The sequence below is a fragment of the Oncorhynchus gorbuscha genome, linkage group LG20 (assembly GCF_021184085.1).
Source record: "Oncorhynchus gorbuscha isolate QuinsamMale2020 ecotype Even-year linkage group LG20, OgorEven_v1.0, whole genome shotgun sequence".
Taxonomy (NCBI): domain Eukaryota; kingdom Metazoa; phylum Chordata; class Actinopteri; order Salmoniformes; family Salmonidae; genus Oncorhynchus; species Oncorhynchus gorbuscha.
The window spans coordinates 33,695,877-33,767,802 of record NC_060192.1 but is presented as its reverse complement, the minus strand read 5'-3'; the positions used below and the strand labels follow the sequence as shown (position 1 = coordinate 33,767,802).

Genomic DNA, 71,926 nt, shown 5'->3' with positions numbered 1-71,926 from the left:
CTGATTTTAAAAAGTGTTTTAACTGTAATCTACTACCTTACCAGCAAAAATATTGTAGATTTACAGATACTTTTGAAGAACTACATGATAATTTCTACCGTTACTTTTCAATTGAGAAAGAACGTTTGCACCATTTTTCTGACACCTTTCTGATTCAATAACCAGAGTTCCATCCAACCATTTCATGTGGATGAATTATCTGATGTGTGAAAAACATCACGACAGGCTGATGTAAACACAATTTGCCAGTACAATTTTATAAATGCTAACAGACTATTTATTTGTTGACATCGTGGGATTTATTTTTGTCGATACAATTAATTATTTGAGAAATTGCGGTGGAATTCATCATTTTCGAAGTAAACTTGGAGTCACGCGATATGTTGTGTGGTCCTCCCACTACAACTCAGGAAAGCATGCAGTTTATTAAAATACAAATTAAATAAATTATGACGAACTGAACAGGGTGATGATGAGTGCACGTGATGAGCTTGATGCTCCTTTCCAATAAATATAGAGGGTCGTGTTCTGGTGACATGATAATCGATGCGGCTGCCATTTGACAAATAAAAATAAAATGGCTCTTATCCATAATGTCATTGTAGGTAGCCGTTCCTGCACTGTAAATGCGACACATTTGCTTTATAACGCAACAATGTGACAAAACCATCAGTAGAGTTGAAAATGCAATGGAAACCCATTTAACTTGTATTTATCCATTTGGTTTCTCAATTTTTTTGGGGCACAAATGTGTTAACATGCCTGTTAGTGAGAATTTCTCATTTTCCAAGGTAATCCAGGTGTGGCATATGAAGAAGATGATTAAACAGCATGAACATTACAAAGGTGCACCTTATGCTGTGATTGTGGCCTCTGGAATGTTGTCCCACTCTTCAATTTCTGTGCGAAGTTGCTGGATATTGGCAGGAACAGGAACGTTGTACACTTCGATCCAGAGCATCCCAAACGCGCTCAACGGGGACATGTCTGGTGAATATGCAGGCCATGGAAGAACTGGGACATTTTCAGCATCCAGGAATTGTGTACAGATCCTTGCGAGATGGGGCTGTACATTATGCTGAAACATGAGGTGATGGCAGCAGATGAATGGCACGACAATGGGTCTTAGGATCTCGTCACAGTGTCTCTGTGCATTCAAATTGCCATCAATAAAATGCAATTGTGTTTGTTGTCTGTAGCTTATGCCTGCCCATACCATAACCCACCGCCACCATGGGGCACTCTGTTCACAACGTTGACATCAGCACACTGCTCGACCACAGGACACCATACACGCTGTCTGCCATCTGCCCGGAACAGTTGAAACCCAGATTAATCTTTGAAGAACACTCTTCTCCAGCGTGTCAGTGGCCATCGAAGGTAAGCACTTGCATACTGAAGTTGGTTACGACGCTGAACTGCAGTCAGGTCAAGACCCTGGTGAGGACGATGAGCATTCAGATGAGCTTCTCTGAGACGGATTCTGACAGTTTGTACAGACATCTTTGGTTGTGCAAACCCACAGTTACATCAGCTGTCTGGGTACCTGGTCTCAGACAATCCTGCAGGTTAAGAAGCAAGATGTGAAGGTCCTAGGCTGGCATGGATACACATGGTATGTAGTTGTGGGCATATGCTTAAAAGATTCTGTTGAAAATACGCCCGGCCTTTATCAAGATTAAATGTTTTTGCGTATTTTCAGTGTGGAACCAGTCTATGTTAAGGGGGGGGTTATAGCCTCGGCAAAACAATTCTGAATGGCTCTAGCAGTTCCTAAAGTGGAAAATAGACAAGACGCAATTATTCTAAAACTGCAGCTCGTTTTCAGTACACGTTTTCCTACTTCAATCAACCAGTCCATTTAGAATTTGTGATAAAAACTGTCATCATTTGGCAAGGAATGTTTATTTTTACAGGGACAGTGCACATTAATCAACGCTTCAGTAAAAGTGCCGGTTTTAGCCAGCTGGCTAATTTTCAACCGCAGTCCCTGGGCAGGTTATTAAAAACAATGACAATATAGACAATAGCAACATAGGACAAGCAAGACGTAGCATACAGACAGAGCAACATAGGACAAGCAAGACGTAGCATACAGACAGAGCAACATAGGACAAGCAAGACGTAGCATACAGACAGAGCATACAGACAGAGCAACATAGGACAAGCAAGACGTAGCATACAGACAGAGCAACATAGGACAAGCAAGACGTACAGACAGAGCATACAGACAGAGCAACATAGGACAAGCAAGACGTAGCATACAGACAGAGCAACATAGGACAAGCAAGACGTAGCATACAGACAGAGCAACATAGGACAAGCAAGACGTAGCATACAGACAGAGCAACACATTTTAATGTAACAGTCCAGTGAAAATCTCACTTTAAAAAAGTAATGGAATTACATTGAAACCTTTTAATGACAAAAATACAGGGTTCATTTAAAAAAAAAAAGATTAATGTTGCCTGATCTTTCTTATATCTCAGGATATAGGACAGACACATCGGAAACAAACTTCCTTTTGATTTTTTTGGGGGGGGTCTATCAGTTGTTCCATGTAGTGAATCTGTTATTCAATAAGTTGTTATGAGTTAATAGCAGTACAGCTAAATAAAATGTTTAAAATCAAATTATTTTATATATTTTTTGTTTCATCAAATAGCAAAACTTTCATTTGTATGAACCTCTCAAAACAATCCCATATCGCTTAGTAGAACCCTCCCTCCCTCAAATCCTGTGAAATGACGTCAACACATACTGGAGGAGTTACTGGCTAGCAACAAGTGGCTAGCTTAGCTACAACACTAGCTTCCGTACGTCGGTCATGGCGCGCATGACTAGAATAACACGTTGATGAACCACCAAAGGCATGCCCCATTTCTGTTTGAAAACTGAGGAAGGAATAGGAGATGGGACGTTTTTCATGCACAAAGTCTACTGTTAAAGCTAATTTCCTGCCATTCTAAATATTTGGCCATAGCTTATGACGTGTTCTTATGCTATCTGGGGGGCCACCCCGACCTCTCTTCAGGAAAAACAAAATTCACTTGCCCGTTCATGCAGCCACAATGCACATTTCACCAAATTGTTCTACAGTATTTAAAAAAAATATTTATCCCTACAATTGAATGGGCTAATAAATCCTTCGTTGTTTAGATTATGCCCAGGTAAAATAATTTGGCTAATCTATATTTCCAAGGCTTGACTGTAAATTATACAGACTTTGGTTTTTAAATGTGGAGATAATAATTTGATTGGGCTTTATCTGTAGGAGAAAGCAATGGGTTTGGAAGACTAGATATCCAACCCATCAAATGCAACACCCAGTAACTATGTATCTAACATTGATTTATCCTGCAATATATGTTGTTGAATTGGTAATATTAATTTGAGATTACTTTACTGAGTTTGGGAAATACCAAAATTACTGATTACAATTCTGGAAAGATAACTAGTAAATAACGGATTACATTTAGAAAGTAACCGATCTAACCCTGGCACACACACCAGAGAATGACCAACTCTCTCTCACACACACCAGAGAATGACTGCGTGCAACAGGCTATGCAGTTTTACTACCCCTATTAGAGCAGAGAGACGAGCCATTCAGCCTGTATTCAATTTGCTCACCCTCTCCAGGAAAATGACCTCAGTCTGTTTATAAGGCGCGGTTCGAGAGAAAAAGATTCACACACAAACATGTTTGGGTTTTCCCTGACTGTCAAGTTTTTATTTTGGTGATTGTTAGTTCTCAAAGATGATCTTATTTAACAAATATATAGCTCCTTTATCTGGTTTAAGTCGCTTAAGTTTACACTGAAAACATTTTACCATCTTAAATCATTTCCCACAAATATATCCATTTATTTTTTATTTAAAAAAATTGCAGTGGAGGCCATTATTTATCAGCTGCAATGCACCTCTGCTAAATGCATTCAGGAAAAACACTGATCTCCATCTTAAAACAGCTATAGCACGTTATAGTCCACTAGTATATATTTTATGGTTCTATTTTTGCAACAAAAAAAAGAGAAAAATAAAGAGAACCATTAATGTATATTGCTGAGCGAAAATATTATGACCAGAGCCTCAAAATAGAAATTCATGAAGAGTGGGGAGACAGTGTGGTTCAGGGTTACTACGGTGGTCACCCGAAAATAAGAGTGTGTGTGTTGGTCAGATACCAGGAAGGGGCCAGGTTTGTGTGTTTGCCTGGACAGGAAGGGAGAGGAGAAGCACAGATTCCTCCAGCCGGGACATTTACATATATGCAAAACCCTCAAGGTGTATGGAAATGTTTGCATGTAGTTCAAGACATGTCACATGACAGGGCAGTGAGATACTCAATGGGGTTGGATGATAAAAAATAAAAAAGATAATTGAGGTGAAGTTTAAGTATGCTTAACGGTCAATCAATATCCTCCATCTTTAAGACAATGGAAAAATCCTATGCTTCATTGTGTAAATATTAAGAGTGTGGGATTTGAGGACATGTTGGCCCGGAGAGTAGTGCAGGCGATAGGGGTAAGAACAGGTGGGTCTGGGCTGGTGTAATGTTGTGTATGTGTGTGTGTCTGTATATGTTTTGGGTTGTTTTAAAAGTATGTAAATGAATAAAAAAGTAGTGTGTTGTGAGGCATCTGCAGGATAGGACAGTAGGGGGGAAAAACTGAGGTGAATCCCCACCGCCATTCAACGTTTTCCACTTTGACCACTCAGGCAGAGAAGGAAGGGTGATCTACTGAGTGTAGGAGTCCCTTGTCTCCATGGAGTATTACAGCAGCAGTGTGTGTGTGTGTCTGGCCCTCTTTGTCATAGCAACACTGCATTGGAGCTGGCCAGGTTCACCAAAGGGTTCTAGAGAGCGAGAAGACCCAATGGGCATCTCACAAGACACCTCACCAACCAGCCATGGGACACATTTGTTCATTAGGATTAGGATCCCCATTCACTGATGCAGTAGCTACTCCTCCTGGGTCTACACAAAGGGTAGATAGATGTGCGTTTATTTGTATTCCCATTAGCTTTTGCAGAAGTAGCAGCTATTGTTTCTAGGGTCCTGTGTGGAGGGAAGGGGCAGCGTAAGCAAGGCAAGGCTATCATCTGGCCTCACTCACAGAACCGGTTTAGCCGGGGGAAGGTAGAGAGACGTCAATGACAGGGTCCAAGATTACAATGCTGGTGAGGAACGTTCTGCAACAGAACTCAACAACACAACCTCAGTTCACACTCCTTGTTTTGGGGAAGCTAAAAGCAAATGACAGGTTGTATTTCTGTCCCCCCAGACCCCCAAAATCAGTACCGTCGTTGACTCCAATCAGGCTCAACTGGTCGAAACAGACAGTTCAAGGACAGACTGACGACAACAGCAACCATGGTAGTAGTGGTTTACCTTAGTTTGAGGCATCTTCTGCAACTAAACTGTTACGCCATAAAACAGAGATGCTTCCCCGATAGGCTGACACTGACTGACTCACTAGAGCACATGAAAACACAGAGTAGGGGAGATGCACATAACTTGTTGTGTATGCAAAAAGGCTGAAAATTGGCTGATGTGTTTAAAAAAATATATATTTTTTTAATGTAGGGTTGCTGCAGTTTCTTATTATCTACATTGTGAGAAATGTAGAGTAAGAGTACTTTCTAAAGGGAGAGCACCCAATGAGGGACATACTCCTGAGAAGTGAACCACTACTATTGCTCCACTTGTGGCATTCAAGAGCTGAAGAGAAAGAATGAGAGGGATTGATCGTTGGATTAGTGGCATATACCGTACTTCTATATCTACATCGCTTGCTGTTTAGGGTTTTAGGCTGGGCTTCTGTATAGCATTGTGTGACATCAGCTGATGTAAAAAGGGCTTTATAAATAAATGTGATTTGATAGCTGCTAGAAGATACTACTTTACACTTGTTTACACTGAGCTGCACTGAGTCAAAATGCTGCTGGTTTTACCAGAAAACTGCAATTTTCATCCTCACGCTAGCTAGCATTAGCAACAGCAGCCATTATGGAATGGCACACCTGAGAGGTTTGTTTATTCGACCCATATCTCGCGCCGGATCCAAGGTGTCTCCATGATTGCGTTCCGACCTCAGTGCAGTTCAGTAAAAACAAGCGTAGCAGTTGGGTCGGAATATTCTGGCACGATTGACAGATAATACTACACTGTACCCAAGACAGACACATTGTTGAGTGAATACTTATCTGGTTCTTCAGGCAGCCTACAACTACTAGCACTCACTATTATGCAAGTGACCCTTGGAACATGCAGGAAGCCAGAGCACTATTTAGCAATGTGCAGCATGAACTCTTGCTTCCTGATTGCCTGACAGGCTTCTGTAATGAGGCACAGGGCACACAGGCGGTGTGTAAATACCGGAACCCGGTTCAGCTGCTTTACATAGATAATACGTCTACACCGGTCAAGGCAATAAACTACTAGTTTACATGCCAACGAAACAACAGTCTAGAGACTTGTAAATTACCCGCATGCATACGCGTCACGAGTACCACAAGTCTTTATTACATACTGACGAGCAGGAAATGTGGCTTTAGTTAGTTACTTCTCCAACGCGAAACGACTCATTCCAGGAAACAAAGAAAGTGACCAAATCATGTTCCTGGTCTGATAAAGTGTTTTTTTGATTACATGGGGAGACCAGTTACTCTAGATAACCTGCCATTTTACAGTAGACTATGGTCACTCGCTGGTGTGTCGAGTAGCCTGGTCTTACCGGCGTGTAAGTTACGTCGCGATGTCAGTAGCAGCTGACGAAACCTACCAGACAAATGTTGCCTATATTTCTCCTCTTGAAACCATACTAAGATGTCATACGATTTACACACGTTTCATTGCCTGTGCTTGGTAAATTTGTTGTATTGTAACTATCACTGTTGCATCACATTTGAACTGATACATTTGCTACTGTTATTCCAAAATGAATAGACATTTTACGCATGCGTAGAAGTACAAAGGCAGTTATGTACAGTCCGCAAAAACAGCGGAAATCAACCCAAAGCTTCGAGCGAGAGATTCGATGGTTGGGGGGTCGAAACGACCGTGGCTTACCGAAACACAGGGGCTGGAACTGGTGCTGGGGGTCGGCGAGCGCTGCACGGTAACCAGCGCCATTCAGCGACCGGGAAACAGATACCTGAGAGAAAGTGACAACGGAAAGACGGTCATAATTGTTTGAAGAGAAACCAGCTGTATCCGTGGTATTCGCTCTCTCGTTCTCAGGCAGCTACCTACTCCCCGGCTATTTCCTCTGTATGGCGGATCCGCGCATGCGCAGCAACCGCCAGCTGTTAATTCCGATTAACCCGTGCTGGAAACAGACAAAGCAGCAGACAATACACGAGAGGGGTATACGGCGCATTCGGAAAGTAATCAGACCCCTTCACTTTTTCCACATTTTGTTACATTATAGCCTTTATTCTAAAATATATTACATTGTTTTTATTCCTCATCAATGTACACACAATACTACATAATGACAAAAACAAAAAACAGTTTATTTTTGCAAATGTATTAAACAAACAAATAATGAAATATGACATTTAAATAAGTATTCAGACAGTGTTCTTGGGTATGACACTACAAGCTTGGCACACTTGTATTTGGGGAGTTTCTCCTATTCTTCTCTGTAGATCATCTCAAGCTCTGTCAGGTTGATTGAAAGATAAGCTTGAAATGGGCATAGTCTAATTGATTAACAACCAAAAACACATATTTTCTTAGTTAGCCGGCTAACTCATTGAGCCTTCTTTGTAGTACACTTCTTAGTGTAGGCTATGAAGTGATTTCCCACACTCTTCATCTAGAATAATAATAAACATGGCTGTCTTTCTTCTTGTCAATCTGCTGAATTTACATTGTCATTTTAGTCCTTTAGAAGGTGCTCTTATCCAGAGCGACTTTCAGGGCTAGGTAAGATAACCACATATCACAGTCAGAGTATATACATGTTTCCTCAATAAAGGAGCTATCAGCAATGTCAGAGCTAGTAAGGGTGGAAAAAAGTCAAGTGCAAGTGGGGGGGGGGTTATGATACTTTGACGAGGTAGTGTTTCAGATGTTTTCGGAAGATGGGCAGGATCTCTGCTGTCCTAACGTCAGGGAAAAGCTAGTTCCACCACTGGGGTGCCAGGACAGAGCTTGGACTGGGCTGAGCGGGAGCTGTCCTCCCGTAGGGGTGGCAGGGCCAAGAGACCAGAGCTAGCAGGACGCTGTGCTCAGGTTGGGGTGTAGGGTTTGAGCGTAGCCTGAAGGTAGAGTGGGGAAGTTCCTCTTGCTGCTCTGTAGACAAGTACCATGGTCTTGTAATGGATACGAGTTTTGACTGGAAGCCAGTGGATTGCGTGGAGGAGAAGGTTGACATGGGAGAACTTACTTGCCTTTTTTTGTGTGCTTTGAGAGTCTTTGAAAAGCACAATATAGTTTGAATAAATTATTACATGCAGTAAGTCTTCAGGACAAAGGTCTGGATTGAAACCCTACATTGTCCACTATCAGCTCAGTTTTGAACTAGTGAGCACTGTGAATCTGAGGGAGAAAATCAAAACTGTGTTTCTTAGCTCCTGTGGCACAAGACTCACTGCCTGTCTGAGCTTGCACTATGCTGCTACTCTCTTTAACCGCAAGTAGGTTGATGATGCCACTAAACACAATTCAGTTTTTGTTTTCCCAGTTTAATAAATGAGCTCAGGACAGGGGTGGGAAAACTACGGCCCGCGGGCCCATTCAATCCAGATCCGGCCCATGGGAATTATTACCATTTTATTTGGTATATGGACACCCCTTCAAATGAGTGGATTCGGCTATTTCAGCCACATCCATTGCTAACAGGTGTATAAAATTGAGCACACGAACATGCAATCTCCATAGACAAACATTGTCAGTGGAATGGCCCGTACTGAAGAACTCAGTTACATTCAACGTGGCACCGTCATAGGATGCCACCTTTCCAACAAGTCAGTCTGTAAAATGTCTTCTCTATTATTGTGAAGTGGTAACGTCTAGGAGCAACAACGGCTCAGCTGCAAAGTGGTAGGCCACACAAGCTCACAGAACAGGACCGCCGAGTGCTGAAAGGAATGGCCATTGCATCAGCTGTCTGCGGTTGCAACACTCAATAGGGAGTTCCAAACTTCCTCTGGAAGCAATGTCAGCACAAGAACTGTTCATCGGGAGCTTCAGGAAATGGCTTTCCATGGTCGAGCGGCCACACACAAACCTAAGATCACCATGCACAATGTAAAGCTTGCCGCCATTTGACTCTGGAGCAGTAGAAACATGTTCTCTGGAGTGATGAATCACACTTCACCATCTGGCATTCCAACGGACGAATCTGAGATAGGCTGATGCCAGGGGAACGCTACCTGCCCCAATGCATAGTGCCAACTGTTAAGCCTTCCCAGATGAGGCTGTTATAGCAGGAAAGGGGGGGGACCAACTCTATATCAATGCCCATGATTTTGGATTGAGATTTTTGACGTGTATGAGTCCACATACATTTGATAATGTAGTGTATTTTGAAATAACTAATTTTTCTAGCCTGAAATTTGAATTTCGAAATCCCGATGTGGTCCTCGAGACAAAAAAATTGACCACCCCTGAATTAGGATGTGGAGAGTAAACTGATCCTAGATCTGTGCCTAAGGGCAACTTCTACTCTGAACATACATTATCTGTGTCCCTAATAGCAAACTGTACTCTCTATAGTGCACTAGTTTTACCAGGTTCTCTGTTCAAAACTAATGCACTAAATAGAGAATAGGGTGCCTCTAGGGACACTCCTGTATTCACACCATCCACACACACAGCTGTTATGTCAGCAGGAAGTGTATCGCCACCTCCACCACTTCCTCTTCCTGTAGCCCCTATCCCCCATAATACAATGTGCTCAACAACAGCAATATAGGTCTACATAAACAATATAGTGTGCCTTGTCCTATAATTCTGGCTATATTCAAATGTCTCTTTTGTTTTAAAGGATCGTTCTGATGCAAAACAAAGTTTTGTTTAGACAACCAATACGCACAATGACAACACCTGTTTACTCAAACAGACACACATGAGCAAACATCCAATGTAAATAGTTTTTAGCCTAAACCACTACACTGTGCTTTATCTCCATGAGAGGGTTTTGATGCTCTGTCGAGTCTTCTCCAACAGAGAAGCTAACCCTTCATGGGTGGTGAAGAGGAGAGATAGTTTTAATGTCATATGCACAAGTACTGTGAAATGCCTTTCTTGCAAACTCAAAACCAAACAATGCAATAATCAATAACAATGTATTACTAGGGGGGGAAAAACACAAGAGATAAGAATAAGAAATATGAAATACACAATAAATAAAGTAAGTAAGCATACTATATACAGGAAATATTTAAAAAGTCAGTTCCAATACCATATTTACAATTTGCAGGGATACTGGATTGGTGGAGGTAGATATGTATAGAGATATCTTTATGAGTGGAGAAGAGAAGATGATAGATATCTTTATGAGTGGTGAAGAGAAGGGAAGAGATATCTTTGAGTGGTGAAGAGAAGATATCTTTATGAGTGGTGAAGAGAAGGGAAGAGATATCTTTGAGTGGTGAAGAGAAGATATCTTTATGAGTGGTGAAGAGAAGGGAAGAGATATCTTTGAGTGGTGAAGAGGAGATATCTTTATGAGTGGTGAAGAGAAGATATCTTTATGAGTGGTGAAGAGGAGAGATATCTTTATGAGTGGTGAAGAGAAGATAGCTTTATGAGTGGTGAAGAGAAGAGGAGAGATATCTTTATGAGTGGTGAAGAGAAGATATCTTTATGAGTGGTGAAGAGAAGTATCTTTATGAGTGGTGAAGAGGAGATATCTTTATGAGTGGTGAAGAGAAGGGAAGAGATATCTTTATGAGTGGTGAAGAGAAGATATCTTTATGAGTGGTGAAGAGAAGATATCTTTATGAGTGGTGAAGAGAAGGGAAGAGATATCTTTGAGTGGTGAAGAGGAGATATCTTTATGAGTGGTGAAGAGAAGATATCTTTATGAGTGGTGAAGAGAAGGGAAGAGATATCTTTGAGTGGTGAAGAGGAGATATCTTTATGAGTGGTGAAGAGAAGATATCTTTATGAGTGGTGAAGAGAAGTATCTTTATGAGTGGTGAAGTGGAGATATCTTTATGAGTGGTGAAGAGAAGATAGCTTTATGAGTGGTGAAGAGAAGAGGGGAGAGATATCTTTATGAGTGGTGAAGAGAAGGGAAGAGATATCTTTGAGTGGTGAAGAGAAGAGTGGTGAGATATCTTTATGAGTGGAGAAGAGAAGGGAAGAGATATCTTTGAGTGGTGAAGAGAAGAGGGGAGAGATATCTTTATGAGTGGAGAAGAGAAGTAGAGAGATATCTTTATGAGTGGAGAAGAGAAGTAGAGAGATATCTTTATGAGTGGAGAAGAGAAGAGGAGAGATATCTTTATGAGTGGAGAAGAGAAGAGGAGAGATATATTTATGAGTGGAGAAGAGAAGTAGAGAGATATCTTTATGAGTGGAGAAGAGAAGAGGAGAGATATCTTTATGAGTGGAGAAGAGAAGTAGAGAGATATCTTTATGAGTGGAGAAGAGAAGAGGAGAGATATCTCTACGAGTGGTGAAGAGGAGCGATATCTTTATTGAGTGGTGAAGAGAAAAGGAGAGATATCTTTATTCTCCAAGATAAGTTGACTGAGAACACATTTTCATTTACAGCAACAACCTGGGGAATAGTTACAGGGGAGTGGGATGAATGAGCCAATTGTAAACTGGGGATTATTAGGTGACCATGACAGTTTGAGGGCCAGATTGGGAATTTAGCCAGGACACCGGGGTTAACACCCCTACTCTTATGATAAGTGCCATGGGATCTTTAATGACCTCAGCGAGTCAGGACTCCCATTTAACATCCCATCTGAAAGACAGCACCCCACATAGGGCAGTGTCCCCAATCATTGCCCTGGGGCATATTTGTTTTTTTAGACCAGAGTAAAGAGTGCCTCTTACTGGCCCTCCAACACCACTTCCAGCAGCATCTGGTCTCCCATCCAGGGACTGAACAGGACCAACCCTGCTTAGCTTCAGAAGCAAGCCAGTAATGGGATACAGGGTGGTGTGCTGCTGGCTATGAGTGGTGAAGGGGAGAGATATCTTTGAGTGGTGAAGGGGAGAGATATCTTTGAGTGGTGAAGAGGAGAGATATCTTTGAGTGGTGAAGAGAAGAGAGATATCTTTGAGTGGTGAAGAGAAGAGAGATATCTTTGAGTGGTGAAGAGAAGAGAGATATCTTTGAGTGGTGAAGAGAAGAGAGATATCTTTGAGTGGTGAAGAGAAGAGAGATATCTTTGAGTGGTGAAGAGAAGAGAGATATCTTTGAGTGGTGAAGAGAAGAGAGATATCTTTGAGTGGTGAAGAGAAGAGAGATATCTTTGAGTGGTGAAGGGGAGAGATATCTTTGAGTGGTGAAGAGAAGAGAGATATCTTTGAGTGGTGAAGAGAAGAGAGATATCTTTGAGTGGTGAAGAGAAGAGAGATATCTTTGAGTGGTGAAGGGGAGAGATATCTTTGAGTGGTGAAGAGAAGAGAGATATCTTTGAGTGGTGAAGAGAAGAGAGATATCTTTGAGTGGTGAAGAGAAGAGAGATATCTTTGAGTGGTGAAGAGAAGAGAGATATCTTTGAGTGGTGAAGAGAAGAGAGATATCTTTGAGTGGTGAAGAGAAGAGAGATATCTTTGAGTGGTGAAGAGAAGAGAGATATCTTTGAGTGGTGAAGAGAAGAGAGATATCTTTGAGTGGTGAAGAGAAGAGAGATATCTTTGAGTGGTGAAGAGAAGAGAGATATCTTTGAGTGGTGAAGGGGAGAGATATCTTTGAGTGGTGAAGAGAAGAGAGATATCTTTGAGTGGTGAAGAGAAGAGAGATATCTTTGAGTGGTGAAGAGAAGAGAGATATCTTTGAGTGGTGAAGAGAAGAGAGATATCTTTGAGTGGTGAAGGGGAGAGATATCTTTGAGTGGTGAAGAGAAGAGAGATATCTTTGAGTGGTGAAGAGAAGAGAGATATCTTTGAGTGGTGAAGGGGAGAGATATCTTTTGAGTGGAGAAGAGAAGAGAGATATCTTTGAGTGGTGAAGAGAAGAGAGATATCTTTTTGAGTGGAAGAGGAGAGAAGAGAAGAGAGATATCTTTATTGAGTGGTTTGAGTTGTGGAACACATTTTCATTTGCAACAACCTGGGGAGATATCTTTGAGTGGATGAAGAGCCAATTGTAAACTGGGGAGGTGATATCAGTTTGAGTGGTGAAGGGAGAGATATCTTTGAGTGGTGATCTTTAATGAAGAGAGATATCATTTGAGTGGTGAAGAGAAGCAGAGATATCTTTGAGTTTTAGAAGAGAAGAGAGATATTCCAGCAGCATTGAGTCCAGGGTGAAGAGAAGCAAGAGATATCTTTGAGTGGTGAAGAGAAGAGAGATATCTTTGAGTGGTGAAGGGGAGAGATATCTTTGAGTGGTGAAGAGAAGAGAGATATCTTTGAGTGGTGAAGAGAAGAGAGATATCTTTGAGTGGTGAAGAGAAGAGAGATATCTTTGAGTGGTGAAGAGAAGAGAGATATCTTTGAGTGGTGAAGAGAAGAGAGATATCTTTGAGTGGTGAAGAGAAGAGAGATATCTTTGAGTGGTGAAGAGAAGAGAGATATCTTTGAGTGGTGAAGAGAAGAGAGATATCTTTGAGTGGTGAAGAGAAGAGAGATATCTTTGAGTGGTGAAGAGAAGAGAGATATCTTTGAGTGGTGAGAGAAGAGTGATATCTTTGAGAGAAGAGAGATATCTTTGAGTGGTGAAGAGAAGAGAGATATCTTTGAGTGGTGAAGAGAAGAGAGATATCTTTGAGTGGTGAAGGGGAGAGATATCTTTGAGTGGTGAAGAGAAGAGAGATATCTTTGAGTGGTGAAGAGAAGAGAGATATCTTTGAGTGGTGAAGGGAGAGAGATATCTTTGAGTGGTGAAGAGAAGAGAGATATCTTTGAGTGGTGAAGGGAGAGAGATATCTTTGAGTGGTGAAGAGAAGAGAGATATCTTTGAGTGGTGAAGGGGAGAGATATCTTTGAGTGGTGAAGAGAAGAGAGATATCTTTGAGTGGTGAAGAGAAGAGAGATATCTTTGAGTGGTGAAGAGAAGAGAGATATCTTTGAGTGGTGAAGGGGAGAGATATCTTTGAGTGGTGAAGGGGAGAGATATCTTTGAGTGGTGAAGAGAAGAGAGATATCTTTGAGTGGTGAAGAGAAGAGAGATATCTTTGAGTGGTGAAGGAAGAGAGATATCTTTTGAGTGGTGAAGAGAAGAGAGATATCTTTGAGTGGTGAAGAGAAGAGAGATATCTTTGAGTGGTGAAGAGAAGAGAGATATCTTTGAGTGGTGAAGAGAAGAGAGATATCTTTGAGTGGTGAAGAGAAGAGAGATATCTTTGAGTGGTGAAGAGAAGAGAGATATCTTTGAGTGGTGAAGAGAAGAGAGATATCTTTGAGTGGTGAAGAATAGTGAACAGATATCTTTATGAGTAGAGAAAAGGGGATATATCTTTATGAGTGGAGAACAGAAGAGGAAAGATATTGAGTTGTGAAGAGAAGGAGACAGTCATATAAATTACCCAGTTGAATTCAAACACCCTGACAACACTTCCCATTAAGGAGGCTTTTCGACACAATGGCCAGAAATCAGTTTGTTTTGTTAGGTTGTTAAGTTGTTATTTGCATCATGCCTATAATTGCTTCACCACACAATTATGCATGTGTGAAAGAACATGACTACTGAAAATACATTGCAAAACACATTCACACACTTCATATTTCAGTAGCGCTGGCCCCGCCCATTTTAGTACTTAGCAACCTGCAAGAGCTATAACACACAAAGAATGAAAGAGAGCTCTGAGGTGTATCAAATGGAAACAAACTTAAATAAAACAAACATTTTTACAGAAACGCTTGTTTTCTAGGGTGTGTGTATCCATCCGTCCCTGGTAGTCCCTCTGCCTGAGTAGCAGAGTCTCTCTGTCTTTGTGAGGAGATAAACAACAGTGGCAGCCGAGAGAACGGGAGATGAGATTTGGATTACGACAGAGATAATGGTGTTGAGGTTTTACAGTCACTCAGGAGAGACAACGGAAGAGTCAGGGTGGAATCAACGCCTCGGCTTTAATCACAGGGTAGCTCTCTGCAGAGATAATGACAATCAGAGAAAGTGAGAACGCGTGGGTATTAGTGGTATGGTATTACTAAGGAGAACTGGCATGGTGGTGGAGAGTCAACAACCCATGAAATTGTTATGGTTTTACGGTAATTAAATGCAATAAAAAAAATGTTTTTTTTCAATCCTTCCTCATCTGCAAATAGGAATGAACGGTTGTGCTGGAGCCCAAAGCCTGGCAGAGAGCGATATTGCGTCGTGTGCCTCTTACCGTCCAAAGGGAACGCATGCAGCCGGCTTTACACTCGTATCCTCGATTTAATGGCGAGAAGACGGGGAAATATTGGAAAATATGCATACTTTCTTTATGAAACACCATTTCATTTCCCACAAACATGCTAGATTAGCTAATGCTAGTCCTGAATGTTGCGTATCTCGTTCAGACAATCAGGTTGCGGCAGTCTGTTTTTTTCACCTCTGCTCTAATGTTTCAAAGTAAAAGACTGGTGCAACTTGATTGGATGAACGCGATACGCAAGGTCCAGGACAGGCATTAGCTAATCTAGCATGGTGGTGGAAAATTGTGTTTCATAAAGAAATGTAAGGACGAAATCGATGCATTTGCAGCCTGAATGGAGAATGTTTTATGTACGAACCGGTCCACGGGGGATACGAGTGTATAGTTGGCTGCATATTCATTCCCTTTTGGACAGTAAAACGAAACAACTAATATCGCCATCTGCCAGCCCTTGGGTTAAGTCAGGGATCATCAACTTCATTCAGCCGCGGGCCAATAATTTATTGAGCGGATGGTCGTGGGTCCTGAACATAGGAAAACCCGTTTATAGACTTCAAATTTACCTCCAGAAGCCCAATCAGATATAATATTGGACTAAAACATAATACATTCAAACCTTGATTACATTTGGAGACACTGCACTGTGTAAGGTGCTGTCTTTCTGGTGGGATGTTAAAATGGGACTGACTCCTGACTCTGTGGTCATTTAAATTCCCCTGGCACTTATTGTAAGAGTAGGGTTGTTCACCCTGGTGTCCTGGCTAAATTCCCAACCTAGCCACATTCCATCATGACCACCTAATCATCCACCTCATTCCTAATTGGCATATAACACTCCTCACCTCTCCACTTGATAGCTGATGTGTGGTGAGCGTTCTGGCACAAAATGGTCGCTGTGCATCACTGAGGTGGATGCTACACATTGATGATAGCTGATGTGTGGTGAGCGTTCTGGCACAAAATGGTCGCTGTGCATCACAGGTGGATGCTACACATTGATGGTGGATGATGTGAGTTTCCCCCTACTATGTAAAGCGCTTTGAGTACCTCAGTTTGTAGAATAGTGCTATATAAATCCAATCAACTATTATTCATTATTATTATTTGTATACATTCACGTCACTCTATTACGTGGGGGAATCAGTTGGAAAAGATTTCCAAAATAAAAATAACTCGAAATGGCAAAGCGAGAGGGGTAACTGGGCCCAAATCTGTCTTTTCCAGCAGGTGGCGTCATTTATATACGGACAAGAAACTTGTCTCTCTGCCAAACAATGGGTGTCGTTGTCCTCAAAGCGGCACGCTGTGCTGTGGCCATTTGATTAATTGTTCAGCAGTCTTATGGCTTGGGGGTAGAAGCTTGGCGCTCCGGGTAATTGAAACGGCAGATATAGGATACAACATTTTTATCCGTTCAACAGGGGTGGATTTTCTCGCTTCGTCTCTTTTATTTATTATTTTTACCCCCAGTTGTTAGTAGTTACTGTCTTGTCTCATCACTCGGGAGAGGCGTAGGTCAACACAGCGCGCATCCAACCTGGAAGCCAGCCGCACCAATGTGTCGTACACCTAGAGACCTGGTTAGCGCGCACTGCGCTCGGCCCGCCACATGAATCGCTAGTGCGCGATGAGACAAGAATATCCCTGACGGCCAAACCCTCCCTAAACCATGTACGTCGCCCTTATGGACCTCCCGGTCGCGGCCGGCTGCGACAGAGCCTGGGCTCGACACAGAGTCTCTGGAGGCACAGTGGCCTTTGACCACTGCGCCACCCGGGAGGCCTCGTCTCTTCTTCTCTGATTTGGCAGTGGAAGTGACGACTTTCCACTAGTTACCACAGCCACAAAGTAAAAATAGCTTTTTCATGCTTTAAGGTTATGCATACGGTTATCAGTGTGATTAAGGTTAGGTTTAGGTTAAAAATCTGATTTTAAGAAGATAATTAGGCGGGGTTATTTATTTGTGCTGGTGGTAACTAGTGACGACCGAAGTGGCGGTGTACTGTGTCCAAGCAACTATCTTTGTTGATTCACTCTACACCCGCTGGAGTTTACTAGGTACATTTACAGACAGGCCTTTACTGATAAAGTATTAATACATATTGTTTTACTCGGACCAATAAACTGAGCCTACTAAAACGTTGACCCTGAAATGTCCATCTGAACGATTCTTCTCCACATCGGCCATGACTGGGAGTCCATAGGGCGTCCCAGCGTTGTCCGGGTTTGACCGTCATTGTTAATAGGAATTTGTTCTAAACTTAATTGCCTAGTTAAATAAATAAAATACAATTATCCAATTCGCTGCAATGTTGAGCGTCTGATCTTAATCTGATTATTGGTATTGGCACTTTCGCTATATACAGCGACGAGGACAAGGCTCCAGATGAATTGAGAAAATATAACCGTATCATATGTGTATATAAACCTGGCTATTATTGCACGTGTTTTTTGTAACCATCAAATTATTTTTGAAGGCTTAATTAGGGGCAGGATCAGAAGGCAGGGTTCGCTTGCCAACGAATCTGCCGCAGCGGTTCAGAGATATTTCAAGGAGTAAGATGGCGGCACCTAGTAAACAGTAAGTAGAAATTGACACTACAAATTTTTTATTCTATCGCAACTAGATAGGTATTTATAATACAAACGTGTTTCTTTCGTCGCTGTTTCTTATGGTCGCCGTGTGCAATAACTGGACACACGACAAGCAGCAATGTGTGCACGACCATGCAATCCACTATCAACAACATTGTTAGCTACTCGCTAACGTTAGCTATCAAGTTAGCAAACGGTAGCAGCCAGTCGGTCCCGCATTGCCACCTTCATGCAAGCAATGAAGTTTGTAGTTTAGAGAAGAGAACACAAACCGGATTTGGCCTAGATTTTAGATCACGGAAATTCTGTTCATTTTCGCAAGGAAGAGCTTGTATCTAGCTAACGTTAGGTAGTTTCCCCACTTTGTTTCTTTCAAATGTTGGTGCTTGCTGTCCATTCATGTCACCTGTTCCCAGGTACGGCCTGATCATACCCCAGAAGAGAGCGTCTAAGACAGTTACCTTGCCCAGGCCCTCAGTGTTTGGGGATGACTCTGATGAAGAGGTAGGAAAAAGGTCTAAATGTCCATCTATATCTCTTATTGTATCCTATTGAGATATGCTGATAGTTAGTCTCGTAGCGCCATCCTTCCAAATCTAGTCTCGTGTACTCGTAAGAAGCTTGGGTTTTCCGAGGCTAATTGGTAGTAAACTCTTTTGCAAGGAAGCCTAAGAAGATTACATTGTGTGTGGGTCACAGATCATTTAGAAAAGTCTGAAGTTTCTCCACTCCTTTGCTCGTGCCCTTTGTTGCAGCCAGTGAGATGAGTGTGAGTGAGTTGCAAGCTTTGCCAAATGATTGAAGCTCTATCAGAAGTGATGATGTGTGGTCCTGTCTTCCAGACCTCGGTTGGGGAGAGTTTGCAGAAGGAGGCTCTGAAGAAGAGGATGATGAAACAGGTGAATGGATGAATGAGAAACCTCCGGTGGTAACAACACATTCTCCAGAAGTTGCTGCTTTATATATTTTGTGACCGAGACCCATCTTTCTCTTGTGTGTGTGTGGCAGACACGTCTGGAGATGCAGAAGGCTCTAGATCAGGACAGCAGTGTGTATGACTACGATGGTGTCTATGATGACATGCAGAAACAGAGGCTGGAGAGCAGCAAGAAAATGCTGGGAGGAACCGACAGGAAGGTGCAGCAGATCCAGAACAACCCCCAGCCTCCTCCCACCTTTTCAAATCTTCTCTAATTTTCTATCCTTTCCATTTCAATCCCCCCTTTCCTTCACCTTTTCACTTGCTCCCCCGCCCCCTTTTCACTTGCTCCCCCGCCCCTTTTCACTTGCTCCCCGCCCCCTTTTCACTTGCTCCCCCGCCCCCTTTTCACTTGCTCCCCCGCCCCCTTTCTCACTTGCTCCCCCACCCCTTTCTCACTTGCTCCCCCGCCCCCTTTCTCACTTGCTCCCCCGCCCCTTTTCACTTGCTCCCCCGCCCCCTTTTCACTTGCTCCCCCGCCCCCTTTTCACTTGCTCCCCCGCCCCCTTTTCACTTGCTCCCCCGCCCCCTTTTCACTTGCTCCCCCGCCCCCTTTTCACTTGCTCCCCCGCCCCCTTTTCACTTGCTCCCCCGCCCCCTTTTCACTTGCTCCCCCGCCCCCTATTTTCCTCTACTCATAATTTCACTGTTTTTCTCCATGTTGCCCTTTGTCACTTAGGTCTACCCACTCTACTCATCCTTCCTCTCCTCTTTGCTCATACTGCTCTCTCCTTTATCTCTCTCTCCATAGCCAAAATACATCAACCAGCTGCTACAAGCGGTGGAGGACAGGAAGAAGGAGCAGGAACGGAGAGATGAGAGGAAGATTCAGAAGGAGAGAGAGGCGGAGGGAGAGCAGTTTGCAGACAAGGAGGCTTACGTCACCTCAGCCTACAGACAGAAACTCAAGGAGAGACAGGAGGAGCTGGAAAAAGAAAAGCGAGAGGCAGCGATGGAGGGTGAGATACACTGCTGTGTGTGCGTGCGCATGTGTGTTTATGAACAGATGTGTGTGGGAGAAACTGTCTGCTATGAATCCAGTAGTTTATAGAATAAACAAAGCCATGCTGTGTGTTTGTGTTTAGCTGCTCTGGATGTGAAGAAGCAGAAAGACCTGAGTGGTTTCTATAGACACCTGCTGAACCAGACCGTAGGAGAGGAGGCCATACCAGACCGCTCTGTACCGAGGTCAGAGTTCACAAACACAGCTAAAATATCTCCCTTCACTACCAGTATGTGTACATGAATATTAGATTGAACTCTCCTCTCTCTCTCAATGCAGGGATCAGAGTACAAAAGAAGTCAAGACCGAAGCGCCATCCCCACCGTCTTCACCTCCCTCACAAGACCACGTCCCCAGTTCCCATAGTGACAGCGAGGAGGGGCAGGATCAGAAGGCAGGGTTCAGTAAGCCGGCCCCTGGTGCCAAACGCCACTACAGACAGAGGTCCCCTTCCTCTGGGAGTGGAGAAGAGGAGCGAGAAAAGGATAGAGAGAGAGAAAAGAAGAGACCCAAAGAGAGAGACAGAGACCAAGGAAGGGATAGAGAGAGGGTCAGAGAGAGAGACAGGGAGGACAGGCATGGTGGACGGAGAGATGAGAAGGATGGAAGAAAGGAGAGGGATAGAGACAGGGAGGAGGACAGGAGCAGGGTGAGGCGGGATAAAGGGAGAGAGGAGAGACACGGGAAGAGAGAAAGGAGCCCGAAAGACAGAGAGAAGCAGAACGGGGAGAAACAGAGGGAGCTAGACAAAGACAAGGGGAGAGAAAGGGACAAGGGCAGGGAGAAAGAGAGGAATAGGGATGGAGAAAAGGAGAAGACTATAAAAACCGACGGAAAGGATGAAAAGGAGGGAGAGGGGTCAGTGAAGAAGGGGAAGGAGGGAGAGGGGTCAGTAAGGAAGGGGAAGGAGGGAGAGGGGTCAGAGAGGAAGGGGAAGGAGGGAGAGGGGTCAGTGAAGAAGGGGAATGAGGGAGAGGGGTCAGATAGGAAGGCGAAGGAGGGAGAGGGGTCAGATAGGAAGGCGAAGGAGGGAGAGGGGTCAGAAAGGAAGGAGGGAGAGGGGTCAGATAGGAAGGGGAAGGAGGGTTCAGAGAAGGAGGGCGAGGGGTCAGAGAAGAAGGGGAAGGAGAGAGAAGAGGAGAGTAAAGTGAGTAAGTTTGTCAAGCGCAGCAGTGAGCAGACCGTGACCTCAGCCAGAGACAGATACCTGGCCAGACAGATGGCACGCTCAGCCACCAAGACGTACATAGAGAAGGAGGAGGACTGAACACACACAAACGGTGACGGCTATGACTGTGTGATGACATAGAGGGTGACCGATGAACTGAGACACGTCAACAGATGTGTGTGAACTTCTTTCTCTAATACACTGCACTTGACGGACCCACCAAATTAGAGTGGGGTCTCATGGTTCTACTGTCTGGGGAGAAAGATGGAATGGTAGAGAGTGATTTAAATGAATGAATGCAGGACTTGTGTTAAATGAGAGGGTGAATAAGTGATGAAAAATGTAGTGTGAGTGAGGTGCCCCACACCAGCGAACTATGTGTTTTTGTTGAATATTTCTGTTCTACTCCATTTTTTTTTTTCTTTTTTTTTTGATGGACAGAACTATACTTCCTGTTTATGTTGTTAATAAATGTCAACATATGGCTGGTGTATTGCTGCTCATGTATTCACTATTTATCTGTCATACCATGAAAGTTAATATGGGCTATTCCTGGGTCAGCTGTAATGACCGTTTCACATAGTGTACTGTACCCAATTGCTTTACATACCCATTTATAATTTAATATACCCCCAATCACTATCTTTTTATATACCAATTATCTATAGATAGAAATGTTTCTGTGATTGAATGGGACTGATGTAGTTTCAGTCCAACAGAGCAGTAGTTGACATGTTTGGGAGCATCGATAATAACATGTTTTCCACAACAATAATCATGAAACTGTTGACAGCCCCTCTAGCTGCACGCTGGAGAAAAGGAATGAAGGAGAGCGAGGATGAGCTGGAAACTCAGTGGTGAGTATTCTGTAGCTAAAGGTCATGTCAGCCTATTCATTATGGAAATATAAAGACATGCCTTATTAGATTATTCAAATACAAGTTCACTGTAATTGTAGGCTAACTGTTAGCTGCCCTGCACAATCAATGAACCAACAGCCCTGCCTAGACCTGCCTATATAATCTCTCCCAGACTCATGAATATAATATTAATGTCAATCTCTCCTGGCTGAAAGTGGAGAGATTGACTTCATCACTACTTTTATTTATGAGAGGTATTGACATGTTGAATGCACAGAGCTGTCTGTCTAAACTACTGGCACACAGCTCAGACACCCATGCATACACCACAAGACATGTCACCAGAGGTCTCTTCATAGTCCCCAAGTCCACAACATACTATGGGAGGCGCACAAAGTACTACATAGAGCCATGACTACATGGAACTCTATTCAACAGTACTACATAGAGCCATGACTACATGTAACTCTATTCCACAGTACTACATAGAGCCATGACTACATGGAACTCTATTCCACAGTACTACATAGAGCTGTGACTACATGGAACTCTATTCCACAGTACTACATAGAGCCGTGACTACATGGAACTCTATTCCACAGTACTACATAGGGCCATGACTACATGGAACTCTATTCCACAGTACTACATAGAGCCATGACTACATGGAACTCTATTCCACAGTAGCCATGACTACATGGAACTCTATTCCACAGTACTACATAGGGCCATGACTACATGGAACTCTATTCCACAGTACTACATAGGGCCATGACTACATGGAACTCTATTCCACAGTACTACATAGAGCCATGACTACATGGAACTCTATTCCACATCAAGTAACCGATGCAAACAGTAGAATTAGATTTAAAAAACACCTTCTGGAACAGCGGGGACTTTGAAGCAACACAAACAGTGGCGCAGACATGCGTACACACACAATAACATATGCACTATACACACACAATAACATATGCACTATACACACACAATAACATATGCACTATACATACACAATAACATATGCACTATACACACACAATAACATATGCACTATACATACACAATAACATATGCACTATACACACACAATAACATATGCACTATACACACACAATAACATATGCACTATACACACACAATAACATATGCACTATACACACACAATAACATATGCACTATACAGACACAATAACATATGCACTATACACACACAATAACATATGCACTATACACACACAATAACATATGCACTATACACACAATAACATATGCACTATACACACACAATAACATATGCATTATACACACACAATAACATATGCACTATACACACACACAATAACATATGCACTATACACACACAATAACATATGCACTATACACACACAATAACATGCACTATACACACACAATAACATATGCACTATACACACACAATAACATATGCACTATACACACACAATAACATATGCACTATACACACACAATAACATATGCACTATACACACACAATAACATATGCACTATACACACACAACATATGCACTATACACACACAATAACATATGCACTATACACACACAATAACATATGCACTATACACACACAATAACATATGCATTATACATACAAGCGTCTGCTAAATGACTTAAATGTAAATGTACACACACACAATAACATATGCACTATACATACACAATAACATATGCACTATACACACACACAATAACATATGCACTATACACACACAATAACATATGCACTATACACACACAATAACATATGCACTATACATACACAATAACATATGCACTATACACACACACAATAACATATGCACTATACACACACACAATAACATATGCACTATACACACACAATAACATATGGATTTAGTACTGTAGATATGTGGTAAGGTGGGGGGGGGGGGAGTATGGGCCTGAGGGCAGACAGTGTGTTGTGAAATCTGTGAATGTATTGTAATGTTTTTTAAATTGTATAAACTGCCTTAATTTTTGCTGGACCCCAGGAAGAGTAGCTGCTGCTTTGGTAGCATCCATAATAAATACAAATATAAATGAATACAACATCTGGAGCGTACCATAAGGTGACCAGTCCATCCATTATTATAATAATAATACAGACCACACTCAAAGCGATTACTAGAATTTGTTTAATTTTGGAGAGTATGCTTGACCAATTATGTACCAAAGATATGTTTAATATGTGGTATGTTATGTATTGTGTAACGGCATACATGTAATTATTACTTTTTTGGGCTCATATATAGGCCTCAATGCTGTGCGTTACAGGAAAGACATCCTCCTCCCTCATGTGGTACCCTTCCTGCAGGCTCATCCTGACATGACCCTCCAGCATGACAATACCACCAGCCATATTGCTCAATCTGTGCGTGATTTCCTGCAAGACAGGAATGTCAGTGTTCTGCCATGGCCAGCGAAGAGCCCGGATCTCAATCCAATTGAGCACCTCTGGGACCTGTTGGATTGGAGGGTGAGGACTAAGGCCATTTCCCCCCAGAAATGTTCAGGAACTTGCAGGTACCTTGGTGGAAGAGTGGGGTAACATCTCACAGCAAGAACTGGCAAATCTGGTGCAGTCCATGAGGAGGAGATGCACTGCAGTACTTAATACAGCTGGTGACTACACCAGATACTGTTACTTTTGATTTTGACCCCCCTTTGTTCAGGGACACATTATTCAATTTCTGTTAGTCACATGTCTGTGGAACTTGTTCAGTTTATGTCTCAGTTGTTGAATCTTATGTTAATACAAATATTTACACGTTACCTTTGCTGAAATAAACGCAGTTGACAATGAGAGGACATTTCTTTTTTTGCTGAGTTTACATGTAAAGTGATCAATTAGTTCTAGTATGGTAACATAAAAAAGTACATTTCAAGCTAGAATCCAACATTTGTTTTCTTCTCCTATGCAAATATTGAGGACCTCGCATTCCCAAAAGCAATACTGTCATGCTGAGAATAATGAGAATGAACAGTGTCTTGTGAATTTCATACCTTAAATGTCAAGAGCGGTGCCACTTACACAGACCAGTATTTCTCAACCTCTGGTCCCTAGACCTGTGCTGGTCCCTGTGGTGTTGCTGGCCGGTCCCTGAGCTGTTTATTAACTAGTTTAGTCAGTTCTACGGTGCTTAATAATATCCTTTTGTGACTAGGGAGCAGTATTTTCATTTTTGGAAATAGAACGTTCCCATAGTAAACGGGATATTTTGTCAGGACAAGATGCGAGAATATGCATATAATTGACAGCTTAGGATAGAAAACATTCTAAAGTTTCCAAAACTGTACAAATATTGTCTGTGAGTATAACAGAACTGATGTTGCAGGCGAAAGCCTGAGAAAAATCCAATCCGGAAGTGCCTCGTGTTTTGAAAGCGCTGCGTTCCAATGCGTCCCTATTGAGCAGTGAATGGGCTATCAACCAGATTACTTTTTCTCCGTATTCCCCAAGGTGTCTACAGCATTGTGACGTAGTTTTATGCATTTATGTTGAAGAATACCCGTAAGTGGCTACATTGCGCAAGTGGTCACCTGATACTCCCAGAGTGATTCTCGGTAAAATACAGAGGTAGCCATTATTCCAATCGGTCCTACTGAAAAACAAATTGTCCCGGTGGATATATTATCAAGTAGATATTTGAAAAACACCTTGAGGATTGATTATAAACAACGTTTGCCAATTTTCTGTCGATATTATGGAGCTAATTTGGAATATTTTTCGTCGTTTTCGGGGCTGCAATTTCCGGGCGATTTTTCAGCCAAACGTGAAGAACTGACACATAGTGTCATAGTTTGTCGGTCCCTGACACAAGAGGGACCCTAGTTTGCCGGTCCCTGACACAAGAGGGACCCTAGTTTGCCGGTCCCAGACACGAGGGACCCTAGTTTGCCGGTCCCTGACACAAGAGGGACCATAGTTTGCCGGTCCCTGACACAAGAGGGACCATCGTTTGCCGGTCCCTGACACAAGAGGGACCAACGTTTGCCGGTCCCTGACACAAGAGGGACCAAGTTTGCCGGTCCCTGACACAAGAGGGACCATAGTTTGCCGGTCCCTGGAATAAAGGTTAAGAAACACTGCCCTGGACACACTCCTTTGTAATTCCCCCCTATCAAACATGCTCTTTCCAATGTCATGACTAACATATTACTTACAATTTGTGCCCAATAGAAAACGAAGTTCTTGAATTACAAAGGACTTAAAATGAAAAAGGATAAACAATCAACATGAAAAATAGGCAAAAGCTATACATTTTGATAGATAGATACTTTATTACATCCTGAGGGGAAAGCACGTCTCTATATTTATATGAATGTCTGCTTTATTTCTACATTCATTTCTCTTATGATAATCATTCACAATCAGTAGCAAGTTCAGCTGCTTCATTTAGATGAACTAATGTAGAACACGTGATAGACTAGCTGTCCAGGTGGTGTGTTTGTACATCAAGCTGCCTCACGCTACAGAAACAGGAGGCAGGCTCCTGTTCTGTGGGCCGTTCTGGCTCGCACAAGTTTACTCACTTAATGTTGAAAATGTGTCAACTGAGAGTTTACGTGGTGCTCGTTTTAATACAAAGCATTGCAATCAACCCCAGTACGCTGACAATTGACTGAGTCTAGATATATATCTGATTTAATACCACAAATTTAACTGCATTATGATGCATTCACTTGATTAGCGCAAGCCACCGAACGTGCAACTTGGTCGGAAGCAGGGTGAGATCATGGACTTTGACATTGAGTTAGGCCGACTTCTTCCCTGGCCAATCTCTGACTACTTTCTGCATTTGGTTGAGTCTTTTTGTGATCTTCTGCAGTCTGTCTTGTTTCTCCTTAACCTTGCGTCGCTCATCGGGGAGTAGTTCCTCTCCTCTTGCCATCTTCTCTAGAAGCTCAGACTCATATTTCATTTTCTTCAACCCTACGATGCGATCTTCGAAACCTGGCTTGCGTTGGTCCTCTTCGGTGCGAATGAGTATCTCGATGTACTCCACAGTGGAGAGAGAGCTTGGCTTCAGTGCAAACTCATTCAGCCTCTTAAGACAATTGGAGGACAGCTTGATCAAGTATTTCAGCTTGTCCTCGATTACAATGTACTCATCTTCAATCTTCTCCAGCATCTGCTTGTTGTTCATAAACTTGCCCTGTGCCTTCATGAAATTGTCCTTCAACTCTTTAATGGTCTTTTTCTCTGTCTTAGTTTCATATGTCCATAAGGCTTTTTCCTTGTCGTGGTTAAGGTAAGAGCAGTTTCCTGGACACATGACACAGTTACCATAACCATCCATCACGGCACATTTTTTGGTGTCATCCTCGTTAGGCAGAAAGCAGCTGGTGTGGCATGTGAACTTGCAAACAATGCAGTTTGTAGCAAAACAACTTAATTTGGTCCTCTTCGCAACTAGAACCTCTACCTCTGTCTCAAAGTCTTGGTTCTGTTTCATGTTCTCGTCCTCGTTCTGCAGGCACTGTTCGAACGTTTTGATCTCATTCAGCTTTGACAAACCTGCTGTGATCTGAGGGGTCAATCGTGTCATGGCCTTCTCCAAACGCTCACGTTCCTCCAACACTTTCTTGGTCATTGTTAGATCTTTGCTCTCATTGCTTTCCAAGGCTTTGAAGAAAGCTTTCATCTGCTTAAAAGTTGACCTCCAGACAATCTTCTCTAGTCCTTCCTCATTATCATCCTCTGAACCATCTCCTTCAGAGCTTATGTCTTCTTCTACTTTCTGAGAGAGCAGAACTGAATTGTTGAATTTGAAATGGGTTGGGAGTCCCTTATTATTTTTTTTACAGGGAAGGTCTGCAGCTTGGATGGCCTCCAGCACAGGTATGTCCTTCCCATCAGCAAATGTCACAAGCATCAGGATGTTATCAGCAATGTCCTTTCCAAAAATGGACAGGATGGAGTCAAATATGTATTTCTGGTTGGCACTGAGACGAGCGAGGGATGCCTGCACTACAAAACAGACTGCATCAATGTGATCAATCCCTAAAGGATTACACAAGAATTCCTTAACTTGCTGTGTGATTAGTTTATCATGTGCCATTCCTCTAGTGTCTCCGAACCCTGGTGTGTCAATAATGGTCAGAGAATAAGGAATCTGAAAGCCTGGCTGGTTGTAGAGCTCGTATGATGTTACGATTGAAGTCTGGCTCTCAGCCTGTGACCTGTTGGTCACTTCATGGATGAGCTTAAAGCGGTAGTGATCTTCCCACTTCACCCCGAGAATGTAGTTGATCATGACATTGACCAGAGTGGTTTTTCCTGCACCTGTGGACCCCAGAAGCAGGATTACCTTGTTATTTTCTTTCTCAACTTTCCCTCCAAATGTGTACTGTTCAAAATGTTCCATTACATCCAACTTCTGTTCCAGATTCAGCCTATAGATTGATGGGTTGCCTTTCTTAACCTTCTCTGATTTCTTCAGAAATTGTTCACTTCTTGCTCCTGTTGATTGGCTCCTCTTCGGTTGGGCGTCAGACGCCCTGATGGTAGTCAGCACTGCCTCAGGACTGGGTAGACTCTTCCCTGCTTCGCCACAGTTAGCAGAGACTCTGACACTGTATGCAGTTTCAGGCTTTAGACCTTCCAGTGTGCACTCTCTGGTGGTGGTTTTGATGGTGTGCCACATCTTATTGTCAACAGCCTTCGTACACTCTCTGTAGTCAGTCTCATAGCCTATGACTTCAACATCGTCTCCCACCATGGTAGGAATGTCCCAGTTCACTCTGATACTTTCATGTTCCAGGTTTTTCTCTGTGGGTGGTCCAGGGGGGCTACATGGGCGGGTCCTGGAGTATTCTGTCCAGTCACTGGAGAGGCTCACACCAGGTCTACACACCGCCCTGCAGCTGAAGCGATAGTCTTTATAGGGGTTCAAACGTCTGATGGTGACCTGGTTAGTGCTAGCATCAGCTTTGATCTCTGTCCACTCAGATTCAGCCTGCACAGCCTGGTACAAAACCTGGTACGACTCCACAGACTTGACGCCAAGGTGGGGAGGGTTGATTTGCACGTGGACACAGTCATGCTCCAGACTCTTGATGGTGGGGACACCTGGCTTTGATGGCAGTTCAAACTGGGGACTTAACAGTGTCCCTCTCTCATAGACATGGATGGAGGATGCAGTGATGCATTTGCTTGGAATCGATGCAATGCAGAATGCAATATTTTCTCTGTCTTTGTTTGATTCTTTGAAGTCTAGGAACAGTTGAATGATTTGTCTGGTTAGGGTGGTTACCTCCCCCGAGCGAAACCACTTTTCTGCTGCTGATTTCCCAACTGTGTTGGGGTCGTATGGTATCACTGAAGAATCACTCTTTGATTCTTCCAGCAAGTAGTTCTCCAAGTCTACCAAATACTCATCTTTGTCCTTCAAAGAGGAGAATGCAAAGCACACTACATGATCTTTAGCTTGACCAAGCACTATTCCATCCAATTCACTACTTGAGTACACAACTTGTACCTCTTTCAGTATGTCAAGGTAAGAGCTGACAACATTCATCTCTCTCTCTCTGTCATCCAGGTACGTGATCATAAGGTCATTCTGGAATGGAGAGCGTTCCTTACTGTTGAGCATTTTTATCAGCTCTTCTTCTTCCATTCCTCCTCCTCTTATGTTGGGAAGAACCTTGCAAAGACCTTTCTGGAAAACCAGCTTGTACTCTGAGCACAAGTCCCTGAACTTGCTGAGCTTGGCTTTGATTTCAGGGAACTTGATAGCCATGCCTTCCATCATCAAGTCCCGGAATAGTACATCAGTGTTGTCCAGCCCATCTAAGATTCGCTGTGCGCGACACACCAGGCTAACACTGATCTGCCTGACTAGCTGGGCCGCTGCAGAGTCCAGGTTCTTGAGAGGATAGAGCCAGACAGTCATGGGCACAGCATGTTCTCCCTTTTCCCCTAACAGACGTGGCAGGCCGGCATACAGCCTGGTGGCATCTTCAAATGTGACAGGGTTGTTTTCTAGTGCAAAATCACCATGGAAAGTGCAGCTGAATGTATTGGCCTGTTGCTTCTCTTCCTCGCTCATCTTCAGTGATGCCTGCCCTTCTATTGTTATGAGGGGAATCTTCTTTATTGTGGCCTGCAGGTTTCCCTGGATATCCTGGTGGTTTTCTCCTGAGGAAACCTCACGGTCAAAAACAAAGAAGGCTTGTGCACCGTAGAGAATGGCAGTCACAACATGTGTGGCAGAACCCTCTCGGAAGACATTACAGTGTTTCACATTTCCTGCCCCCAGGTGGTCCATGGTCAGCTGCTCGAAGTGAGTGGTGGTACGGTACTGCAGAGAAACCCTAGACTGATGCTTTGAGGTCTTTTTATCATGTAGGAATTCAGCAGAACCCTTCACACTGACTAAGCCACCAAGGAAACTGGCCTCCAGAGATGCAGACACATTCAAAGCTTCTGACTTGGCTTCACTTGAGTCGGAAGCAATGATTTTGAAATCAGTGTTAGGTTGTGGAGAGACATTTATGTCTTTCTGTAGCATTTCAGAATCCCAGAGTGTGATACCTGCAGTTTAAAAAGAGAGAATGACAAATAAAATAAAATGTAAATAACGATCTCCAACGTGTACAGTCGTGGCAAAAAGTTTTGAGAATGACACAAATATTAATTTTCACAAAGTCTGCTACCTCAGTTTCTACGATGGCAATTTGCATATACTCCAGAATGTTATGAAGAGTGATCAGATGAATTTCACTTAAATGAAAAGTCCCTCTTTGCCACGCAAATGAATTGAATCCCAAAAAATATTTCCACTGAATTTCAGCCCTGCCACAAAAGGACCAGATGACATCATGTCAGTGATTCTCTCGTTAACACAGGTGTGAGTGTTGACGAGCACAAGGCTGGAGATGACTCTGTCATGCTGATTGAGTTCTAATAACAGACTGGAAGCTTCAAAAGGAGGGTGGTGCTTGGAATCATTGTTATTCTCTGTCAATCATGGTTAACTGCAAGGAAACATGTGCTGTCATCATTGCTTTGCACAAAAAGGGCTTCACAGGCAAGGATATTGCTGCCAGTAAGATTGCACCTAAATCAACCATTTATCAGATCATCAAGAACTTCAAGGAGATCTGTACCATTGTTGTGAAGAAGGCTTCAGGGCGCCCAAGAAAGTCCAGCAAGCGCCAGGACCGTCACCTAAAGTTGATTCAGCTGCGGTTCGGGGCACCACCAGTACAGAGCTTGCTCAGGAATGGCAGCAGGCAGGTGTGAGTGCATCTGCATGCACAGTAAGGTGAAGACTTTAGGAGGATGGCCTGGTGTCATGAAGGGCAGCAAAGAAGCCACTTCTCTCCAGGAAAAACATCAGGGACAGACGGATATTCTGCAAAAGCTACAGGGATTGGACTGCTGAGGACTGGGGTAAAGTCATTTTCTCTGATGAATCCCCTTTCCGATGGTTTGGGGCATCCGGAAAAAATCTTGTCCGGACAAGTCAAGGTGAGCGATACCACCAGTCTTGTGTCATGCCAACAGTAAAGCATCCTGAGACCATTCATGTGAGGGGGTTGCTTCTCAGCCAAGGGAGCGGGCTCACTCACAATTTTGCCTAAGAACACAGCCATGAATATAGAATGGTACCAACACATCCTCCGAGAGCAACTTCTCCCAACCATCCAGGAACAGTTTGGTGACGAACAATGACTTTTCCAGCATGATGGAGCACCTTGCCATAAGACAAAGGTGATAACTAAGTGGCTCTGGGAACAAAACGTCGATATTTTGGGTCCATGGCCAGGAAACTCCCCAGACCTTAATCCCATTGAGAACTTGTGGTCAATCCTCAAGAGGCGGGTGGACAAACCAAAACCCACAAATTCTGCCAAACCCCACGCATTGATTATGCAAGAATGGGCTGCCACCAGTCAGGATGTGGTCCAGAAGTTAATTGACAGCATGCCAGGGCGGAATGCAGAGGTCTTGAAAACTAAGGGTTGACACTGCAAATATTGACTCTTTGCATCAACTTCATGTAATTGTCAATAAAAGCCTTTGACACTTATGAAATGCTTGTAATTATACATCAGTTTTCCATAGTAACATCTGACAAAAATATCTAAAGACACTGAAGCAGCAGACTTTGTGAAAATTCATATTTGTGACATTCTCAAAACTTTTGGCCAGGACTGGTACATGCAGAATTGTTTATACATGTAAACATGGTTTCATTCAAAGAATGAATTGAAGATCAATTTTACTCATCAAAGTAATTATTCTAGGTGACATGACAACGGTTGTCAGAAAAGCTACACCTATCTTTGCCATTAATCACTTCTGTAACAGCATGACTATATATGACTACTTCAAAATGTTGCGGGTTCTCTAGCTTTTCTAACTCTGATGACCATAGAGATGTAGAAGACAGCTCGTCTTTGCAATGGATGCTTTTGTGACAGCACCTGTAGTGCCATTAAGGGCTATCCATTTGAAAGTAGTCCATTTTTTCTTCTTATACTTTCATAAGTGTACTGGCAGTTTAAATAAAAAAAACTGAAGTGCTACAGTTTGTATAGTCTGAACAGGTATAAAACAAAGGTTGGTGATTAAAGGCCACCTGCAGTGTGTTGTCTGAACAGGTATAAAACAAAGGTTGGTGATTAAAGGCCACCTGCAGTGTGTTGTCTGAACAGGTATAAAACAAAGGTTGGTGATTAAAGGCCACCTGCAGTGTGTTGTCTGAACAGGTATAAAACAAAGGTTGGTGATTAAAGGCCACCTGCAGTGTGTTGTCTGAACAGGTATAAAACAAAGGTTGGTGATTAAAGGCCACCTGCAGTGTGTTGTCTGAACAGGTATAAAACAAAGGTTGGTGATTAAAGGCCACCTGCAGTGTGTTGTCTGAACAGGTATAAAACAAAGGTTGGTGATTAAAGGCCACCTGCAGTGTGTTGTCTGAACAGGTATAAAACAAAGGTTGGTGATTAAAGGCCACCTGCAGTGTGTTGTCTGAACAGGTATAAAACAAAGGTTGGTGATTAAAGGCCACCTGCAGTGTGTTGTCTGAACAGGTATAAAACAAAGGTTGGTGATTAAAGGCCACCTGCAGTGTGTTGTCTGAACAGGTATAAAACAAAGGTTGGTGATTAAAGGCCACCTGCAGTGTGTTGTCTGAACAGGTATAAAACAAAGGTTGGTGATTTACAGCCACCTGCAGTGTGTTGTCTGAACAGGTATAAAACAAAGGTTGGTGAAAAGGCCACCTGCAGTGTGTTGTCTGAACAGGTATAAAACAAAGGTTGGTGATTAAAGGCCACCTGCAGTGTGTTGTCTGAACAGGTATAAAACAAAGGTTGGTGATTAAAGGCCACCTGCAGTGTGTTGTCTGAACAGGTATAAAACAAAGGTTGGTGATTAAAGGCCACCTGCAGTGTGTTGTCTGAACAGGTATAAAACAAAGGTTGGTGATTAAAGGCCACCTGCAGTGTGTTGTCTGAACAGGTATAAAACAAAGGTTGGTGATTAAAGGCCACCTGCAGTGTGTTGTCTGAACAGGTATAAAACAAAGGTTGGTGATTTACAGCCACCTGCAGTGTGTTGTCTGAACAGGTATAAAACAAAGGTTGGTGATTTACAGCCACCTGCAGTGTGTTGTCTGAACAGGTATAAAACAAAGGTTGGTGATTAAAGGCCACCTGCAGTGTGTTGTCTGAACAGGTATAAAACAAAGGTTGGTGATTAAAGGCCACCTGCAGTGTGTTGTCTGAACAGGTATAAAACAAAGGTTGGTGATTTACAGCCACCTGCAGTGTGTTGTCTGAACAGGTATAAAACAAAGGTTGGTGATTAAAGGCCACCTGCAGTGTGTTGTCTGAACAGGTATAAAACAAAGGTTGGTGATTAAAGGCCACCTGCAGTGTGTTGTCTGAACAGGTATAAAACAAAGGTTGGTGATTTACAGCCACCTGCAGTGTGTTGTCTGAACAGGTATAAAACAAAGGTTGGTGATTTACAGCCACCTGCAGTGTGTTGTCTGAACAGGTATAAAACAAAGGTTGGTGATTAAAGGCCACCTGCAGTGTGTTGTCTGAACAGGTATAAAACAAAGGTTGGTGATTAAAGGCCACCTGCAGTGTGTTGTCTGAACAGGTATAAAACAAAGGTTGGTGATTAAAGGCCACCTGCAGTGTGTTGTCTGAACAGGTATAAAACAAAGGTTGGTGATTAAAGGCCACCTGCAGTGTGTTGTCTGAACAGGTATAAAACAAAGGTTGGTGATTTACAGCCACCTGCAGTGTGTTGTCTGAACAGGTATAAAACAAAGGTTGGTGATTTACAGCCACCTGCAGTGTGTTGTCTGAACAGGTATAAAACAAAGGTTGGTGATTTACAGCCACCTGCAGTGTGTTGTCTGAACAGGTATAAAACAAAGGTTGGTGATTTACAGCCACCTGCAGTGTGTTGTCTGAACAGGTATAAAACAAAGGTTGGTGATTAAAGGCCACCTGCAGTGTGTTGTCTGAACAGGTATAAAACAAAGGTTGGTGATTAAAGGCCACCTGCAGTGTGTTGTCTGAACAGGTATAAAACAAAGGTTGGTGATTAAAGGCCACCTGCAGTGTGTTGTCTGAACAGGTATAAAACAAAGGTTGGTGATTTACAGCCACCTGCAGTGTGTTGTCTGAACAGGTATAAAACAAAGGTTGGTGATTTACAGCCACCTGCAGTGTGTTGTCTGAACAGGTATAAAACAAAGGTTGGTGATTTACAGCCACCTGCAGTGTGTTGTCTGAACAGGTATAAAACAAAGGTTGGTGATTTACAGCCACCTGCAGTGTGTTGTCTGAACAGGTATAAAACAAAGGTTGGTGATTAAAGGCCACCTGCAGTGTGTTGTCTGAACAGGTATAACACAAAGGTTGGTAATTTACAGCCACCTGCAGTGTGTTGTCTGAACAGGTATAAAACAAAGGCTGGTGATTAAAGGCCACCTGCAGTGTGTTGTCTGAACAGGTATAAAACAAAGGTTGGTGATTAAAGGCCACCTGCAGTTATGGAATGTTTGTCAGAAGAATAATTCATTGGCTGACCCCTCCTGCTGACCTGAATGGAATTCTGTTATCCTTCCTTAAAGGAGCTAAATAAAAAAATTTGAAATGTGATTTAAGAAAATGTCTATAAAATGTCTGCATCAATAATAAAATAAAATTAGTGTTTCACAAAAAAAATTCACAAACAAATGATTTAGGCCCACATATCAGCACAACCAACAACAGAAAACTGGGGCAAGCATGTAGAAATCGCTCTGCCTTTACCTGGTTGCTAAAATTCTACATTTCAGTTTGTGTCAAAACAAGCCATCTTTATTGTAGAAAATCAGTGTACCATCTAAATCGCTGTGAAATATGTTCAAAATAAGGATATATTGTTTTTTCAGCTGTTTAAAGCTGGTGTACAAAACCGGAAGTAAATGCAAAACTTAAGGAAGTGGCGGGGGACGGAAGGGCGAGAGATGTTTGAATTCAGGCTGTGTTGTTGCAATTCACTTAGTTTCCACAAGGGGCGTTGTTTTACTTGTAGCTTCTGTAACCCATGCAAGTCACACCAACTTGACTACTTCAAAATGGTGAAAACCCTCAATGACGCTGCCCATGTTAGGTCAGGGTTTGGGACAAGTCTATCCAACTCTATTGTGGAAACAATGACAATGAATGTAATAGTTTTCTGTACCTGGAATGAGGACATCCCTGCGACAGTCATACAGCATCCCCAGCTGGAATGGTCGGCCCAGAGCGGCTGTCTCAATGGTCTCAGAGTCAGACATGACTCCGTGTTCTGAAAACACATCAGAGCAGGGGTTTATGCACGGATATATATACTTCAGAACTACTGTATAGTAGAAACATGAAGATGAATGCGGGGCTTTACATCTAGGGGAGTCAAACTTTAGGTTGAAATAACAAAGGTACAAAAGACAGACATAACAGGACGTCATCTGAATCACTCACATTTCTGCCTCCCCCTCAGTCTTGTAATGTTCTCCTGGGATGGGAGGCGAGCCCTAGAGCCTTGATGCTCAGCGTTCGATTATGCAGGCTGCGCCTCTGTAATGGGGAAACATCAGAAGAAAAAATAAAGATAATGTAGTATAAATGCTGTTCTTCAGTCATAAACATTATCCCAAGTGAGCATGAGCTCTGTGGTCTCAGAGTCCACAAAGGCATGGGAACCTTGTGTTAAGTTCATTTCAAGAACTGCACACTGTTTTTTTCTGCTGGTGTAATTATAATTGTGTAAGGGAGGAGTGACTGATAGTCATATATGGCTAACAGAATCTTTGGAACGGCCATCAGACCTACATTATCTTTATAAGGCCGCATAAAGTAAATCAAATCAAATGTATTTATATAGCCCTTCGTACATCAGCTGATATCTCAAAATGCTGTACAGAAACCCAGCCTAAAACCCCAAACAGCAAGCAATGCAGGTGTAGAAGCACAGTGGCTAGGAAAAACTCCCTAGAAAGGCCAAAACCTAGGAAGAAACCTAGAGAGGAACCAGGCTATGTGGGGTGGCCAGTACACCTGAATAATTGATTTAATCATAATCTATACTTTAGCCAAAGCCAGAGGGGGAAAAAACATGTTTTAAAGGTATCAATATAAAAATGTAAAAAGTAAATGTAAAATTATTTGCACTTTAATTAGATCAATAATGTAAATAAAAAAATATTTACACAAAAAATATTTAAAAAAAAATTTGAGATAATAACAGATGCAGAAATATGAATGATAGTTTATTCAGTTGTAGCAAAAATATATGACGTGTGTGATGAGACCAGGTTTCTCTTAGTGGGCAATACAGTTTGAACCCCCCAAAAAAACAAAGTCAATCAAATGTGATTGTAAAAAAAATGTTACGACCAATCTTACCAAAGTTTGCCTTAAATTGTATCTGTAAAAAATAATGTCTCCATTAAATTCCCACAGGATGTGGGCAAAAGATCTAGACTGTATTAGATGACTTGAAGCTACATCTGATTACATTTACACATTTGCTTGGATAATCACAGGACTTACTGCTACCGCCAGACAAGAGAAGAACATTACAGGGTAAGGCCTCATAAACTTGCTTTTATTGCTCAAGATATCCAATCATTTGAGTTAATAGTCTCTTTTGTTTGCCACATATGCGTTTTGTTCTGCTTTCTTTGGGATTCAATAGATTTCCTCTCCTCTTGCATTGGTCCTGATTCAGTTGTTCTTACATCTTACTTTCACCATCTGGACTCATTCGTCCTGAATGAGGTTTCTTTCTGACTCTGATTTGTTCTCGTATAATTGTTCTATCGCAATTTAATTATTCTCTGTTCAGCCATTTAATTATTCTCTGTTAAAGGAATAGATAGCTTTTCCTTTCAAATATGTTAGAATATAGAAAGACTGCTCCTTATAGTTACAGTAATTTAACGTGACTTTTAGCTGCTGCCATGTTCAGAATAATGTTTTCATCAATTAACAATATTCTCTCGTAGTCTACTCATCGGTGTATTTTCTACAGTTTAATCATCTACTTTTCCCTCAGTTTCATCTCTTTATTTTGATGCTGTCAGTTCTTTATGTATCCTGGTCCTTTCATCTTCCTCTTGCTTTCTTTGGGATTGAAGTTGCATTTCTCTCTGCCTCTCCAACGTCTCTCGTTGTTCTTTTTCCATCCGTTGTTCTGTTTCCATTCGCGCTTTCTCCCCCTCGAGCCGGAGGCATTCCTGCTCAAATCTTCTCTTTTCTGCTTCTGCCAGGTCTGCCCGTTGTCGGGATTCATGGTCCACTTCAACTGAATGGCCGCCACCCATTTTCTCCGTCTTTCCTTGCAGGTTTTGTAGGTTAGACTTAACTGCACTGATTCTTTGAGATGCCATGTCAAAGCAAACAGAAACAGACAAGGAATGTTTTACTTAAAAAAAGAGAGCATCTGACACTCTATTCAATACTTTTCTGAGCATCAATTGCCTTAATTTTCAATTTCTCATATTTAGATTTTTAATTACGTTAGTGTTGTGGATATGTGCGCGCATAGACATGATCTTCAGGCAGGAAGTAAGACCAAATTGATAACACTGTTACTTTTCAACTTTGTGATATTCTGGTAAATTCTGTCACTTGTAATTATAAATCTCAGGAGGAAGTGGACTAAACAGGGAACAATTAGGTTTACTCATCGAAGTTATGAAAAGCAAGAGCCCCGAACTATGAATAGAAATCTCAGTTACCTAGAATTTACTTCAAACACTAATTGTCAATGTTTTTAGAATGTCCCATATTGTTTTTAAGACCTATTCTGAAATTTTCTGACATTGCAAATTCCTCATCATTCCTCATAGGTTTTTACTTGTAAAAAATCCATAGGTGAAATAAAAATGTCCATTGAATCGAAACCAATATAGTACAATATATTTTAAAACAATTTGTGTTATCCAAAAAATGTAATTTTAAAGTTTGCTTGTTAAATTATCATTTCTGTAAACCAGTAAAATCACGGTCTCTTAATTTGAGCCAGTTTGCTACAGCAGGAAAGCACTCCTGTAGCAACAGGAAATGTAAAATAATATGTGGATTATAAGTAAGGGATATATTTGTTGGGGTTGATACATTTTTTTTGTTAGGGTAAATCCAAAAGTGGAAGTGAAAAACTGTAGAAGCCTGTTCAAAACTCAAATACATTACAAGTTTCCGAAATTCTCAGCAACAAAAGAGTGATCAAATTCAGATTCTACATCAGAACCTTAAGAAAATGAAGGTTGTAGATGGATGTCAATCAGACGAAATGTAACAAAGTTCAAACTTAAATATACATATTAAAGAGTAAGTAAGAAAACATACGTCAAGGTGTGCAGATGAAAAGATGCATCTGAGCCAAAGAGGTTTGTTGATGGATGTCGCCTGGGGCTTGTGGTCCCATTTTATAGCGCTCCAACAGTGGTTCCCTACATATTACTTTGTGACTGTCAGCAGTTTTGCATTTCTTATTTTTTTGTGCTCTTCTTGTAAATCACATGACACCTTCCTTCTGCTTCAGAGTGAAATAAAATAGTTTATTGCTCAAACACTTTCTGTGTGAGAGAGAGAGGTGCAGAGAGAGAGAGAGAGAGAGACGCAAAGAGAAAGAGAGACTTTTGTATATTATCTTCCTCACTTGCTCTGGCAATGTTAAAAGTTGACCTCCAGACAATCTTCTCTAGTCCTTCCTCATTATCATCCTCTGAACCATCTCCTTCAGAGCTTATGTCTTCTTCTACTTTCTGAGAGAGCTGAATTTGAAATGGGTTGGGAGTCCCTTATTGTTTTTTTTTACAGGGAAGGTCTGCAGCTTGGATGGCCTCCAGCACAGGTATGACCTTCTGTCAAGAGACTTTTCAATCCCAATGATAATAACTAACCATTTTTAAAGCTTTGACTAATTCCCGAGGTTTGTAAGACCCTGGGTTTAACAATAATTAGGCACTCAGCTTATGCAAATGGTTAGTACAGTTTATTAAGAGAACGTTCTGAAGTCCATAATACAGACATCCATTTTATAGCTCACTCCCTACTTACGCACATACCTCCACACAAACAGTAGATATCCTACGCACATACATACACACGAACAGCACGAATAACATCCATCTGGACAAAGCTACTCCCATCCTGGTCAAAACTCCTTCTGTGCCTACTTTAGTCTCCTTTAACTGGCTTCTGATGACTAACTCAAACTGGTTGGACAAATAACCCCGGGGCGCAAGTAGCTAAGCACCCTTTTGATAGTGTCTATAGAAAGCTTCCTTTGCTGGCACGAACCCAACCCTACATCAGTTACAGGTGCTGTGAGGTTAACACTGTTCTCCTGTATTTACAAACCTAAGTCAGTCACATTAACTATCAGACTCACATCCATTAAAATATCCTAACTTCCTGGTTCCATTCTTGTGTCTATAACACTGGTACTCATCAGGAGTTATAGGTGAACCGAAGTGGGTTGGCTGAGTACTTCAATCTGGCCAATCCCTGTGAAGTTATTTGCTTTCCTAGGGAATTGTTTTATGTTTACCTTAAATCCTACATCTTTGCCTCCTATTGTGTAAGTCACCCATCCTTGATGGTTAGTGTAGTGTATTGTTTATCTCTTTTACTTCTTATCGATGACAACGGCGTCATATAATTAGTACCAGAAGGTGGTGGATCTGGATGTATCAGAAAGATTACCAAGACTATGATGCCGGTCAGAGCATCCACAGTGATGAACGGTCAGGATAGGGAATCTTCATTAAGGAGGTAACCCCCGGACCCTGTTGGTACTCGGTTCTTCTCCTAACTCTGTGTGTGATCAGCAGTGCTTATATGTGTACATGCCTCAGCAGTCCAATCCCTGTACCTTTTGCAGAATATCAGTCTGTCCCTGATGTTTTTCCTGGAGAGAAGTGGCTTCTTTTCTGCCCTTCTTGGCACCAGGCCATCCTCCTAAAGTCCTCGCCTCACTGTGCATGCTGATGCACTCACAACTGCCTGCTGCCATTCCTGATGCTCTGTACTGGTGGTGCCCCGATCCACAGCTGAATCAACTTTAGGAGACGGTCCTGGCGCTTGCTGGACTTTCTTGGGGGCCCTGAAGCCTTCTTCACTACAATGGTACAGATCTCCTTGAAGTTCTTGGTGATCCGATAAATGGTTGATTTAGGTGCAATCTTACTGGCAGCAATATCCTTGCCTGTGAAGCCCTTTTTGTGCAAAGCAATGATGACGGCACGTGTTTCCTTGCAGGTAACCATGATTGACGGAGAAGAACAATGATTCCAAGCACCACCCTCCTTTTGAAGCTTCCAGTCTGTTATTCGAACTCAATCAGCATGACAGAGTGATCTCCAGCCTTGTCCTCATCAACACTCACACCTGTGATAACGAGAGAATCACTGACTTGATGTCAGCTGGTCCTTTTGTGGAAGGGCTGAAATGCAGTGGAAATGTTTTTTGGGATTCAGTTCATTTGCGTGGCAAAGAGGGGCTTTGCAATTAATTGCAATTAATCTTCATAACATTCTGGAGTATATGCAAATTGCCATCATACAGGCAGCAATTCTCAAAACATTTGGCCACGACTGTATGTGTGTGTGTGTATGTGTATTTCAGGAAATGGAAACTTGGATTCCACAAGCAGCTGATTGGTCGGCCCCATCGCTGATTGGAGCTCTGACCCCTCCCTCTCATCAGGGGAAACAGCTGGCTCTTCAATGACCAACTCCTTCTCCAGCTTCAGAAAAGCCTGTGTTCTTTTGTCATAAAGAGAGTGTGTTTTTATGTCCTGTGTTGATTGTTGTGGAGCTCAGTAAAAGTTTTGTAGATATTCTTTTGTAGTCGCTCCTTCCGAGCTATGTGTATGCCTACAGGACTTAGTGTTTTTGGTTCATTGAAATTGTTCAGAAAAATGATTCTGTTTCATTTCTTCCCAGGGGGGGGGAGGGGAATGCACCTTGGGAGTGTTTAGGCAAGAGGCCTGCGGGCATACATAACCCATAGTATTGAATCTGTCTATGCACACTAGGTAAGACCTAGGTGGAGCACACCCTGTATGTTGCTTAGTGTGCCAGGTGGTGCTAAAAATTAGGGAAGTAGTGGGAAGGCGGGTAAGGTAGGAGAGGGGAGTCATTAACTTTGACTTTATTTGCTTTGGTTCCATCCAGCCCCTTTACCCTACCTTGCCGTGTGTAGGAATAATAATACGTTCTCTGTAAATGGTCATTTTCTCTGCCCCCGCACCTACGATCACCTACCTTTTTCACTCCACGTGGAGTTGCGTTGTAGCAGGGTGTTGCATTCCCTCCATGAGGTGTACGTAACAGTTATGTATGTATGCTTTACTGTATGATGGTTTTACCACATTTCGACGAGGTTACTAGGCTAAAAGTCATTACTTAGTCCAACGAGGCCGTTATAATGTATGTGTCTGCTATGGTCAGTGGACTGGAGGAAGGGGGACCAGGCGAAGTCATGTGTCTGCTATGGTCAGTGGGACTGGGGGAAGTGGTACTAGGTGAAGTCATGTGTGTGCTATGGTCAGTGGACTGGAGGAAGGGGTACTAGGTTGAAAGTCATTGCTTAATCCCAAGAGGCCATTAGATCTGTGCTTGGGAGCCTTTGACCAACTCTATGGGTACCAGTGGACACACACCCACATTAGTAGTGTGTCCATACTATTTTTGCATTAACACTGTGGTTTCGCCACCAATAGAGTTGATGTTTGGAAGAAGGGTAATCAGATACTGTCAAGGTTACGCCACCAATATAATATAAACATGGACCAATAATGGGAGGGATAAGCAAATTAAGATGGGTGTAAACATAATGGTAGGAGACTGAAAGATAATGGTGGCAAGAAGCAAAAAGGTATAGATAATTTACAAAAGAGGGAATGACCACCTGGTCCAGCCAAGGTGGTTTTCGCCCATAGGCGAAGTTGTTGCCGGTGATGTCTGGTGAGGACCTGCCTTACAACAGGCCTACAAGCCCTCAGTCCAGCCTCTCTCAGCCTATTGCGTACAGTCTGAGCACTGATGTAGGGATTGTGTGTTCCTGGTGTAACTGGGGCAGTTGTTGTTGCCATCCTGTGCCTGTCCCGCAGGTGTGATGTTCGAGTGTACCGATCATGTGCAGGTGTTGTTACGCGTGGTCTACCACCCTGAGGACGATCAGCCGTCCATCCTGTCTCCCTGTAGCGCTGTCTTAGGCGTCTCACGGTACGGACATTGCAATTTATTGCCCTGGCCACATCTGCAGTCCTCATGCCTCCTTGCAGCATGCCTAAGGCACATTCACGCAGATGAGCAGGGACCCTGGGCATCTTTCTTTTTGTGTTTTTCAGAGTCAGTAGAAAGGCCTCTTTAGTGTCCTAAGTTTTCATAGCTGTGACCTTAATTGCCTACCGTAAAGCTGTTTTAAAATTTTATTTCACATTTATTTATTAACCAGGTAGGCTAGTTGAGAACAACTTCTCATTTGCAACTGCGACCTGGCCAAGATAAAGCAAAGCAGTGTGACACAGACAACAACACAGAGTTACACATGGAGTAAACAAATACACAGAGTTACACATGGAGTAAACAATAAACAAGACAATAACACAAACAAGTCAATGACACAGTGGAGAAAAGAAAGTCTATATACAGGGTGTGTAAAAGGCATGAGGATGTAAGGCAATAAATAGGCCATAGGAGCGAATAATTACAATTTAGCAGATTAACACTGGAGTGATAAATGAGTAGATGATGATGCGCAAGTAGAGATACTGGTGTGCAAAAAAATAGAAAAGTAAATAAAATAAGAACAGTTTAGGGATGAGGTAGGTAGATTAGGAGGGCTATTTACAGATGGACTATGTACAGCTGCAGTGATCGGTTAGCTGCTCAGAGTTGATGTTTAAAGTTGGTGAGGGAAATAAAAGTCTCCAGCTTCAGCGATTTTTAAAAAAACATTTTGCAATTCCTTCCTGTCATTGGCAGCAGAGAACTGGAAGGAAAGGCGGCCAAATTAAGTGTTGGCTTTGGGGATGATCAGTGAGATATACATGTATGTTCCTATTTGGAATTTTGCTTGATATTTTGAGTAAACTCAGTTATGTTACCTGTGTCCTGCGCCTGACTCCGCTATAACTCTGCACCCAATCGCTGACAGGGTTGATACATTTTTTGTTAGAAATTTCAGTCTTGATTTGTCCTAAGTGGAAATGAAAAGCTGCAGAAGCCTGTTCAAAACTCAAATACTTTACACGTCTCCTAAATTCTCAGCAACAAAAGAATGATCGAATTAAGATCCTACATCTGAACCTTAAGCTTGTAGATGGATGTCAATCGGACAGAAATCACAAAATGTAACAAAAATCAAAATACATATTAAAGAGTATGTATTAAACATATGTCAAGGTCTTCAGATGAAAAAGATGTGTCTGTGCCAAAGAGGTTGATGATTGATGTAGCCCGGGGCTTGTGGTTCCATTTTATAGCCCTCAAACAATTGTTTCCCCCCTATCTAACATCTGCAGTTTTTAATTTTTTTTTTTTTGTAAAACACATCCCCATATGTGCTCTTCTTGTAAATCACATGACTCCTTTCTTCTGTTTCAGAATGCTTGATACAGTAGATCTAAAATAGTTTGTTAGAGCCGATTTGGACATTTTTGTATAAAAGACCGAACATATGGAGCTCCATGTATATTTGTGTAAATATATTAAATATTAATGTAAATGATGAAATATTAGGTACGTACCTTTATGATTTATATTTACCTGATTGAGATATATTCATTTGTTGTTAGTGTAACTCAGCCATTTGGCCCCCCCTCTTGCCTGTTCATTGTATTGTGGTAAGTGTGTTAGGATAAAGGCAGGAAGTTGGGCCTTCGGGAGAGGGAGTCCTTGCTAGATGCGGGAGCGGTATAGTTTTTTGACCACACAGACATACAGACATACAGACAGGTCATAATATGTATTTTCCATATAAAGTATTCTATGCTTTAAGTTGATTGGAGAATCATTTATTTGTTAGATATAAGAAGAATAAAAAAATTTGTTGCACCATATCCCTGGATGTCATTGAATGTTTGGCCGTTTGGAAACCTTGAGTGTGGACTGTATGCGTACCAAACAACCCCGCTTCAGGCTTGGGCAGTGGCTATGGTAAAGACGAAAGGAAGCCACTACATAGTTTATTGCTCTAACATTCTCTGTGTGTTCCAAATGGTACCATATTCCCTATTCTGATGCTAAAAGTTTGACCAGGGCCCTATAATGCACTATATAGGGAATAGTGTGACATTTGGGATGAACCTCTATGTATGCTCAGTGTAGTTGGAAATACACCCTTCTGAGCAGCAAATACCATACAGAGTTGCACCATGGGCATTTTAACCAAACATATATTTTTTTGCAGGTGTTTTGTTTTCCCACATTTATTGATTAATTTGCTTCTCATCATGAAAATATATCAGATACCTTCCTCATAACACCAAAAAAAAATGTTTTTCTCCAATCTGGCAACCCTCATAAAATCCAACATAGCCTTGAATAAAATGCAGTGGACTAAACAATAAATTGTATAATGCACATGAAAAAGTGGAGCCTTGTATTTATAAATACATTATGATGAAAATGGCGCAATGTAGGCTCCACAAAATATATAATGCATTACGAAGAAAATTGTGTACTGTTGCCTACACAAGTAGTGGCCTTTCTGACTTCAAGTGCATCAGTATCCCAAAATATGAATCGAAATCAAGCATAGAAAACATTATTGGCATTAAATGTAAAAAACGTAAGGCTACTATTATATTGTAATTATTTCAGTGACAACAATATTGGCTTAACACGTTTGTTTTTTGATACAAATGAATTGTGGACACAAAAAAAAGCAGTGCAGAATCCCATTGCCCATCATGCATTGCTCCAATAACTTTCAGAAGATTGTTCCCGAAGGTAACCAAATCTAATGCAATACTTTTTGAAGTTTATTGCAGGAGTTGATTATGAGACTGTGTTGCAAACTGTTTTTAATGTCTTCTTTTTTTTGTAAAACACATCCCCATATGGGGTCTTCTTGTAAATCACATGACACCTATTGCTCAATAGTGTATTGCTCAAGCACTCCACTGCATTCCAAATGACACCCTATTCCCTATATGATGCTAAAAGTTTAACCAGGGCCCTAGAATGCACTATATAGGGAATAGTGTGACATTCAGGACATAAACGCAATTTATGCCCTTATGACAGTGTAACTGCTCATTTATTTACAGTGTAAGTATTGTCATCATTACTCATTATTAAGCTGGACTTAAACTGTACTTAGGGTTAGTTATTGTTAGGGTTAGAGTTACTGCTCTAAGTACATTGTAGCTAATTGTAACAATGAGTCATTACAATACTTCTTATATTGTAATTACAGTTGCAAAATAACCAGAGAACGAGCGACTGGCCAGTAATCGAAAGATTGCTGGGTCGAATCTGTGAGCCGACCAGTGGTGTAAAGTACCTAAGTAAAAATACTTTTAAGTACTACTTAAGTCGGTTTTGGTGGTATCTGTACAGTACTTTACAATTTATATTTTTTACAACTTTTACTTTTACTTCACTACATTCCTAAAGAAAATAATATACTTTTTACTCCATGCATTTTCCCTGACACCAAAATGAACTTACATTTTGAATGTTTAGCAGGATAGAAAATGGTCCAATTCACACACTTATCAACAGAACCTCACTGGAAACCCTACTGCCTCTGATCTGGCAGACTCACTAACCAAAAATTCTTCATTTGTAAATTATGTCTGACTGTTGGAGTGTGCCCCTGGCTATCTGTAAATTAAAAAACAAGAAAATTGTTTAATATAAGGAATTTTAAATGATTCATACTTTTACCTTTGATAGTTAATTAAGTACATTTTAGCAATTACATTTACTTTTGACGCTTAAGAATATTTAAAACCCAAATACTTTTACTCAAGTAGTATTTTACTGGGTGACTTTCACTTTTACTTGAGTCATTTTCTATTAATTAAGGTATCTTTACTTTTACTCAAGTATGATGATTGGGTACTTTTTCCACCACTGGAGCCGACTAGGTGAAAAATCTGTCTATGTGCCCTTGAGCAAGGAACTTAACCCTAATTGCTCCTGTATGTTGCTGGATAAGAGCATCGGCTAAATGGCTCAAATGTAAATGTAAGGCTACGATGGCGCCAGTACAATGAGTGGAGCTTACTCAGGTGTTCAAAAACTCACATCAGATCGGAGAGCCCGATGGTTCTTAGGTAGTTCTTTATGAGTTATTGCCATAGCAACATCAGGGAAACAGAAGGGAGTGGTGTTTCAAATACAGTAGTTCATCTTTAATTGAGCCTCTAATTCACCTTAATTGCCGGCCTCAACACGTTACGGAAAGATGAACTGTACAGGAAACTCTTGTGACAGGTTGTCTGGATACCGGACAGCAAATAAATTGGCTGATGAAAACAGAATAGAATCCTTAGCGGACAACCGTTTTTGAGGGCTTCAACCAAAAATGGGTTTGCACTTTCGTTCCTAGGCTGCTGGTGAACCAGCATTTGAGTTGTGTGGTTGCAATATCAACAGTCTCTATCAACAGTCTCTGACATATAATGCCAGTCTCAGGAATGACTGTCTGTGTTGGCAATATTCAGTATAGAAAGTCAGGCATGCAACCTTTACCTACAGGCCATTGTGAAAACATATGCACACAAAAAAAAGACTTCAGGAGACCAGGGGTGTAAAAAATAATTTTAGAAGACCAGGGGTGTAGAAAAGGACTTCAGGAGACCAGGGGTGTAAAAAACCCATCAGGAGACCAGGGGTGTAAAAAGCCCATCAGGAGACCAGGGGTGTAAAAAATAATTTTAGAAGACCAGGGGTGTAGAAAAGGACTTCAGGAGACCAGTGGTGTAAAAAGCCCATCAGGAGACCAGGGGTTTAAAAAAGGAATCCAGGAGACCAGGGGTGTAAAAAACTATTTTAGAAGACCAGGGGTGTAGAAAAGGACTTCAGGAGACCAGGGATGTTAAAAAGGAATCCAGGAGACCAGGGTTGTAAAAAAGGAATCCAGGAGACCAGGGATGTTAAAAAGGAATCCAGGAGACCAGGGATGTTAAAAAGGAATCCAGGAGACCAGGGATGTTAAAAAGGAATCCAGGAGACCAGGGATGTTAAAAAGGAATCCAGGAGACCAGGGATGTTAAAAAGGAATCCAGGAGACCAGGGATGTTAAAAAGGAATCCAGGAGACCAGGGATGTTAAAAAGGCCATCAGGAGACCAGGGATGTTAAAAAGGCCATCAGGAGACCAGGGATGTTAAAAAGGCCATCAGGAGACCAGGGGTTTAAAAAGGCCATCAGGAGACATTTACATTTTACATTTAAGTCATTTAGCAGACGCTCTTATCCAGAGCGACTTACAAATTGGTGCATTCACCTTATGACATCCAGTGGAACAGCCACTTTACAATAGTGCATCTACATATTTTAAGGGGGGGGGTGAGAAGGATTACTTTATCCTATCCTAGGTATTCCTTAAAGAGGTGGGGTTTCAGGTGTCTCCGGAAGGTGGTGATTGACTCCGCTGTCCTGGCGTCGTGAGGGAGTTTGTTCCACCATTGGGGAGCCAGAGCAGCGAACAGTTTTGACTGGGCTGAGCGGGAACTGTACTTCCTCAGTGGTAGGGAGGCGAGCAGGCCAGAGGTGGATGAACGCAGTGCCCTTATTTGGGTGTAGGGCCTGATCAGAGCCTGGAGGTACTGAGGTGCCGTTCCCCTCACAGCTCCGTAGGCAAGCACCATGGTCTTGTAGCGGATGCGAGCTTCAACTGGAAGCCAGTGGAGAGAGCGGAGGAGCGGGGTGACGTGAGAGAACTTGGGAAGGTTGAACACTAGACGGGCTGCGGCGTTCTGGATGAGTTGAAGGGGTTTAATGGCACAGGCAGGGAGCCCAGCCAACAGCGAGTTGCAGTAATCCAGACGGGAGATGACAAGTGCCTGGATTAGGACCTGCGCCGCTTCCTGTGTGAGGCAGGGTCGTACTCTGCGGATGTTGTAGAGCATGAACCTACAGGAACGGGCCACCGCCTTGATGTTAGTTGAGAACGACAGGGTGTTGTCCAGGATCACGCCAAGGTTCTTAGCGCTCTGGGAGGAGGACACAATGGAGTTGTCAACCGTGATGGCGAGATCATGGAACGGGCAGTCCTTCCCCGGGAGGAAGAGCAGCTCCGTCTTGCCGAAGTTCAGCTTGAGATGGTGATCCGTCATCCAGACCAGGGGTTTAAAAAGGAATCCAGGAGACCAGGGGTTTAAAAAGGCCGTCAGGAGACCAGGGGTTTAAAAAGGCCATCAGGAGACCAGGGGTTTAAAAAGGCCATCAGGAGACCAGGGGTTTAAAAAGGCCATCAGGAGACCAGGGGTTTAAAAAAGGCCATCAGGAGACCAGGGGTTTAAAAAGGCCATCAGGAGACCAGGGGTGTAAAAAAGGAATCCAGGAGACAAGGGGTTTTAAAAACGCCATCAGGAGACCAGGGGTGTAAAAAAGGAATCCAGGAGACCAGGGGTTTAAAAAAGGCCATGCCCGTGCACTTGACTTTCCCCACAGTCCCATTAGGGGGATTTCTCCCCTTCTCAACTGTCTGTCACAGCCTCTTGGTTTACACCAATCAGCGTCCTCAAATGCACTTGTGGTGGTGACCAAGATGTAATAAAACTCTGGACTGAGAAGCATTCATACTGTTCTTGCTGGACAGCCTGTAGTGAGTCAGAACCAATTATATCAGCATGAATAAAGTACTAGAGGGTGAAGGCATTCACAACCGACCACTGAGACAGCTACAGCCAGCTGCACCTCGCCTCAGCCAGCTCCTCGACTGGCCACAGTTAAGGAGTCTCGCACTCCAGTCATGGTTCCACAGTCAGCTACTGTCATGGGGCCCGTTCTGGCTGTAGTTGTGGAGTCATCCTCTCCTCCCAGTGGGGACCTCCTGCTGGTTGAGGCAGATGCTTGGGTGCCTGAGGTTTGACTGTCTGCTGCCCTGGAATATTCAGCCACAAAGATTCCACCTGCTCTCCCTCAGGAGCCCCTCCCTGCTCTGGGCCCAGAGTCCAAGCCCACAGTGGATTTTATTACCTGCTCCTAGGTTGGAGCTACAGCCTGCAGCTACTGCAGATGTCAAGTGCAGCCATGAACCTGGGGCCTCTCTTGCCCAACCTGCCAACACCGTGATAGTTCCAGCCCGAGGGTCCTGCTACCTCCAGACCTCGCCTCAGGGGACCTGCCAGACATCCCCCCCGGGTGACCCATCTCTCATGTCCTGCTGACTAGGATGAGAGTGCCCCTCCTCCCCGGTAGGGTCAGAATCAGAGTTCCCTGCCCCCACAGTAGGGGTAGGGTAAGAGTCAGAGTTTACTTCCTCCATAGTGGGGTCAGAGTTCCCTTCCCTCCTGGTGGGGTTAGTGTTGCCCTTCTTCCTGGTAGAGCCAGGCTTAAAGTTCCCTGTCTCTCTCATAGGATTTAAGTTTCCTGCCTCTCAAGTAAGTCTAAAGTTCCCTACCTTCCTGGATGGTCCAGTCTGTCCTGCCCCCTTGGTAGACTCAGTTTCTGTCTGTAACCCGGCCTTCAGTCTCTGGCCGTAGTTTCAGGTTCACACTGTTCTGCGTTAGGTTCCCGGACTCATGGCATAGTGCTAGGTCCCCAGTCATACGTTGTTTTAGGTCCACAGTTCTCTGCACTAGTACCCCCTAAATTTGCTACTCTGCCAGGCCCTAGGTATCCTACCCAGCTAGGCCCCACATTCGATTCACCTTCAGGTCCGCAGTTTCTGGACCAGCTAGGCCCCGAATTCGCTTCATCATCAGATCCGCAGTTTCCTGGCCAGCTAGGAACCACATTTGCTTCACCTGCCCTGCTCAGATTGCAGCCCTCTGCCTTATTTGGTGGTTAGTTTCCTAGCCCGCCAGGTTTAGAGCCCCTGCCCCGCTAAGCCACACGTTATCTGTGTTGGGCTCTCAGTCCTCAGCCCTCGTCTGCATTCAGCCCTCACTCTCCAGCTGCACTAGGTCTGCTGTCTCCAACAATAGTCAGCTCTCAGTCCCTAGTTCAGGTGGGTCATCAGGCTCCCGCCCCGCTAGGCTCAAAGGTACCAGTTTCTCCAGTAGTCCCAGAGCTTGACTGTTCTCCGAGCCCTCAGTCGTTGCCCCTGTTCATCTTTCCCACTATCCTGACTAGTCTCCCAGTCCCTTGCACAGGGCGGGGTTCATTGCACAGGGCGGAGTTCAGACCCAGGGCATCCAGCTTAATGATGAGCTTGGAGGGTACTATGGGGTTGAATGCTGAGCTATAGTCAATGAACAGCATTGTTACATTCTTGCATCTGTAACGGATGTGAAACGGCTAGCTTAGTTAGTGGTGCGCGCTAAATGGCGTTTCAATAGGTTACGTCACTTGCTCTGAGACCTTGAAGTAGTAGTTCCCCTTGCTCTGCAAGGGCCGTGGCTTTTGTGGAGCGATGGGTAACGATGCTTCGTGGGTGACTGTTGTCGATGTGTGCAGAAGGTCCCTGGTTCGCGCCCGGGTATGGGCGAGGGGACGGTTTAAAATTATACTGTTACATTGATGCTGTTGACCCGGATTACTGGTTGCTGCGGAAAAAGGAGGAAGGTCAAAAGGGGGGTGAGTGTAACGGATGTGAAACGGCTAGCTTAGTTAGCGGTGCGCGCCAAATAGCGTTTCAATCGGTTACGTCACTTGCTCTGAGACCTTGAAGTAGTAGTTCCCCTTGCTCTGCAAGGGCCGCGGCTTTTGTGGAGCGATGGGTAACAATGCTTTGTGGGTGACTGTTGTTGATGTGTGCAGAAGGTCCCTGGTTCGCGCCCGGGTATGGGCGAGGGGACGGTTTAAAATTATACTGTTACACATCGTCTGGTGACCTATTGGGGCGGTAAGCAAATTGAAGTGGGTCTCTAGGGTAACAGGTAAGGTGGAGGAAAGGAACATATGATCCTTGACTAGTCTCTCAAAGCACTTCATGATGACAGAAGTGAGTGCTATGGGGCGATAGTCATTTAGTTCAGTTACCTTTGCACAATAACAATGGTGGCCATCTTGAAGCATTTGGGGACAGCAGACTTGGATAGGGAGAGATATGCTGCAGAAATGTTTTGGTATCCTTCCCCAGATCTGTCATTTGACACAATCCTGTCTCGGAGCTCTACGGACAATTCCTTCAACCTCATGAATTAGTTTTTGCTGTCAACTGTGAGACCTTATATAGACACGTGTGTACCTTTCCAAATCATGTCCAATCAATGGAATTCACCACAGGTGGACTCCAATTAAGCTAGAGAAACATCTCAAGGATGATCAATGGAAACAGGATGCACCTGAGCTCAATTTCGAGTTTCATAGCAAAGGGTCTGGATACTTACCTAAATAAGGTATTTCTGTTTTTAATTTTATACATTTGCAAATATTTCTAAAAACCTTTTTTCCCTTCTTCATTATGTTGTATTGTTTGTAGATTGCTGAGGATTTTTACCTATTTAATACAGTTTAGAATAAGGCTGTAATGTAACAAAATGTGGAAAAGGTCAAGGTTTCTATATACTTTCCGAAGGAGCTGTATATACAATACACTGCATAATGAAACAATCCCTAGTAAGCTAGTGGTTTGAGGGTGGACTGAAAGTATTATTTGGCATGAATAGACTGGTTTTACACACAACAACTTGTATTACAAGCTGGGAGAACGAAGACGGCTCATATCATGCAGATACAAGAGAAATCTTGCAATGTTTGAATTTCCAACTTCAATTAGTGAACAAGTAATTACCCCGGGGGTCCAGAGAAAATAAGTTATGTCAGTGATTGATTGACCTTACAGATAATTGTATGTGTGGTGTACAGAGATGGGGTAATCGTTCATAAATCATGTTGTTGAACACAGAATGAGTCCTTAGTATGTGATTTGTCAAGCACACTGTCCACTTTATTTGGTGTTGACCTGGCCGCAGAGTTTCATATCTCTCACTCACAACACACAACCCACTCGCTGGCTGATTCTTGTACCTCACATATGAGACCCATTTTAGCATATCTGTGTGTGTCTGCACAAAATGGGCTAGTCCTTCTTTCACTCTGACTGTCTCATTTATCATGGCCTGAGAAAGCTCTTCAGACCAGATTCCCCCCTAATACTCCAAACACCATTTGATGTTCCCATTGCCTGATTAATAAAATAGTTTTACATACAATAATGCAAAATATTTTTTTCTCTCCAATTACATCACACAAACAGTAACATTAGATCAAAGAGAAGGTAGCCTCTGCCTGGTGCCAGTTCATTCAGGTGTTAAAGAAGCACCAAAAAGCAGCCATTTTAAGAAAAAGAAATAGCAAAATATGCACAGATAACAGATTCTGAAAACCTGAAAGAGTAAATAACCTTTTAAGTTTTGCAACAAATGCAGCCGATTTGCCGATAGTGCACAACTTCTGACCAGAGCGCTATGGGTTAAAGTAGTGCACTAAACAGGGCATAGGGTGACATTTAGGATGCAGGCCATATGTACCTCACATGTGAGACCACATTTCAACATATTTCTGTGTGTCTGCAAAAAAATAGTCTGGTTTTTCTTTCACTCAATCTCTTGTTTATCACATGGCCGCAGACAGCCCTTCACACCAGTGAGTCCCACCTGACACTGAACACTCAAACACCATTAGGTGTTCTCATTGCCTGATGAATTGGTTTGTAAAATACACTATATACTGTTTACAAAAGGTATGTGGACACCCCTTCAAATTAGTGGATTTGGCTATTTCAGCCACACCCGTTTTCTGACAGGTGTATAAAATCGAGCACACCGACATGCAATCTCCATAGACAAACATTGGCAGTAGAACGGCCTTTCTGAAGATCTCAGTGACTTTCAACGTGGCACTGTCATAAGATGCCACCTTTCCAACAAGTCAGTTCGTCAAATATCTGCCCTGCTAGAGCTGCCCCGGTCAACTGTAAGTGGAAACGTCTAGGAGAAACAATGGCTCAGTCGCAAAGTGGTAGGCCACACAAGCTTACAGAACGGGCCCGCTGAAGCGTGAAAAAAAATGTCTGTCCTCGGTTACAACACTCGGTACCGAGTTCCAAACTGCCTCTGGAGGCGGCAACAGAACAACAACTGTTCGTCAGCAGCTTCATGAAATGGATTTCCATGGCTGAACAGCACACAAGCCTAAGATCACCATGCGCAATTCCAAACATCAGCTGGAATGGTGTGAAGCTCATCGCCATTGGACTCTGGAGCAGTGGAAATGCATTCTCTGGAGTGATGAATCACGCTTCACCATCTGGAATTCCGACGGACAAATCTGGGATTGATGGCTGTCATGAGAACGCTACCTTCCTGAATGCATAGTGCCAACTGTAAAGTTTGGTGGAGTAATGTTCTGGAGCTGTGGTTCATGGTTCGGGCTAGGCCCCTTAGTTCCAGTGAAGGGAAATCTTAACGCTGCAGCATACAATTACATTCTAGACAATTCTGTGCTTCCAACTTTGTGGCAACAGTTTGGACAAGGCCCTTTCCTGTTTCAGCATGTAGGCAACAGTTTGGACAAGGCCCTTTCCTGTTTCAGCATGTAGGCAACAGTTTGGACAAGGCCCTTTCCTGTTTCAGCATGTAGGCAACAGTTTGGACAAGGCCCTTTCCTGTTTCAGCATGTAGGCAACAGTTTGGACAAGGCCCTTTCCTGTTTCAGCATGTAGGCAACAGTTTGGGGAAGGCCCTCTCCTGTTTCAGCATGTAGGCAACAGTTTGGACAAGGCCCTTTCCTGTTTCAGCATGTAGGCAACAGTTTGGACAAGGCCCTTTCCTGTTTCAGCATGTAGGCAACAGTTTGGACAAGGCCCTTTCCTGTTTCAGCATGTAGGCAACAGTTTGGACAAGGCCCTCTCCTGTTTCAGCATGTAGGCAACAGTTTGGACAAGGCCCTTTCCTGTTTCAGCATGTAGGCAACAGTTTGGACAAGGCCCTTTCCTGTTTCAGCATGTAGGCAACAGTTTGGGGAAGGCCCTTTCCTGTTTCAGCATGACAATGCAACCCGTGCACAAAGCGAGGTCCATACAGAAATGGTTTGTCGAGATCGGTGTGGAAGAACTTGACTGGCCTGCACAGAGCCCTGACCTCGACTCCATCGAACACCTTTGGGATGAACTGGAACCTGTTCTGATTTGTATTATTTTTGTAAGTTTGCCTCCCCCTTGGAGGGGTAAGCAGCTCTTTGTGTAGATGCAGTATATGAAAAGACTGTGTGATTGTAAAATATTTGAGACCCTCTCCGGTATGTCCCGAGAGTTCCTCTCCGGTATGTCCTGAGAGTTCCTCTCCGGTATGTCCTGAGAGTTCCTCTCCGGTATGTCCTGAGAGTTCCTCTCCGGTATGTCCTGAGAGGTCCTCTCCGGTATGGAGATAATGAGACAAACGTAAGTCTCCCGAAAGCTAAGATGAGGAAATATGACGAAGTGTATGTAGCGCTTGGCATCACTGTGACTACGGTGGGAGACGAGGCGATATGACGAAGCTCATGTAGTGCTTGGCTTCACTGTGACTACGGTGGGGGATGAGGAAAGACCGGTATGTTTACTGTGTCTAAAAATGTTGTCAGCGGACAGCATGAAGCCAAATAAATGAAGGTGTAACTTAAAGATATTACACCCCAAACCCGCTGATAAGCCGCTTGAGTTTATTCAGCGAAAACGTGCTGAATATTGCCAACAATCGTCCCGCTTTGTGAATGCTACTTCAGTAAACCAGTGAGCACTGTTAGCATCATATAAGGTGGCGTACCAAATTGCTCAGTGCAAAACACTACATAGCAGAGGAGCTGATACTGCCTGCAGCATTAGACATAGTCTCTGTCATGCTGAATGATGCTAGTGCTGCAAAAATAAAAGTACTTCCCTGAAAACAGTTCCCAATATGACTGGGTGAGAGATCATTTCAATGCACCAGCTCCAACTAGTTTCAGCTCTGCAGAGGAGGACCAGTTCATTGATATGACGTCTGACTCCACATTGAGACTGAGGTTCACATCACAGACACTGAGTGTAGAGAGGCAGTATCCACTCTTAGGGCAGAGGGCCATGGGCATTCTTCTTCCTTTTGCAACATCTTATCTTTGTGAAACTGGCTTCTCTGCTGTTGCTGCACTGAAGAGCAAGTACAGGTCCCAGCTAAACATTGAGCAGGAGCTGAGAGTTGCAGTATCATGCTTCAAACCCCGCTTCGAAAAGCTGTGCTCTGCAAAACGTGCTCATTGTAGCCATTTATCCTGACTTCCTCATTTTGATTTTAATAAAATCTGCACAAATTGTTTTATTCATTTTTGTTTTATAGGTCAAAGTTTACTTCTTCCTGGGGGGGGGGGGGCGTAACAGAAAATAATTGAGAAGCACTGGTTTAGTGGGTTAGTGACCACTGTTATAGTGGGTTAGTTTAGTGGGTTAGTGACCACTTTTATAGTGGGTTAGTTTAGTGGGTTAGTGACCACTGTTCTAGTGGGTTAGTTTAGTGGGTTAGTGACCACTGTTATAGTGGGTTAGTGACCACTGTTATAGTGGGTTAGTGACCACTGTTATAGTGGGTTAGTGACCACTGTTCTAGTGGGTTAGTTTAGTGGGTTAGTGACCACTGTTATAGTGGCTTAGTTTAGTGGGTTAGTGACCACTGATTTAGTGGGTTAGTGACCACTGTTATAGTGGGTTAGTTTAGTGGGTTAGTGACCACTGTTCTGGTGGGTTAGTTTAGTGGGTTAGTGACCACTGTTATAGTGGGTTAGTTTAGTGGGTTAGTGACCACTGTTACAGTGGGGCAAAAAAGTATTTAGTCAGCCACCAATTGTGCAAGTTCTCCCACTTAAAAAGATGAGAGAGGCCTGTAATTTTCATCATAGGTACACTTCAACTATGACATACAAAATGAGGGGGAAAAAATCCAGAAATTAACATTGTACATTGTAGGATTTTTTATGAATTTATTTGCACATTATGGTGGAAGTTGTTGAAAAAAGCACAAGACAACAACGGAGATCCTTACATAGCTCTCCTTGAGTACAGAAACACACCCCTGGATGAAGTAGGTCTCATCTGCACAACTACTAATGGGAAGAAGGATGAAGACAAAGATTCCGACATTAAAGAGAGTGTTAAAGCCAGGACTTTATCAGCATGTCAGGAGCCGTCTCACAAGCAGACAACAGAGAGACTCTATCAGCATGTCAGGAGCTGTCTCACAAGCAGACAACAGAGAGACTATCAGCATGTCAGGAGCTGTCTCACAAGCAGACAACAGAGAGACTATCAGCATGTCAGGAGCCGTCTCACAAGCAGACAACAGACAGACTATCAGCATGTCAGGAGCCGTCTCACAAGCAGACAACAGACAGACTATCAGCATGTCAGGAGCCGTCTCACAAGCAGACAACAGAGACAAAAACACTACTGTGACCAAGGCACACCTAAACTTTCTGTCATGAAGGAAGGAGAACGAGTCAGGATCAGACAAGATAACAAATAGCAACCAGCAATTGTACTTGGAAAACATGACCAGCCAAGGTTATACATAGTACAAACACCAAACAAGAGAGAATCTACAGAAGGAACCGGAGACACATGAAACAACACACCCAGAGAGACACTCAGAAACCATAATGGACCTTATCCTGTGGAAAGAGGACCTGAAACAAGAGTCAGCCTGGAGGAAAACTACTCACCTGTGTGTTCTCCAGCACCAACAACACCCTGTGTGTTCTCCAGCACCAACAACACCCTGTGTGTTCTCCAGCACCAACAACACCCTGTGTGTTCTCCAGCACCAACAACACCCTGTGTGTTCTCCAGCACCAACAACACCCTGTGTGTTCTCCAGCACCAACAACACCCTGTGTGTTCTCCAGCACCAACAACACCCTGTGTGTTCTCCAGCACCAACAACACCAAAACAAACAGAGGAAAGCAACCATGTAAACACGGACACACCAGTGAAATCAACTCATTATGGAAGACTTACCAGTACTGAACGTTACCAGTACTGAAAAGACTGTTAAAAAATAAGAAAATATTAATAAATAAAACATTGAAAATATCTTAATAATAACAATGTCATGACAATTGTGATGTCCATGTTATGTTGTATATTGCATATTGCGATGTGAAAGAGTTGAAAGAGCATACAAAAATAAATGTTTAAAAAAGTCTAATGAAAGGGAGATGTCATGTCTGTTCATGTACAGTATTTACCTTGAGTGCCTGAGGCTGGCGCTGTTACTAACTACTACATGTGGTCATCTGTACTTGCACTTGACCCGTGACCTCTGATAAACATGGTTCTTCTACCCTCATCCCTATCTCAGTGTGCTAGTATATTACACTAGCCAAACCTAGCTTAGTTAAGCGCTAGCTAGCTCTAGGCTAGTTGGTTTCAGTCAATGTGAGCTTACATCTTAGTGGTTAATAATGTCATGGTTGTAGCATTGTTTCTCATAGGCCTCCTGTCATTTATAGCTTTTTCAAAATAGACACGAATAGTACAGTGAGTTGTAAATAATGTGATTGTGTATGTATGGTATATGGTGTATGTATGGTATATGGTGTATGTATGGTGTATGTATGGTATATGGTGTATGTATGGTATATGGTGTATGTATGGTATATGGTGTATGTATGGTGTATGTATGGTATATGGTGTATGTATGGTGTATGGTGTATGTATGGTATATGGTGTATGTATGGTATATGGTGTATGTATGGTATATGGTGTATGTATGGTATATGGTGTATGTATGGTATATGGTGTATGTATGGTATATGGTGTATGTATGGTATATGGTGTATGTATGGTGTATGGTGTATGTATGGTGTATGGTGTATGTATGGTGTATGTATGGTGTATGGTGTATGTATGGTATATGGTGTATGTATGGTATATGGTGTATGTATGGTATATGGTGTATGTATGTATGGTATATGGTGTATGTATGGTGTATGGTGTATGTATGGTATATGGTGTATGTATGGTGTATGGTGTATGTATGGTATATGGTGTATGGTGTATGGTGTATGTATGGTATATGGTGTATGTATGGTATATGGTGTATGTATGGTATATGGTGTATGTATGGTATATGGTGTATGTATGGTGTATGTATGGTGTATGTATGGTATATGGTGTATGTATGATGTATGGTGACTCCAGGTTTGGATGAATGGACCTACTAGACCCTCAAGACAAATCCCTTGGCGGGTACCAGGAATAGTGGGAGGACAACCCGAAGGTCTTTCTCTTTGCACATAACAGCAGCGTCCAGGCTTCCAGAGTACTCACCCTATTGCCTGCTGTATGCACGGGAGCCGCAGCTTTTTACTGAGTTAAACAATGCAATTGTATATACAATAGTATTAAACATATGTGATTGACTTAGTGTTGTTTGTGTGTTGCTATTTTTGTATTTGTATAAAACTTCCACCAAATCAGGTGGCGTTTCAGGCCTAAATGACTTGGCCTGGAAGAAGGACGAAAGTAAGGTGAGACCTGGGAATCGTCGCTGCCCTTTTACTTCTACCTGGGGTCACCATTTATTAAGGTGAACATAATATCTACTGTCAGCAGTACCAACACTGGCCCAGGGGTTTCTCCAAATAGTACATCTCAAGGCTAACCACTGGGTTAAGCAACCTCCGCTTCCAGGTAGGTACTGTTAAGAAGTATGACTCCAGTGGTCATGACGCCACCCTGGAATGTCTCTCACATCTCTCTTTTCCAGGGACCATCCCTTATCTCCCGCATCAACCCCACTGACATAAACAAATTACACGGGTATTCTTTATTTTCTGTTTGTCATTAACATTATTGCATGTCTAATCAAACATTTCGATTAAATCGTTCAATAACTGTATTTTTACATGCCTGTGTGTTTGCGTGTGTAGAAACGTTAAAGACATGGATTTCACGTTGTCACGGTAACAAGGTACCCAAAAGTAGTTTGAAGTAATGTTTTCATTTTATTAGCTGAATAAAAAACAGGAGCTGGCGCACACCCAGAAAAATGATTGTGTGTGGAGGTGCTGACTAACGGGGAATAAACTATGCAAATAGAATGGCACACTCCATATATAAACTCCCAGTCATTTATTGGGTAAATCACCAATGTTTCAGCATCACTGTGCCTTCTTCAGGGTAATGTCATGAATACTTGAACCAGGTTATGTAGACAAACAGTGCAATTAGTGCAACCAATGACAATAGTGATGGGTGTAATGATTAAGTTAATTAGGATGAATTAGTGAAACTGTTAAAAAAAACAATAGTTTATGGCATATTAAATATATTAGGCTATTGTTATCATATGCAAACATAATTAAATATTGTACATAATATTAGCATCAACATACATTATTGTTTAATTAAATTTCACTTATTTTCTTGTTTCCTATTTCATTTATATTTGTTACATGTAATCTTTTGGTTCAACCTTAATGCATAGTAAGCATCATCAACAGAGGGAACATATTAGGTGTACGCTAATAAGCTGTAGAAAGAATATAGAATAGAGAATTTTTCATAAGGTTCCGAGATCAATGTGAATATTTCAGACCAGTAGGGGTCAATGTTTTTAGATAGGATATCCAGTAAGCCTCTGTCGTGTTTTTACTATCATTAACTGAAGACTTAAAGTTTTTATCAAAGATTCTCTGTAATTAGTATTACACGATTAGACTGATTAATCATGTAACCGTAATTACTAGGAAGTCGGGGCACCAAGGAAAAATATTCAGATTACAAAGTTATCATTTCCTAAAATAACTTTTCAGATATTTTATCTGATCAATTAGTCTTCGAATTAATGAATTATTTACCTCGTGTTAGTCTCATTCCAAACGTCGTAAATTGTTGGTTATCTGCACGAACCCGGTCTTCACTATGAGTCATCCATACATCAATTGTCTTAAATCATTTATTTATTACTAAGTAAGTAATTCACAGAAATGCATAAACAAACAAACAAACAAACAAGGTAAATGTGGTTACAAGAAATGATAGGAGAATGTGCCCTAGTGGGCTAAACCGGCATGGCGACTTGTTAGACAAAAGGGAAGTGGGGGTCGACTAAGAAGTCACTACAGAGTAATAATTATAACAATTGAAATGCTAATCCTTTACACATGAACGTTCACTCATTCTGGAATAATTGCAATCAATATATATATTTATGCTCAGTGTGTCGTCTTGATCGCTGGTGAAAAGTTTGTTTCTTTTGTAGAATTGTCCGTCTCTCTCCCTCTCTCTTGGTTAGAGTGGATTGTTCAGAGTGACATTCATTCGTTTCGTTATAGAATGGATATTTCGGCGGATGTCATTCTTAGCGTTCAATGATACCGAATTCCTAGCTGCAGACTAGTAATTAATATCAAACACTTGTTCTTATTCTGTCGGTATCGATAGTCTAAGAGTTTAACCATGGTATGGTTTAACCGTGGTATGGTTAAAAGATGGTCAACAACCTTTGTCTCCTCCTAATGGAGAAAAACAGTCTGGTGATAATTTCTCAAAGTTTGAGTTTTATTCGGAATGGAAGAAAAGGGCTGTCCCAGGACGCCTGACCCTAACTGGGCTCAGGGGCGGTCCTCTGATTTAGTTAACTCCAATCCCCTTTTTGAGTTTTCCTTCATTAAACAGTACAAAATCATATTACACAATTTTACAAACAGTATCATACATTCATCTTATACAACAATTAGATGTAAACCTCATATCTGAGGCTATTATATAAACAGCGTTATGGTAATGTGGCCACACCGTCTCCCATGAGCTTCCCCAAGTTGTAACAAACGGACCAGTTCGTAGCTGGATTCTTCACCAATTTTTTTATACTTTCTCCGGAACATGAAATTTGTTCGTACCTCAAGTTCTGTGAGGTGGAAGAAATTCCTTTCTGCTCAATGAAAATTTCCTTTGCCTCTTATAGTATGTGGCCATGTGGCAGGGTCTTCTCAGGAATTTACGACGTCTCTCTGACCACAGCAGCCTAGTTGAAGGAGGAACGGGGGAGGCAGGGAAAGGGGTATGGGGCTTGCTATACCCAAAGAGGCCAACGTCATGACACCTCCCTTTGTAGTAGTAGGATCTCAATGTTTCCTCCTCCTTGGTAGAGCAACATGCTCAATGCCTTTGTATTTGAGGGAGGAGATTGGATGGTTAGCTTCATCAAAGTGAGCTGCTACTGGATAGTCAATGTTCTTACACCTGATTGAGCTGCAGTGTTCAGCTATGCGGTGTTTTAATTGTACTTTTGTTTGTCCTACATAGACTTTTCCACATGAACAGGTGATGAGAGAGATTACTCCCTTGGTCTTGCATGAGATAATACCCCTAGGATGTTTTTATAGTGCTATTGCACTGTGCGCATGAGCCTCATTTGTAGTTCCCATTTGGAATGGGTGTCAAGAGTGTCTGAGTGGGCTCAGGGAACATGTCAGATCTCACCAAGCTATCTCCAATATTGCAACCACAAAACTTGTTTAAAACTTCTTAGGGCTGCAATCCCGTTAACGGGATCGATATGACAACAGCCAGTGAAAGTGCAGGGCGCCAAATTCAAAACAAGAGAAATCTCATAATTAAAATTCCTCAAACATACATGTATCTTATACCGTTTTAAACGTAATCCTGTTGTTAATCCCACCACAGTGTCCGATTTCAAATAGGCTTTACAGCAAAAGCACCACAAACGATTATGTTAGGTCACCACCAACTCACAGAAAAATTCTGCCATTTTTCCAGCCAAAGAGAGGAATCACAAAAAGCACAAATAGAGATTAAATTAATCACTAACCTTTGATGATCTTCATCAGATGACACTCATAGTACATCATGTTACACAATACATGTATGTTTGTTTGATAAAGTTCATATTTATATAAAACAAATCTCAGTATATTGCGCATTACGTTCACTAGTTCCAAAAACATCCGGTGATATTGCAGAGAGCCACATCATTTTACAGAAATACTCATTACAAATGTCGATGAAAATACAATTGTTAGACATGGAAATATAGATATACCTCTCCTTAATGCAACCGCTGTGTCAGATTTAAAAAACACTTTACGGAAAAAGCAAACCATGCAATAATCTGAGACGACGCTCAAAGAACGATGCTGAAAAGAACGTAATTTAGGCAGTAATGATCTCCAAAATTAGAATCATAAGGTCATCACACCATTGATATAGCAACAGACGCTAATAGTTTATTGAATCCCATTGAGATGTTAGTTGTTAATTGTTAGGTTGGTAATAGGGGAAAGGTCGACTGTAATTGTTAGGTTGTGTCACGCCTTGGTCATTGTATTTTGTGTTTTTGTTATATGTTTGGGTAGGCCAGGGTGTGACATGGGTTTATATGTTGTGTTTCGTATTGGGTTTTGTATTATTTGGGATCGCGGCTGATTAGGGGTGTTGTTAGGCTTGGCTGCCTGAGGCGATTCTCAATTAGACTCAGGTGCTTATCGTTGTCTCTGATTGGGAACCGTATTTAGGCAGCCTGAGTTTCGCTTTGTATTTCGTGGGTGATTGTACCTGTCTCTGTATTGTAGTCACCAGATAGGCTGTAATTAGTTTCACGTTCCGTTCTGTTGTTTTTGTATTTAGTTTCAGTTATTTCATGTACCGCGTTTTTTCATTCATTAAAGTCATGAGTAACCAACACGCTGCATTTTGGTCCGACTCTCTTCTTTCAACAGACGAACGCCGTTACAGGTTGGTAATAGGGGAAAGGTTGACTGTAATTGTTAGGTTGGTAAAAGGGGAAAGGTTGACTGTAATTGTTAGGTTGGTAATAGGGAAAAGGTTGACTAATTGTTAGGTTGGTAATAGGGGAAAGGTTGACTGTAATTGTTAGGTTGGTAAAAGGGGAAAGGTTGACTGTAATTGTTAGGTTGGTAATAGGGGAAAGGTTGACTGTAATTGTTAGGTTGGTAAAAGGGGAAAGGTTGACTGTAATTGTTAGGTTGGTAATAGGGAAAAGGTTGACTAATTGTTAGGTTGGTAATAGGGGAAAGGTTGACTGTAATTGTTAGGTTGGTAAAAGGGGAAAGGTTGACTGTAATTGTTAGGTTGGTAATAGGGGAAAGGTTGACTGTAATTGTTAGGTTGGTAATAGGGGAAAGGTTGACTGTAATTGTTAGGTTGGTAATGGGGGAAAGGTTGACTGTAATTGTTAGCTTGGTAATAGGGGAAAGGTTGACTGTAAATGTTAGGTTGACTGTTATTGTTAGGTTGGTAATAGGGGAAAGGTTGACTGTAATTGTTAGGTTGGTAATAGGGGAAAGGTTGACTGTAATTGTTAGTTTGGTAATAGGGGAAAGGTTGACTGTAATTGTTAGGTTGGTAACGGGGGAAAGGTTGACTGTAATTGTTAGGTTGGTAAAAGGGGAAAGGTTGACTGTAAATGTTAGGTTGGTAATGGGGGAAAGGTTGACTGTAATTGTTAGGTTGGTAATAGGGGAAAGGTTGACTGTAAATGTTAGGTTGGTAATGGGGGAAAGGTTGACTGTAATTGTTAGGTTGGTAATAGGGGAAAGGTTGACTGTAATTGCTAGGTTGACTGTAATTGTTAGGTTGGTAAAAGGGGAAAGGTTGACTGTAATTGTTAGGTTTGTAAAAGGGGAAAGGTTGACTGTAATTGTTAGGTTGGTAATAGGGGAAAGGTTGACTGTAATTGTTAGGTTGGTAAAAGGGGAAAGTTGACTGTAATTGTTAGGTTGACTGTAATTGTTAGGTTGGTAATAGGGGAAAGGTTGACTGTAATTGTTAGGTTGGTAATAGGGGAAAGGTTGACTGTAATTGTTAGGTTGGTAATAGGGGAAAGGTTGACTGTAATTGTTAGGTTGGTAATAGGGGTAAGGTTGACTGTAATTGTTAGGTTGGTAATAGGGTTAAGGTTGACTGTAATTGTTAGGTTGACTGTAATTGTTAGGTTGGTAATGGGGGAAAGGTTGACTGTAATTGTTAGGTTGGTAATAGGGGTAAGGTTGACTGTAATTGTTAGGTTGGTAATAGGGGTAAGGTTGACTGTAATTGTTAGGTTGGTAATAGGGGTAAGGTTGACTGTAATTGTTAGGTTGACTGTAATTGTTAGGTTGGTAATGGGGGAAAGGTTGACTGTAATTGTTAGGTTGGTAATAGGGGTAAGGTTGACTGTAATTGTTAGGTTGACTGTAATTGTTAGGTTGGTAATGGGGGAAAGGTTGACTGTAATTGTTAGGTTGGTAAAAGGGGAAAGGTTGACTGTAATTGTTAGGTTGGTAAAAGGGGAAAGGTTGACTGTAATTGTTAGGTTGGTAAAAGGGGAAAGGTTGACTGTAAATGTTAGGTTGACTGTAATTGTTAGGTTGACTGTAATTGTTAGGTTGGTAATGGGGGAAAGGTTGACTGTAATTGTTAGGTTGGTAACGGGGGAAAGGTTGACTGTAATTGTTAGGTTGGTAAAAGGGGAAAGGTTGACTGTAATTGTTAGGTTGGTAAAAGGGGAAAGGTTGACTGTAATTGTTAGGTTGGTAAAAGGGGAAAGGTTGACTGTAATTGTTAGGTTGACTGTAATTGTTAGGTTGGTAATGGGGGAAAGGTTGACTGTAATTGTTAGGTTGGTAAAAGGGGAAAGGTTGACTGTTATTGTTAGGTTGACTGTAATTTTTAGGTTGGTAAAAGGGGAAAGGTTGACTGTAATTGTTAGGTTGGTAATAGGGGAAAGGTTGACTGTAATTGTTAGGTTGGTAACGGGGGAAAGGTTGACTGTAATTGCTAGGTTGGCTGTAATTGTTAGGTTGGTAAAAGGGGAAAGGTTGACTGTAATTGTTAGGTTTGTAATAGGGGAAAGGTTGACTGTAATTGTTAGGTTGGTAATAGGGGAAAGGTTGACTGTAATTGCTAGGTTGACTGTAATTGTTAGGTTGGTAATGGGGGAAAGGTTGACTGTAATTGCTAGGTTGACTGTAATTGTTAGGTTGGTAAAAGGGGAAAGGTTGACTGTAATTGTTAGGTTTGTAAATAGGGGAAAGGTTGACTGTAATTGTTAGGTTGGTAATAGGGGAAAGGTTGACTGTAATTGCTAGGTTGACTGTAATTGTTAGGTTGGTAAAAGGGGAAAGGTTGACTGTAATTGTTAGGTTGACTGTAATTGTTAGGTTGGTAATAGGGGAAAGGTTGACTGTAATTGTTAGGTTGGTAAAAGGGGAAAGTTGACTGTAATTGTTAGGTTGACTGTAATTGTTAGGTTGGTAATAGGGGAAAGGTTGACTGTAATTGTTAGGTTGGTAAAAGGGGAAAGTTGCCGGTAATTGTTAGGTTGACTGTAATTGTTAGGTTGGTAATGGGGGAAAGGTTGACTGTAATTGTTAGGTTGGTAATGGGGGAAAGGTTGACTGTAATTGTTAGGTTGACTGTAATTGTTAGGTTGGTAATGGGGGAAAGGTTGACTGTAATTGTTAGGTTGGTAAAAGGGGAAAGGTTGACTGTTATTGTTAGGTTGACTGTAATTTTTAGGTTGGTAAAAGGGGAAAGGTTGACTGTAATTGTTAGGTTGGTAATAGGGGAAAGGTTGACTGTTATTGTTAGATTGGTAATAGGGGTAAGGTTGACTGTAATTGTTAGGTTGGTAATGGGGGGAAAGGTTGACTGTAATTGTTAGGTTGACTGTAATTGTTAGGTTGACTGTAATTGTTAGGTTGACTGTAATTGTTAGGTTGGTAAAAGGGGAAAGGTTGACTGTAATTGTTAGGTTGGTAATGGGGGAAAGGTTGACTGTAATTGTTAGGTTGGTAAAAGGGGAAAGGTTGACTGTAATTGTTAGGTTGACTGTAATTGTTAGGTTGGTAAAAGGGGAAAGGTTGACTGTAATTGTTAGGTTGACTGTAATTGTTAGGTTGGTAATGGGGGAAAGGTTGACTGTAATTGTTAGGTTGGTAAAAGGGGAAAGGTTGTCGGTTGAGAGACATAGTTGGATAAAGAGAGATGATAAGTGGTGTGAAAAGTATTCTGAGAAATGTTCAGTGGTCCCCTTACGGATCATGTTATACTGATACGGTTAAATGACTGTCTAAAGGGTCTGGGACCTAGAGTGTCAGACAAAGATTGGCACATTTTCTATGGTTTTAAAACAGATCCCAAAGAAAAATAGAATCGTTAAGTCAGAGCCTTCATCAATAATTAAAGGAATACCACCCCAGTAATACATTTTGAAGCAAAACCAATGCCCTGTTCAATAGGACCAATGAATGTTGAACATGGTTTTCTGTATTCACCCTCTCAACCATTTAACTTGCTAGGTTGAGACTTGTACACTAAACTTAAGGCTACAGTGTATTGTAGTCCTGATGGAGTTTTTCTTGATTTCTCCAACAATGAAGTTCTAAACCAATTTGTGAGTAGTAGGCAAAATTGAACCACTCCCCGAGACGGAGTAGAAACTGTCTCTGTCTCTCAGGCTATTCTGTCTCAGGTGCCAGACTCATTATGGACAGAGCACTTTAATGACAGCAGGCTGATAGACAGTGCTAGCCAAGATATCATAAATGTTGATCCTAGAAAGAAACTGTCATGTCTCTCAGGCTATTCTGTCTCAGGTGCCAGACTCATTATGGACAGAGCACTTTAATGACAGCAGGCTGATAGACAGTGCTAGCCAAGATATCATAAATGTTGATCCTAGAAAGAAACGGTCATGTCTCTTGAGCTACAGTAACGTAAAAGGGAAGTTCCCTCCAAAGTGTATCTCTCCCCTTCTGAATTGGCCAAATAGACATTTAATGAGCGTGAAGCAGAAAGTGAACATCCAATGGAAATTGGTCATATATATTTAGAGTAACATCATTAGGGTAGACTAAAATGCAAACAATGCTTTCAAATAAGGTGAAAGTAAAAGTGGACAATGGCATCCCGGTGAACTGTCACGAGTTCGGCCGAGGGTGGCCCCCCTTCCCGGTCGGGTGGCGCTCGGCGGTCGTCGTCCCTGGCCTATTAGCTGCCACGGATTGTATTTCCTCCCCTTCCTTGTATGTTTATTGGTAGCACCTGTTAGTGAGTCATTAATTGGGCTTTATTAGACAGCCGGTCCGCCTGTTTCTTTGTGCGGGATTAATCATTGTGACCTTCGTGTAGGTAGTAGAGGAACGTGTTTGTTCCTGGTCGTGTATTTTCTGCTGTACTGTTTTTGTCCCCCGTGTTTGGGGCATTTGATTTTGAGCACCCAGTGTTGCATTAGTGCATTAAAAGAGCACAGTATTGCACTCTCTGTTTCCTACATCTGACTCCACACCCACGACACCCGGAGCATTACAGAATCCCACACCACATTGAATGGAATCAGCAGGAGCAGCGGCCAACCCTCTCCCATCGACGCAGGAACGGGTTCTCCGCCACACCACCTTCCTCCATCGGATTGGATCAGCGATGGATCAAATGATGGAGAGAATGGACCGATGGGAGAGGAGTGGTCTCCTCTCTCCACCTTCGGCACCCCCGGCTCCGGACTTCCCATCTCCCGACTCCAGCATCCTCCGTCTGACGCTCCCGAGGGCTTATGATGGAGCGGCGGCAGGATGCAAGGGGTTTTTTTACTCCAACTGGAGCCAAACCTGGCCACCGTCAGACCCACTCCCTCGGGAGCGGAGAGGGTGAGTGGCCTCATCTCCTGCCTCAGGGGTCGTGCTCTGGAGTGGGCGAACGCAGTCTGGAATGGCCCGGACTCAGCGAAGGAGCACTACCCAGAGTGGCTCCCCTAGAGGAACGTGTTTGTTCCTGGTCGTGTATTTTTTGCTGTACTGTTTTCATCCCCTGTGTTTGGGGCATTTGATTTTGAGCACCCAGTGTTGCGTTAGTGCATTAAAAGAGCACAGTATTGCACTCTCTGTTTCCTGCGTCTGACTCCACACCCATGACACCCGGAGCGTTACATGAACAAACGTTATCATGTTTGTTTTGTTTGTTTTTTAAACCTTACAATAGTGTTAAAAGCAGAACATTGTTTGAGTGATACGTGTGTATTAGCAGTAGTGGTTGAGAGGGTTTTCTTATTGGGAAGAAAGTAAAGAGTTGAAGGGAAAAGATATGGAGACTAGTGAAAGTAACAAAGACAGTGATAACAAAAGTAAAATGGGAAGATTCATGGTACTCATGTTCTGTCAGTTGATGTCAAATTGAATAAGTGTTGACAGTATGTGAATGGTAATATGTTATTAGTGGCTTTCAGATAGAAGTCTAATAATGCAATATCCAAGTAATTTGAAGAAACTAAGGTTTCAATACAAGGTCACGTGACGAACAGAGGGATTGAGCCATAGGACTGATTAGAGGCTGCCATCTGGTGTTTAGGTTAAATATAAGCTTCCTGTTGACCCATAGATAAGAGTGGTACTCACTGAACTCTGGCTGTAAGGGACGCAGTGGGAAACCTTGGAACAGAGGTCTGAATAATTGAATAAGATACATTTTTGACTATTTCCAATTATTATTTTTTCAATTCGATAGTGTGAATAACACCAGTGATTTTCAGTAAGAAGGTAACGTTATCTAAACCAATCATTTGTTTCCCATTACGTGGAACACTGTCCACTATTGAAGTAGATCCAAATAAATATTTTTTTATTACCAGGGCTATGAAAAAAAAGAAAGCTCAGATAAGCCAGCGCCAACTGTTTGAAAGTGCTAGAGGATTTGTTCAACAACAACTTGCCTATTTTGACTAGTTCATGTCCCAGGGACAGAAAGTACAGAACACAAGCCATACATAAATGCAACAGGTCTAGATGATAAGACTACAAGAAAGGGGCTTTGGGATTGTTTACTTTAAAATGTGCCTATTTTGTTTAAAGGGACCCAGTATCACCTGATGTGTCTCCAGTATGATTATGTACACATGGTTTTATCAAGGCTTCCTGCCCAAAATGCAGTAAGCTTGTATCAATAGGGGAGGATGGTACATGTAGGCATAGTAATACTGAATGTTGCATTTTTAGGACTGATTCAGATTGAGACTGGTGAGGACTGATTAAGATGTAGCATAGTGAAAACTATGTACATGTTTATTTTCTCTTCCAGGACTGATGGAATGTCCACTACCAACATTTCTGACCAGTTTAACAATACAATTCTGTATCTCTCCCTTTGAATAGCTTCCTGAGGCAGGTGCCTTGGGGGAGCAGTTAGTGAGACTCTGCAGTACTATAAAATATAAAGGTACCCGGATCCGGCTGTTAAGGGAGCATCCAAATTATGTAAGGCCTGGCCATTTGTTGTTTTTGTTCTATGTTTTACCACATAGACACCTGCATACACACATACCCCACCCGTCAATACTTATGAATATTTGTTTGTGGTGTTAATACCATGCCTGATTTATTGTGTGGGGTATTGCCATTTGGGTTTTACTAGGTTCTTCGTGGTTAGAAAGGATGCACAAACATTTCATTTCCTGAAGTGTCTATTGTCTGAATTTTGGTTGACACTTGTAAGTTGTCCTGAAGAGAAATATACTGAAAAACCCTATGTGAACCTGGTATACAGAATGTTTGACATGTTTTACAAGGGGCATGAGGCTGAAGTACAGGGAAAGAGAAGGGGAAGAACAGACTCACTTAATTACACCATGCCCCTTTCTAAACTCATTAAAACTCTCCGCCCTGTGTTTTATCATCTTCTATCTAATCACACCTTATCAGGAGACAAGATAACTGCAGAAAATGTACACGTGGCCCTTCTCTAAACCTGCAAAGTTGCACTTTGGCAGAGCCTAAATTCATTCAGGTTCAGGAGTAAATGGATAAGACTGCAGCCAGTCCACAGCCCTGACTGAGTCATAAGCAGCAACAGGTTATGTATGTTAAGTATTTGTATATTTATTTTCAGTTAAGTATGCTATGTTGTAGGTTTTCCTACTTACAAAGCATGTAGAGGCCTAATTTTTTATCATAGGTACACTTCAACTGTGAGAGACCGAATCTAAAACAAAAATCCAGAAAATCACATTGTATGATTTTTAAGTAATTAATTAGTATTTTATTGCATGACATAAGTATTTGATACATCAGAAAAGCAGAACTTAATATTTGGTACAGAAACTTTTGTTTGCAATTACAGAGATCATACGTTTCCTGTAGTTCTTGACCAGGTTTGCACACACTGCAGCAGGGATTTTGGCCCACTCCTCCATACAGACCTTCTCCATTTGATCACCTACCAACCAGTAAGAATTCCGGCTCTCACAGACCTGTTAGTTTTTCTTTAAGAACCCTCCTGTTCTCCACTCATTACCTGTATTAAATGCACCTGTTTGAACTCATTACCTGTATAAAAGACACCTGTCCACACACTCAATCAAACAGACTCCAACTTCTACACAATTGCCAAGACCATAGAAATGTGTAAGGACATCAGGGCTAAATTGTAGACCTGCACAAGGCTGGGATGGGATACAGGACAATAGGCAAGCAGCTTGGTGAGAAGGCAACAACTGTTGGCACAATTATTAGAAAATGGAAGAAGTTCAAGATGACGGTCAATCACATTCGGTCTGGGGCTCCATGCAAGATCTCACCTCGTGGGGCATCAATGATCATGAGGAAGGTGAGGGATCAGCCCAGAACTACCTGGCAGGACCTGGTCAATGTCCTGAAGAGAACTGGGACCACAGTCTCAAAAAAAACTATTAGTAACACACTACGCCGTCATGGATTAAAATCCTGCAGCGCACGCAATGTCCCCCTGCTCAAGCCAGCGCATGTCCAGGCCCGTCTGAAGTTTGCTGATGGCCATCTGGATGATCCACAGGGAGAATGGGAGAAGGTCATGTGGTCTGATGATACAAAAATAGAGCTTTTTGGTCTAAACTCCGCTCGCCGTGTTTGGAGGAAGAAGAAGGATGAGTACAACCCCGAGAACATCATCCCAACTGTGAAGCATGGAGGTGGAAACATCATTCTTTGGGGATGCTTTTCTGCAAAGGGAACAGGACGACTGCACTGTATTGAGGGGAGGATGGATGGGGCCATGTATCGCGAGATCTTGGCCAACAACCTCCTTCCCTCAGTAAGAGCATTGAAGATGGGTCGTGACTGGGTCTTCCAGCATGACAACAACCCGAAACACACAGCCAGGGCAACTAAGGAGTGGCTCCGTAAGAAGCAT

General features: G+C 42.4%; 3 protein-coding genes across 5 annotated transcripts in view; 1 reads left to right on the top strand and 2 right to left on the bottom strand.

The window, feature by feature from the left end:
* Nucleotides 1-7,294, bottom strand: part of LOC124006999 — a 53,913-nt gene extending 46,619 nt beyond the window's left edge. Inside the window, exon 1 of the mRNA XM_046317230.1 lies at nucleotides 7,076-7,294. Within this exon, the coding sequence (XP_046173186.1) occupies nucleotides 7,076-7,138 (63 nt within the window). The 5' untranslated portion in view covers nucleotides 7,139-7,294. The remainder of the gene's footprint in view (nucleotides 1-7,075) is intronic.
* A 9,563-nt stretch (nucleotides 7,295-16,857) lies between these two features.
* nsrp1 (nuclear speckle splicing regulatory protein 1) lies at nucleotides 16,858-21,740 on the top strand. 3 transcript variants are annotated; one of them, XM_046317428.1, is made up of 8 exons: nucleotides 16,858-16,876; nucleotides 17,982-18,085; nucleotides 18,516-18,603; nucleotides 18,942-18,998; nucleotides 19,108-19,236; nucleotides 19,830-20,037; nucleotides 20,164-20,266; nucleotides 20,361-21,740. In XM_046317428.1, exons 2-8 carry the CDS (start codon nucleotides 18,066-18,068, stop codon nucleotides 21,346-21,348), a joined length of 1,593 nt encoding a protein of 530 aa, XP_046173384.1. In that variant the 5' UTR covers nucleotides 16,858-16,876; nucleotides 17,982-18,065; the 3' UTR covers nucleotides 21,349-21,740. The 3 variants fall into 3 exon arrangements, with proteins under 3 accessions (XP_046173384.1, XP_046173386.1, XP_046173385.1); XM_046317430.1 differs by lacking the exon at nucleotides 16,858-16,876 and adding an exon at nucleotides 17,442-17,562; XM_046317429.1 differs by lacking the exon at nucleotides 16,858-16,876 and having other exon boundaries at nucleotides 17,837-18,085.
* A 4,091-nt stretch (nucleotides 21,741-25,831) lies between these two features.
* LOC124007080 lies at nucleotides 25,832-39,133 on the bottom strand. Its single transcript, XM_046317366.1, has 4 exons — nucleotides 39,005-39,133; nucleotides 36,134-36,229; nucleotides 35,856-35,960; nucleotides 25,832-30,689 (listed from the first exon to the last, which is right to left on the bottom strand). The coding sequence occupies exons 3-4, from the start codon at nucleotides 35,947-35,949 to the stop codon at nucleotides 26,908-26,910; spliced, it is 3,876 nt and encodes a 1,291-aa protein (XP_046173322.1). The 5' UTR covers nucleotides 35,950-35,960; nucleotides 36,134-36,229; nucleotides 39,005-39,133; the 3' UTR covers nucleotides 25,832-26,907.
* Nucleotides 39,134-71,926: the final 32,793 nt, after the last annotated feature.

What these genes read in the sequence shown, in the direction of transcription:
- nsrp1 (XM_046317428.1), top strand. Translation starts at nt 18,066, where the DNA reads ATGGCGGCACCTAGTAAACA. An exon ending in TGGGAGGAACCGACAGGAAG is followed by an intron (nt 19,237 to 19,829) that starts GTGCAGCAGATC and finishes CTCTCTCCATAG; the next exon opens with CCAAAATACATCAACCAGCT. An exon ending in CCAGACCGCTCTGTACCGAG is followed by an intron (nt 20,267 to 20,360) that starts GTCAGAGTTCAC and finishes CTCTCAATGCAG; the next exon opens with GGATCAGAGTACAAAAGAAG.
- LOC124007080 (XM_046317366.1), bottom strand. Translation starts at nt 35,949, where the DNA reads ATGTCTGACTCTGAGACCATTGAGACAGCCGCTCTGGGCCGACCATTC. An exon ending in CAGGGATGTCCTCATTCCAG is followed by an intron (nt 30,690 to 35,855) that starts GTACAGAAAACT and finishes TTTAAACTGCAG; the next exon opens with GTATCACACTCTGGGATTCT.